This window comes from Eupeodes corollae, chromosome 1, assembly GCF_945859685.1.
Source record: "Eupeodes corollae chromosome 1, idEupCoro1.1, whole genome shotgun sequence".
Lineage (NCBI taxonomy): Eukaryota > Metazoa > Arthropoda > Insecta > Diptera > Syrphidae > Eupeodes > Eupeodes corollae.
The window spans coordinates 308,181,197-308,253,285 of record NC_079147.1 but is presented as its reverse complement, the minus strand read 5'-3'; the positions used below and the strand labels follow the sequence as shown (position 1 = coordinate 308,253,285).

General features: G+C 31.2%; 1 protein-coding gene across 1 annotated transcript; it reads left to right on the top strand.

Moving 5' to 3' along the window:
• The first annotated feature begins 12,320 nt into the window (after positions 1-12,320).
• On the top strand, positions 12,321-30,131 carry LOC129942656 (protein charybde). The gene is made up of 4 exons (XM_056051686.1): positions 12,321-13,778; positions 16,591-17,191; positions 18,074-18,184; positions 18,309-30,131. Exons 1-4 carry the CDS (start codon positions 13,703-13,705, stop codon positions 18,391-18,393), a joined length of 873 nt encoding a protein of 290 aa, XP_055907661.1. The 5' UTR covers positions 12,321-13,702; the 3' UTR covers positions 18,394-30,131.
• The last annotated feature ends 41,958 nt before the right edge of the window (positions 30,132-72,089 follow it).

Below are 72,089 nucleotides of genomic sequence, written 5' to 3'. Positions count from 1 at the left end.
ACCTAGGAGATGATGATGGTTTTGATGCTGTACCGTTTACACTATAGAAAGCATTATCTATGTTTATAGTGCTTAAAATGTAATTATATATCTTTAGTTGTTGTTTTCGTTGAGAATATTAATAATAACTGAAAATTATAATCCGATTAAGGATACCGCAGATTGCTGTCGAAGAAATCACAGTTCTAGACGATCATAATAGTATTTGGAAAATAATATGTGTTTAAGGACTTTATGTAGATATTTGAGATTTAGGCTTAGGAAATAGTGGCGTCAGAACGTAAATAATGATTAAATTTTATAGCATCCTTCATAAGACACATTTTTTACTAACCACACAATGACGATACTAGTTCTGGAGGCTGGAAAGGAAGGCACTACTAAGTAGTATTGTCTAGAACTGGACAATTCTAATTTTCTATCGTAAATAGATATTAAAAAGTAATAGCTCCAATTTTTAGAGAAACTAATATTTGCGAAAAATGTTCCTAAATGGGTTTTCAATAAGGGTGTGTAGATGTTGAAATGGAATAAAATGGAATTTGAAAGGCGCATGTATGCCTTAAATGTGGAATATGACATAATTCAAATGCTCACCTCGGTTTCTTACGGTCGCACGGATCTTCTGCTATGTTCACCTTTAGGGCATCGGTCGATTGTATTTTATTTGCATAGACCTGCGACTTCAAGAAACCCCACAGGAAAAAGTCTAGCGGGGTCAAATCGCATAAACTTGGGGCCAATTCACATCACCCCTGCGAGATATAACCTTACTTACCTTACGTAGCGCCGTCCTGCTGGAACCAAATGTCGTAAAGGTTCATATGATTCAATTTGGGCCATTAGAAATTAGTTATCATCGTTACGTAGTGCTCGCTGTTGACGGGAACCGCCTCACTAACGTTGTTTGCAAAAAAGAACGGACCAATTGCCGCCCACAATCCACACCAATCGGTACGACAATTTAGCTTGTCCCTAAAGATGATTTTTCGGCCAAACTTTGAGCTCCTTGATCAGTTGGATCTTGTACGGGTGTAGGCCAAACGCAAAATTCTCCAAGTTGAAGTCTGCGAAAGGCCGAGTTCTTGTGCACGGTGATTCTGCTGTACACTCTCACAGACCGGGGAGATGTTCTCAGCCTACCGTGCGTTCCCTGAACGTACGGTAGTTCGCTGATTGTTTACTGAACCGGTCGTCTAAAATTTGGCCACCAAAGGTTGAAAAGTTGGCTGTGAAGATCGACACCGAGTCTACCGTAAAACGTACGGTAGTTTGCTGATTATTAACTGAACCGGTCGTCTTAAATTTGGCCCCCAAAAGTTGAAGAGTTGTCTGTGAAGGTCCACCAAGTTTACCGTAAAACGTACGGTAGTTCGCTGATTGTTTACTGAACCGGTCGTCTTAAATTTGGCCACCAAAGGTTGAAGAGTTGGCTGCGAAGGTCCACCAAGTCTACCGTAAAACGTTTCCGTTGAAGAACACTCACTTTGATAATAAAGTTTTATCATTTGACATTATTGTTCAATCGTGTAACTTCCAATGATAATTCGGCGTCAGCAACTGAAAAATTAAGTAAAGATTTGACAGATGTCACAAAAACAAAATGGCCGTAACGGGCGCCAAAATCTACACGCACTTATTGAAAACCCTGTATAAGATGTTTCAATATTTATATTTTCTAAAATATATTAGTTTTTCTTAAGATTTTAAAACTACTCCTTGAGCTTAAACTTTAGTAAACTTATATATACAAAACTTTTGGAACACTAAGTATTTTGTCAATAACAGCTCTCAACTTCGGGGAAATTTTGAAAGAAGAGTTGAAAAATTGCATTCAAAGTTTTTGGAAAAATCATTGTTTTACTGGAAATTTTATAGAGAAGGTATTGGAAAAAATTTTAAATGTTTTGTCTGTTCCCTTAAATAGTATTAGTATACAGAAGCTGCAGCTTTTTATGAATAAAGTTTATTTCAAAAAATTAGTTTAGCTTTTTTTCTATGATTGATTTTACTTTTATTTTAAAACCATTTCAAAGAATTAAAAATCGAAAAAATTCAAAATGAAGAACATAATGAAATCCACTTAGTCCACTGATAACTTCCCATCCCGTCTGTCGAATTTTCTTGCTTAAAACTTTGAAGGTTTTCGTGTTGGGTTAAAAAAGTTGTTAGTTGAATTATTATTATTCTTCAAAATTTTAAAATTACCAACAATATTTTTCATAAAAAGAAATAGTTTAGTTTGAAAATCTAGTTTTGTTAAATAGATTTTTAGTCAAAAACAAATGTTTACCAATTTAAGTAGCATTTCTTAAATGTTTGCAAATTGGATGAACGAAATTAATTTAAGAGATATGAAGAACAGAACATCAATTTTTTCCAAATTTTGCGTAGTTTCTATTTCTTATAGATTTTATTTTTTTATGATAAAACAGACTGTTGGATTTTTATACAAGTTTTTTTAATTTTTGAAAAGCTATTTGAGTCGAAAGTAAATTTTTAACAAGTTTCAGTATTGGTTTTTTGGTTAGGTTTTTATTTTTTGTAAAAAAAAAACTGTAGACACAATTTTTCTCAAAATTTTACTGAATGTTGAAAACTATATTTTTTAAAAGATAAACGTATTTTAAAGCCAATATCTACAATTTTTGAAAAGATATTTGAGCTGAAAATCAATTTTTACCAACTTTAGTTAAAATTTCTTTTAAGTTTTTACTTTTTGTAAAAAAAACCGACTTTTATCAAAATTTTACTGAATGTTGTAAACTATATGTTTTAAAAGAAAAAAGTCGTTTATAGCCAATATCTCAAAGTTTTTAAAAGATGTTTGAACCGAAAATCAATTTTTAGCAACTTTTACTAATTTTTTGTTTAGGTTCGATTTTTCTCAAAATTTGTCCGAATGTTGAAAACAATATATCTTATGAGTTAAAATTAGCTGGAAGCCATAATCTCAAATCTGTGAAAAGATATTTGAGTCAATTTTTACGAACTTTTGTTAAAATTTCTTTTAAGTTTAAATTTTTTGTAAGAAAACTGTCCATTCGATTTTTCTTAAAACTTTACTGAATGTTACAAACAATATATTTTAAAAGATAAAAGTAGCTGAAAACCAATTTTTTAAAGTTTTGAAAAGATATTTGAGTTGAAATTCAATTTTTACCAACTTTTATTAATTTTTTGTTAAGGTTTTATTTTTTTTTGTAAAAAAACCTGTTAAGTCGATTTTTCTCAAAATTGTTCTGAATATTGAAAACAATATTACTTATAAGTTAAAATAAGTTGGAAGCCATAATCTCAAATTTTTGAAAAGATATTTGAGCCGAAAATCAATGTTTACCAACTTTGAGTAATGTTTTTTAAGTTTTTATTTTTTATAAAAAAAAATGGCAACTCGATTCTTCTCAAAATTTTACCAAATTTTAAAAACGTTATTTTTCGTTGCACGAAATTGTCTTGGAGATAAAATCATTTTGTATTCGTAAAATTTTGGAGGTGATACATTTTTTATAAAAAAACTGTTTATTGTATTTTTTCCAAAAATATATTTGTTTGGTATCACGTTACAATATATTATATAAAATTTAATTCAAGTCTCTAGCGTTTTTTGTTCGTAAGATATTTAGGCTTAACCAAAATGTTCACCTTTTTTTTTGAACTGCTATGGTCAAAAAAAAACCACACACGCAATTTTCTCGAGAGCCCTTTCCGCATCTTTCTGCATTATTATCTGTAGAACAAAATTTATTTGAAGTCGATATCTCTTCTGGTTCTTGAGCTATGGACGACGAAAAAAACGTCGCAGACGTACCCACAGACATCTTTCTAAAAATCTTTTATTTCTAGGGAACTTGAAACGTCGAGAAATGTCAAAATTTAAAACTTGACAAATCGGCCCCATAACAATAACTTTTTATGGGAAGTTAAAAAATCTGATTGATATTGATAAAAGTGAATTTACAACTCCAATTTTTATTTGAAATAGATTTCAATTTATTGAGAGTCAAAGTAAAATGTTCAACCTAGCTGCATCTTTTGGAGCACTTCAATAAAAGAGGTAAGATCGTTCGTCTCTCCAAACTATTCAAGGACTGTAATAGGTTTGAATAGTATGTTTTGACATGATTGTCAAAGTCGTTTGCACAATTAAGGGTTAGCTGATTTTCTAACAAAATTATCGCGAGAAACATACAAATACGCATCAGATCTGAGTGACGTCAACTCAAAGATACAATAATTATTACACCTACAAATGGACGTAATTAAGATAAACATACCTATGCCTAGGCATAGATAGATAGGACAAGGTATTACCATTCCCAAAAACAGCACATTTTTTCTGACGTTTCAATTCATTTCAAATGTAGAAATGTGCAAATGTACATGCACTCATTTTGTGACGTATGTAGGTGCCAAGCCAATACACATTTGTATTAAAAAGTCACTGTGTCGCCAAAACGTCTCTACACAGCCGTGATAAGCGTTAATGTTTCGATGACAAGTAGCACGTAGGAGGCACAAACATTCAACATTTTGCTGAGAACATTTCGTTATTAATTGAACATTGTTGTAATCTCAAGTATAAGCCACCGGTAATTAAATTGTAAATATAGTTAATAGGAAAGTGTTTACCTGTTCAATATACGGATATTAATTTAATAAATATATGTAACTCAACTATATAGAGACGTAAGTTGTTATAAGTAATTATGATGGAAATTTTTATAACTTTTCGTCAAACAGAACAACGAACGAAACAAAAAATTGCTTATTGTCTCGAGTGCACGTAGACACAGAAATTTAGGTAAGTAGAACTTTTATTTTTCCTTCAGAATGACGAAAGTTCAATAGCACTACGTACAATAATATTTTCATCATTCATCAGTCTTATTCAGAGTCAATAGTCATACCTACATACTCGTAGATACTCTCGAATTATGTAGATGTACAGCTGTTATCTTTTTAGCCTCATTGATTAAAGTTTTTGTATATTAAAATATTTTTTTTTCGGTGAAACAAAATTTAAAATAATGACTCACATCACGTCTGATTTTTGTTTTTGTGTCACCAAAACAGCAACAAATTAAAAAATCTCTCGAAATTTATTTTCAAAAAATTGGAAGAGAAATAACATTTTTTGTATGTCTCTTTGATAATTTGTCTAGACTCAAGATCTAGAAACATCTTATTTTGTTTGAATGAATTAGGTACCTACATAGGAACGTACAATTTCAATAACTTCCTAGGTTAATGTCTTAATAAGTAAATATGGAGGTACATATGTTAAATACTATAACGCCAGTACTTAACTAACAAAGGAATGGGTAGATACAAAAGTATATCATTTCGCATAAGTAATTAGGAGTTAAGATCAAGCGTTTCTTGCATCATCTTTATTCATTTTATTTTTGTTGTTGATTTTCGATGTGTAAAATCAAGTAACTTTAGGTACCTGCCTTGTAGGTACCTCTTATACCGAGTTGAGTCGAGTTAGCTGTTATGTTGCTATGCTGTTGCTCTACCAAAGGTTTTATGTCGTCAGCTCTTTTGGAAATTCATTTTTTTTATTGAGTCATGGATTGATATGTGATGATGATGAAATATGACAGAATAACTTGGTAAGAGCAATTCCTTTTAAAAGCGGAAACTTGCCATTGGTGCCCTTAAATATTTTCAAATGATATTTTTTAATACCGATTTGTCATTTGCTATATTCTATATAGCTATATTCTGTGCAGATATTGAAGACGTTTATTTTAGTAATATTTTTAGTAGGACTTAAATGTTTTTAAAAATATTGTCCATCCGAGTTTTACTTATGCTTTGCTTTCGGTTTTTTCGAAAGTTTCCTATTTCCGATTCTACTTTGATGGAACAATCTATTAAATACATAATATGTAGATTCGAATGATAATAATCGACTTTTTTAACAAACAAATTGTTTTCGAACTAAAACTTCATATTGACGGAAAATCAGAAAAAGTACAGACAATAATTGAATATGCAATTTCGAAAAGGGCACATGTCGGAGTTTGTCAAAAATGTTTTTTTTTTATACCAATGTGACGTAAATGTTTGTCTACACCCATTAAGATCGAAAACAGCACATGTCTGGTATTAATTCTAACCAGTTTTTTCAATTCCTAAACGTTTTAAATTTTCAGAGATGTGCCGTTTTCGAAATTGCATATTCAATTACAGAATTGAATTGAAAGAAAGGATTTCAAGAACTTTAATCTTGTATCAAATGTATTCAACATTTTGATTTAAAAATTAAAAAAAAAACTATCTTGTTCCAAGATAAATATCGGCTACCAGAGAATCGTATTTATGTATTTACTTAGGGCCGTTTGCTGATCCTGTAGTCATAACTATTTAAATTCTACATAAGTAACTATAAATAAATTTAATTAAGTGGCGCATTAGTCCGTTGAAAACTAGGGCCTATAGTGACTTACGACTCTCAAGCATTCCTGTGTGCGAGTAATGTTGTCAGGAATAGAGGGGGCTTACAATTTTAAGCCGATTTCGAACAGCTAATTTAAGAAAGTACTTTTTATAACAAGAATTACTCTTGGAGAGTTTGTCAATTCCTCCCAAGAGGCAATACCCGTACCCGAAATTTACGACAGGAATGAACGTTTGTTTTGGCTTCTATCAACTGGCCTTTTACAAAAGATTTCGCCTAATCAAAAATATGACAAATCGATAACAAGCTTGCCAAAAAATCGTCTTTTTTCATCTTATGTAAAATTTGGGTTAGTTCCTCTTTTTTGTCAGCCATATCGTTAATAATAATTGATTCAATTCTCTGTTTTGAAATTTTATGTGGGTTTACATTGACGTCTATTTGGCATTTTGTAATGAAACGAAGTTGGATGCGTTTCAATCTATGTGGAACTATGTTAAATGTATGTTAAATATTTCTGGCAACCAAAGATAGATTAAATTTTGTTCCACTTAAAATCTAAGATATACTTAGTTGCTACACACATTTAAGAACAGTATCAGCAAATGAGCATTAAAATGCCTAAATCGGCTTTGGAATCGGAAATTAGGCACATTTCTTAAGATTTGTCTTCGTTTCTCGCCTTTTTAAATACCATTTAGATAAGTCTGGATATGTTGTCTAATAATTAACCAGTTTCTCAAATTTTGATGACTTTATGTTTATGTTTTTGTGTGTGTGGGGGGGTGGGGGTGTTAAAACGTTTTAGGCCTGACCAAGAAATAAAGTTACAAGGCTACTTTTGGAGTGTCATCACTATCGCTATGTTATGTAGTTCCTAGACGCTCAATATTATTGCACAATATTTGTTCATTTTATTTTAAAATTTGAAGAGACTTTAGTTGAAATAACTCTTTTTTTAGAATGTATGACGAGTTTGAGACTCTCCCGGCAATAAAAAATACAAATACTATCGCCCATGTTCCAAATTTCAATCGAAAGTGAATTGAAATCACTTTTCAATTTCACGTGAAATGAAATTGCATGTTCTTCAATTCGATGTATTTCGAAAACTTCGTAGAATTGTTCTCATAAATAAAGTAAATTCTTGATTTCCTCTTTTAAGCTTTCATTATAATTTTAGATTAAGCAAAGACGCTTTTTTATATGTTCTAAAGGAAATAAAACCTTTTATAATACCTTCATCGATTCCTTCAATTCAAGAACTTGCTGCAACCCTCCGATTCCTAGCAGAAGGAAGCTATCAAAGATCAATTCCCAGAAATAAAAAAATGTGATTTGAATGCGTTTTAAAAAATGTAACAAACCGAAATGCAGAACATCTATTTGCATGTTCGATAATCCAATTCACAATAACGAATTGTGGAACACTCAAATTCACTTTCGCAAATTGTATTCACAATAAGTGAAATGCAGAACATGGGCATATACAGTTGTGTTCATAAAAATAGCAGTGCTGCTTACATTTTATTAGATTGTCAATAATTAAATAACGGAAATTCTTAAAAAAAAAAAAATACAATGTTACTTGCATCTAACGTTCTTTTGTTTTCACATTAGAGACTTTTTGCTTGAAGTTATACCCTACTTTTCCCGATGAACTATTATCCATTATTTCAAACTCTCTGGATATAGTGTTCATAAAAATAGCAGTGTTTTTGATTTTATAATTAAAACGTCTTAAAATTCATTTTTTTTTTTATTTTTCGTTAAGTGAATATTTTACTATCATATATAAAGTTTTAGTATTTGTAACACACTAGCATATACAAAATTAATAAATATTAGCTCAAAAAAAAAATAATGGGACGGTCAAGACACTGCACAGAAAAAATTTGTAAACTTATTCGAAAACTGCGTTTGGAGGGAAAAACCTACCAAAATTGTCAAGCCATCCTAGGCTGCTCTGCAAAAATAGTCAGTAACGTCTTAAAATGGCAAAATAAACCAAAAACGCGAGGCCCAAAAAGGATGGCAGAAAAATTGTTTAGTTAGCAAAACAGAACCCTTTCATAGGCTCTAGGAAAATAAGAAATTGACTTCAACTGTCTCCTAGCGTTGTCACAATACGAAGACGTCTATTATAAGTGAAGTTACCAGCCCGAATTCCAAGCAAGGTACCATTCTTGACTAAAAGGCATGTGGCAAAATCATGGTTTGCGCAGAAGAAGTTATCCGTTATGGAGTGGCAAGAATTCGAAAGAATTGTGGGAAGCAGTGCGTGATTTGGGGAACGCAATACGAGTCGAGAGGTGTCAGGATTTAGTAGACTCGTGGCCACGTAGATGAGAGGCATCATAAAAAACAATGTTTATGCAAAAAAAGTACTAATTGTAAGCTAAAATTATTTGTATACTTTCATATAACTTATTACAGTTTTTCTTACTTCTTACGTAATAGATCTAGTACTTTGTCATGCACTGCTATTTTTATGAACAGCCACATATTCAAAAAGCGTATTTTACTGCAAAAAATCGATAATACTTATTTTCTGTTCTTGTGAATAAAATATTTTAGTTTGTTATTAGAAGTTTAATGAAATATTTTATAACGTTGATATTGAAGGCATTTTTGTTTTATTTGGAGAGCACTGCTTTTTTTATGAACACAACTGTATATCGAATTTCGAAAAACGAATGAATATTTATTAGTTTTTGAGAAAACTTACAACGTAATAACGGTTGTATGTGGGTATCCTTGTAGAGCAATGCAAACATTTGAAGTCGATCGACCGAATCATGGAACTCATTTCTTCGACTTCTCTACCATCGTAATATTTTGTTTGAATAAAATCTGTAATTCGAAATATTTTACGAATGCGATACCTGTCAAATATGTGGCGCAAGTCGAAAGTGAATATTTTTAACAGCTTAACGAAATGTTTAAACACCGTTATGAGAAATGTATCAGTCTTAATGGAGATAATGCGGAGATTAAAGTAAGAAAACAAATTTAAAAACATCGTTTTTTTGGTCATGGAGGAAACTTCTCATCAAACACTCATTTTTACTTACATTTTTCATGTGGACAATCTTGCTTTAGTTTTCCTTGCAACAATTTCGATATCGAATGAATTAGAGCAAGTTTGAACGATTTTGACATTAATTTTTGGTAAATTAAAACTTGAAACAGTTCGATTTTCATTTGTACCAATATTCTTAAAAATGTTCATACCTACAATACTCTAATTATATCAAATGAAATCGTTTTTTTGTAGAAGAGTAACATTAAAAACCCTATTACGGTTGTCAATTATCAATGCGCTACTTGAAATTTTTCAATGAAATTGATGAATTGGTAATATCGTTGTCAGCAATCAAAATTTTTGACGCTCTTCAGAAATTAGATCTATTGTGAATGATTCAAATTGACAGTCTTGGTATTATGGTTGTCAAAATATTTGTTGATTATCAAATTTTCAGTCAATCACAAATTCCTTGTTGATAACATATTTTACAGATCGCGAAAGCCAAAAGCATGCCTGCTATTGAACTATTTTTCGGTGAAAATGAAATTGAATAAACACACTTAGCGAAGTCTGAGTTCTCTTCCATCCGTTCTACCAATCTGGCGAGCTGATTTTTGGTAATTACAATTTTACTCCTACGTAAAGAAAACACTAAAATTGAATAGCACCATTAATTGCAAACTACTTACATTTTTAATCCAAATCAACGAAAATAAAATTCCTCACACGAAACAAAAGCAGTCCGTTGAAAAATTGTAAATGAAATTGAAACGTCAAAAGTAAATAGGCACTATTCACAATAGATGTTTGATCTTTGTTTACAAAGGATCAAAAAATGATCAACTCGCGTTCATAATACAAATGTATCAGTTAATTGGCATAATGTTTCAATTGTCAATTAATTGATCTTTGACAACCTAAAGTAAGTCTTCTGCTTTTCTTTAAAGTTCCTCTAGGAACCGAAATTCCGTCGCCAACTGCCGATTGTTTGCGTTTAGTTTAGGGACTTGGAGCAAATTATGTCAGTGCAACAACCTATCTGTAAAAACCTTTACCTATGTACCTACGTACCTAGGTAGTTTTAGGTATGGAGAAGATAGAAACCTAGGTGAGTATAAGAAAGTACAATATCTAGTTAGGTAGATATTAGGCACCTAGGTAAATAACATATTGTGGAAACCTAGCTACACAATTTTCATATGTACATAGATTCTACCTAAGTAAATTTTCTATCGCACAAGCAACATACGTTAAGATATATAACCTAGGTACCTACCCATATACCTATACCTATAAATGCTAATGCCTAGTCTAGCTTTTGCTCTATCCATCCATCGAAATGAAACCTTTGAAAATTGCGTGAAAATGCAAATTTTCCAATTTTTTTTCTTCTTCGTCTTTTTTTCCCATTTCCATACACACATAGAGAAAACCATAGAAAATTAAATTGCAGTGTGCAACAGAAATGAATATATGTATGTATGTATGTAGGTAAAACAAGAAGCAACAAAAAAGAAGAAATTCAAAAAATGAAAAAAAAAACTAAAGGAAACATGAACAAGGAATAAATCAAATTCGTTCATCGGGGGCGGTGGAGGAAGAGAAGGTGGTATAAGGTACCTACTCTTACAACAACAAAACAAACTCTGGCACACAGAACAACAACAACAAACACACGACGAACAAACAGGCCCCCAAAAAACCAAAGAGGCAGGAGCAATTTATATTTCCCTTCATTCAGCGAGCCCAAGCAGCAGGCAGCAGCATGAACACAGCACAGCCAAACAAGAATAAACCTGTCCTCTATCAAAGAGGAATCGAGGAATACACGATAGAAAAAAAAACATACCTACAAAACTTCAGTGGGGTGTGTAGGAGAAAAAGAAGGAATCGAGAAACAAAAAAAAAGGAAGAAAATCTCATTTGACACAACATCATATGGGATATGTGAAGCAGAACCAAAGGAATTATGTAAAACAAGAAAGAAAGAAGTAATACAAAAACAACAATACTTTACAGCGCTCGCTACATCCATAACTACAGCTATAGAAGAAAAATGAACAAATAATCAAGAGAAGAAAAAATAAAAAAAAACTTCAAATGGTCAATCAGTGAGAAAAGAGACAAAGCAGCACACACAAAACACGAAAACACTGGGTGAAATGACGAAAATGAAATCGAAAAGGGGGACACCGGGAGCTGGCAGCAGCCGCCAACCCAACACCTCCACATCCACTGCTCCATCCATCGTTCCATCGTACATATAAAGGGAAAACTGCATGTACATTCCCCCTTCACCCAACTACACCCCTCTCAAAAACAAGACTTTTCTATATACCAGATTTGAGTCACGTACACCACATTTGCGGTCCAAATTCAAAAGAAGCCCCTACATATCCATATACCTACCACCATCCTATATGTAACTCTGCTGGCTGAACTCAACTGAAAAGAGAAATCTCATCCAAATTAAGTAAATAACAGTGAAAAACAGAACAGCAGTGAACAGAGCAGAGAGACAACAACAAAAAGAAAAAAACTACACAAAAAGAGAACATCAAGCACATATGTTTCCTTTTGCTCTGCTCTACGAAACGAACGGCCGGCAAAATTTCTTCTATATACATCGAAAAAGAGAGAGAAAAAATCGAAAGAGAAAAGTCACCGTCTCTAAAAAACATATGTTTTCCACCGTTGTTCGCTATTCCACTGCCTTTGCTTTGAGTTTTGAGTGTTGATTGCGCCGCCTGGTGTCTATTTAGTGCAAGTGGAACATTTGTGTTGTTGTTGTTGTATGTTGAACAGAGAGCAAGTATCACATCGAAATTGAACGTACTCAGTGGAGGGGATGTAGGCTATATAAAGCCGAAGCAAACAGCCGGCCGGATAGTAGCTTTTGAACACTGCTGATATTCGTATCTCGTTTGCAAGAAACTTGGCAAGAGACCGACCGCAGGCAGAAAAAAATAAAATAACACAATAAACAACAAAAAAGAAATAGACTTTCATATATTCAACAACAAAAAACTTCAATAGATACTTTTTTCTAAATTTACACCAACAATCATCAAATTTTTTAAACAAAAGAAAAGAAAAACTACGAGATCCAAATTTTATATTTCAAAAAAAATAATAAATTAAAAAAACAACGTCAACCAAAATCTCCAAGGATCTCATTCTCAATTACAAAAAATCTGATTAAAGATTCTGCTAAGCCAAAAAAATCTATTTTTGAAAACCCACAAAAGCGATTTTAGACACACGAAACGTGAACCAAACGGATATCAGAGAGCGGATAGAAAAGTTAAACTTTTTTTTACAATTAATCAACAAAAACCAATCAACCAACAACTAACAACCTATAAAAACAAGTGTTTTTTTAAAATTCAAGTGTATTTGCTCGCTTTTTCCATTTTATTGATTTATTCACTCTTATTTTGCTGGAAAAAACACCAAAACCAAATCCAGTAAGGACTCTTCTTGGAAACCGGCGGTTCCGCGTCAACGTCAAAGTCAACGGCAACAGGATAATGAAATAGGGAAAAACCGAAACCATCTCAGAGATAAAAGTTTATAAATCAAATCAAATACAATACCTACACAAGTGATATGCAAGTGCTGTGAGAAAAAGAATACAAATAAAATAAAATTAATTAAAAGTTACAAATTAATAAAAAGCTGAGCTGATGAGAAGAAAAAGATAAAGATAAAGATATTCGTTCAAGAGCTGAGATACAAAAAATTTAAAAAGTTAAAACTACGGACTGCAATTCTTTTCTAAAAAGAATTGTCCGCAGCTTAAAAAGATAAAAGAGATATATATTATATATATGTACATGTTTTTTTAATTTGATTAATTTATAATTAATTTCGTACAAGTTTAAGTAGTTGTTGATTATTTTTCCAATTCAATTTTAAAAAAGAAAAAAACTCATTGTTAATGACACACTGTTTTTTTGTTTGTCGAAAGAAAATTGTGCTTTTCCAAATGAATGTGTGTGTGATTGTGTGACGCGATAACAAATTTAACAAAAAAAAAAAACAAATAAGAAGAAAATCGGTAAACAATTTTTTTGTTTGTCAAAATTGAGGACATCAAAAGTTCGCGCGTTGTCAACAGTAAAAAAAGGAAGTCGTCATCGTCGTCGTCGTTGTTGTCGTCGGCCACCGAAACCGAAGACAGGAGCAGCAATTCAAGCAACAAAAATAGTGATACTAGTAGTAAACTTGTCAAAATTGACGAAGTAGTTTTCGAAGAATTACTCATGAAAATGGAAGTGCTCTCTGTGCAAAATCAATTTCAAGGGCAATTCGGTGTCATAGGGTCAACTAAAGTTAAAGGTGAGTTTTCTTTTTCTAATACCTACCTACCTACCTACTATTTTTTGTTCTTCTTTCATTTTCCTTCATTTTCTTTTATACCTATTAAATGTATGCCGAATATAGGTATTCCTTCTTTTTCTTTCGTCTTACCCCTTTTACTTAAATTTGGTCTATAAACCGGCAGCGGCATGATGCAATGTGTACTCTCTGTAATAATGATTGTGATACATGTGCATCTCCTCCTCAGTACTCAGCTCAAATCAGTCTCTGTGCTTTGGTGTGCTCCATGATAATATCTCCATCACCCACCATGTGCTGATGAAATCTTTCGAGAGAGTTGCAATTGAATTTATTGCTCTTTCTTTCTCCGAACAACACAAAAAAAGTCAAATGATAAAAAGAAAAACTCAAAGTCTTGACAACTTGACAACTACCTACTTTCCCAATTGGGATAAGTCCTGTTCGTGTTCCTTTTTTCTTTTTAGTTTTCTCCTTTTCGGGAAGAAAACGGCTGATATCCCAGCTGTGTGGGCACCTAACTCAGCTGATTGCTTCCTCCTTGCCCCTTTCTCTTCTCTTGTACTCTTTTCTTTCTTTCTTCTGTCATAATTTTGTATGTATGCACCTTCCTTTTCCTGCTCGGCTCGAACTCGGAGCCCTCAGTCAGCGGCAGAACAGAAAAAGAAAATCAATTCTTGTTTTTTCTTTCTCATTTAATTTTCCTATAGGAAAAAACTAACACACATCTTCTTCTGCTTCTCGTTCGTTAGATACTTTTTTTTGTGTTATATATTTTCTTATATCGGTAAATAAGAAAGTATCTACTCTAGAGACTGATGAGTTTCTCTTCAGTCATATGGTTTCCAGCTGATTACTGTGCTCTTAACAAAAAAAAGATTATTATTTTCTCCATCTCTCTCTCTTCTTTCCTTTTGATCTCTTTTGGTTATTTACTAAGTTTTGACAGTGGGTTAGATTATTGGTTCCTCTGTTTTATTCGTAATTTTGCCTTGATGAGCTCTTCATCGGATATTCGTGCCTCGTTTCGAAAGCACGTCGACGTCATCTACATATCTACATCTTCTTTTCGTTCGTTCGAATTTCGGATTCGGATAGGTCTGCAAAAACACGGCCATATCTCGCCGTCCAACAAAAACAAAAAGAGGAGCAAGAGAAACCTCTGTTGCTAGGTGAAGAAAATTATGTATGATGTAGATTATAGTTATGTACGTGTATATCGAAAACTCTGGAAGGTAGATGAGTTGTGTTGGATTGGATATTGGGTTGGTTGGTTGGGGGAGGCAAAAAAAAAGAAAAAATCAAGGAAAACTCATATTTATGGCACACAGGGAGAAAGGCAAAAGTAGAAGAAGAAAAAAAAGTTAAAGTAAATAAAGAATAAGAAATTTTGAAATAGGTACAAAAAAGAAAAACAGGTTGGTAGGTACCTACATATTCGTAGCTCGTAGGCTTTAAAGGTAGGAAGGTAGGTTCTACCGCGATTTTCGTCATTTTATCTTTATGTCGGTGTCAGTTTTTATTTTTTTTTTTTGGATAAAGGGTGAGAAAAGATACTTCTTCTTTTGGATGATAAGGAGGAATTGGATTTTTTGATGAGAGGGTGGTCGTTTTTTTTTTTCTTCTAAAGGGAAAACAGCTTCTGAATGAATGAATTTATAAACGAAAAAATTGAGTTTTCAATGAAAATTGGGAAAGAAGTTGGAATAAAGATACATACATATCTATCTATAGGTATATTTTTTTAAAGAGGAAATAAATTTAAAGATTGACTGACACAGTTTAATTCTTTAAATTAAGAAAATAAAGATTTTAAAGATTAGGATGCGATTGATTAAGTGATTTTTTTTGTTGTAATTTTTTTGACAACCAGTAGATGGCAGTTTTTTGTCTTAATCGGCGAAATATTGATAACTTTAAGAAATTGCTTATAATTCGGTAACAATACCTACAAATACTTGCAGCTCATTCAAAGTTGGTTCATTTAGGTTTGACGACTCGTGAGTGTAGGACCTTTGGCAGAGAGGTGCTATTTTTTTTTTTTATTTTTTGAATTTCACACAATTTGGCTTCTTGTTTTTTTATGAAATTTTCAACTTGAACTTTTCTGTTCTTTCGAATGTTGCCGACTTTTTTTTTAATTTCTACTTGATTTTGGTTAACAATTAATATGAATAAGTTTAATTTTTAAGCTTTTTCCGAATTTCATAACATTGTTTTTTTAATTTATTGTTTCCTTATTTTTTGAATTTCTTAACCAACTTTTTCCTTTTTTAAAATTTATTTTTCAAACAATTTTTTTTTCAAACTTAAAAAAAAGTATTTTTTGAATTTTTTTAAATTTTTCAACTAATTAATTTTTTTCAATTTTTTGTTATATTATTTTTTTTTTAAACTTTAAATTGCTTGATGTTACATATTTAAAAAAAAAATTCAAATTTCGTAAAAGATCTTTTTTTCTTAAAGAATTTATTTTAAATAATTTAAGACAGAAGAATTTGAAATTTTGGTTTTAGGTTTTAGAAATATTTGATTAGCTCAGTTGATCTTCTGAAACTCAGTATTTTCGGGGAATACAAACAAAAAACAACTTACCTTTTTTATTTGATTAGAATTATCGATGTTTCTCAAAAACCAAATTCAGACTTCTACAAATTAAATTTCGAAGGCTTTATTTTTAAAGTTCTTTTTTTTCTTGTCGAATTTACCTTCCTACCCTTTTCTCTTCTTCTTCCTAATTTGTTTCTTAATCATTTCAAGAAAAAATAAAACATTTTATTAAATTTGTTATTTTTTTTTATTTTATTTCCAGACTGGACCAGTCCTCTTACACCACCGCCATCTCACCACCACTATAGTAATAGTAGTAATAAACAAAGTTCCATCGATATTGTCGACGGTCATCACCATCATCGTACAACAATGTCATCGCCAACGGCAATGCATCATCATCATCATCATCACCTTAACCATCATCATCACCTGCAAGCTACAACAAAATCTAGAACTAATAGGCAAACAACAAATTACAGTGATAATAATATTAGTAGTAATACAAACGCTACAAATTTAAGTTCTAGCAATAATATTAATATAAATAATAATAATAATAATTCAACCACCAATAATATTACCACCAACCCCACCAGTGGTAGCCAAACGAATAATCGCTACAATAGTAATTTAATATGTATGACAGATGATGATGCATCCGTTAATGCATTGTCGATACGTTTGCAGAGCGAACTTCGTGCGGCTAAAAGTCGCCATTTAGCATGCACCGAGGTCTCATTACCATGGGATCTAACACCTAGGATAGCAGCTGAAATAATTAAAGTATCTGAAAAGGAGCCATGCGGCATTAGGGGTTGTACAATTTATATTGAATTCGAGGATGAGCCAAGTAATACAAGGTATGTTTTTTAAAAAACCTTAAAAGCCTAAATAAAATTTTACTACACTCGAAAACTAACTAATTTAACTTTCAAACTAAAAATAGCAAACAAACAAAAGCCTAGAGCCAATTTATGCCAATAAGCTACAATTTATGAATCTAAATCAAATTGATCAAAGCTATTTAAAATAAAAATTAGACTTAAACAAAAAAAAGTCAGATAGGAAGGAGGAGGAAGGTATAGAGACTGTTTTGTTTAGTCGAGTGCACAAGTGAGGAGGTCAATAGACTTATAGGCAGCAAAAGATGACCACATAGAATTAGCTATTCGCTTATGCGAACGAGTATACATTCACTCAATTTAAACTTTTAAATTAACAACAACCAAACACTTTGCACTAAAGCATACACAAATAGCTATTAAGCCAACAACAACAAAAAAAACTATCTATCTTTTTTCGTTGTATCTCTATTTGTATCTTTTGCCTATCTCTCTGTGTCAATTGAAACAAAGCGCATAACAAATTAAATACAATTAAATTTTTTACTTGCTGTGTTGTTGTAATCTGTTCCTTCTTTTTTTTTCTGTTCATCTTTGCCTTTCATTTTAAAAGAAGCAGAAAAAAAAAGAAATTTCCACTTTGCGTTTTTGCTTCATGTTGATTATCAACGCAGGCAGCCTTTGAGGTTCTTTTTCCTCTTCCTCGAGCCCGCTCTCTTGTTCCATTAGCACTCGGCTCAGCGGCGGCGACTTTAAGTTGTTGAAAATGACTGCCTTTTGTGCGTTTGCTATTAATAGATTCTGTTGAATAAACAATATTTTTTTTCTACTAGAAATGATTTGTTTACTTTATTTCCTCAGTGAGCTAACAATTTGTTTTTCTTTTTTTTTAATTTCCAGGCGAATTGCATCGATGAAAGTAGATCCTAATACAGTACCTACTTTTGAGCTGTATTTAACACTGAAACAGGACAAGAGTGGCTGGACATCACTGTTGCCGCAGTTTATTAAGTAAGTATCTTGTCAATCATCTTCTCAATCATTGAAACAATCTTAAAATCCACAAAGAAAAAAAAAATCAATCAAGACTTAAAAACTAATCAATATGTTTTCTTTTTTTCTTGTCTCTTTGCAGAAATCTTACTAAAAGCAGTACAATTTTGATTAGTCCTGACTTTTCATTAACCAAAAACAAATTGTATCACAGTTCGTCAGAGTAAGATTTTTAATATACATTCTCATTTAGTATCTATCTCCATCCTGACCCACTCTTTCTCTCTACAATAAAACTACATCAACAAAATAAAAACAACAATAAGAGAAAATAATAATTTCAAATCCCTCCGAATGTTTATCTTATCTTATTACAAAAAAATAATAATAACGCGCGCAATCAAAACAACAAAGAAAATTAAAAGCTTTACTTGTTTTTCATCCCCCCGATCAACGAAATAAGTAAAAACAAAAAAAAACAACAAAAAAAACAATAAACCCAACCCCAGTTGAAAAATAAATAAATATATATACATAAATATACAATTACACCCAAAAGCCATTCAGAGGCCGAAAGAAAGAAAGAAAATTTAACTACAAATTGAAATCTTTTTCAAAACCATCAACAATAAAAAAAAACCAACAACAACAACAACAACCAACCAACACACATAAAAAGTGGCAGCACTTTTGAAACAACAAAAATAAAAGAAACAAAAATGTTTAAGGTATTTTTTTAAAATGAAATTCTTAAACTTTCGTATTTTTAAGTATTATCATCAAAATAAAAAAAAAACAAAGGTGATGTGATATTAATAATATTATTAATCTATAAAAAAAACAAACATTTTTTACATATAACATTATTGCATTAAAAACAAACAAAAAATTAAATTAAATCATTAAGTTTCATTAACTTCGTCGGCTATTTAAAACAAAAAATTCAACAACAAAAGAAAAAACATTAAAAATTCTAAGAAGCAATACAATTAACAAAAAAGAATTTTATTCTTTTCATCTTCTTAGACTTCTTTAGGTTCTTCTTTTTTGTTTTTTTTTTTCTACTATCTACTTCTTGTAATAAATTCTTCGTTATTTATTTTAAATCTTTTTTCAAAAAAACAAAAAATCTAATTTATAAACAAAAAAAAACTTATCCTTAATTTTATTAATTTTCTCTTTGTTACAACAAAAATTTAAAATTAAAAAAAAATAAAAATGAATACATGCATCGTATTACAATTATGTTGATTTCTCTTTTTGTTTTGTGTGCTACTCTTACCAGTAGTGGATCTTCATCTTCTTAAAAACAAAACAAAAAATTAACAAAAAAAACAAAAAAATTCTATTTTTAAGAAATTTTTTTAAACATTAAAATTAATCGAAAAAAAACCACTTACGGCATAAAAAACAAAAAGAAATGAAAACATAAATATGAAAAAAAGTCATCTGTGTTATATTTTATAGTAATTATCATAAAATAAAAATAAAAAATTATTAAACATTTGTTTTTTTTTTTTTTTAAATTGCTAGGTATTTAACAAAAAATTGAAAATTTAAAAATTACACACAACAAAAACCGGTGTTTTGCGATAAATGATTTTTGAAATTTATTATTATTATTATTATTTTCCTCTTAATTAAGAATTTGTATGTGTTATTATTTAATTTAATATATTATTATTTAATTTAATATATTATTATTATTATTATTATTTTTTTATGAAAAAACAAATCAACTGTGCATGTTATAATTTTTTGTATTAAAAAAACAAATCACTAGATGTAAACAAAATAATTACGTTATATATATAGTTTTTGTTCTTTTTTAATTAAATCACAAAACAAAAAAAAATAATACTTTTTATTTTGACATATAACAAAAGAAAAAGTAAAACAAAACGATCTCGAATTTTTAATAATTATTTACGAAAAAAAAACAATAATCTTATTCTCTCACCACCAACCACCCTTCACCTTTCACCACCACCTTCTTTCGTCTTCTTCTCATTAAAAACTCGATCTTTTGATTTTTCACCATTTTAAACGATATTCAACACACAATTTCTATCACAAAACTCACCACAGAAACACTCGTTTTTAATTTCATTTCATTTTTCTATATATCATGAAAAAAAAAACAACAACAACAAAAAATCAAGAGGGCTGTTTTAAAACAAAAATAAAAAAATTGTTTATAACTATAGGAGTAGCATAGGAATCAATTTTGCAAATGATAGGAACAAAAACAAACAACCCCCATTTTTCTCCCCTAAAATACACAAATTACAAACAAACAGTATTTTCTTCGATCAACGATGATAGTTTGAATCGTTGACAACAACAACAAAAAACTAATTTGTTTAGGGCAGAATTTCGACCAATTTGTTGTAAAATTAAAATTATATTCCTCTTCTTTTAATGTAATCTAAAAACTCGTGTTTCCAAACAAAAAAATTCTTTCCGCTGTAAAAAAAAAAAAACAAAAAAATAATCGTAAATCTGCTTAGGTGTAAAATCATTAACTATAGGAACAAACAATTAAATTAAACAAAACAAAATAAGAAGAAATTCTCAAGTAATGACTGAAAAGCCGAAAGTAAAAAAATAATCATTCAAACTCAAAAATTATTAATTACTACTCTCTCACAGGAAAATCAGCTATTTTCAATAAAAGAAACAAAAAAACAAATAAATAGTCAAAAATAAGCTCCATTTCCAGTTATATACTTGTACGCAAAAAATAAAAATATTAAATTTTCTAAAAATCGTGTGTAGAATAGAAGTTTTTTTTTCGTTTCGATTGCAAAAAGAAAAAAATTAAACAAAAATCAAGAAACAACCATTAATCAGTCATAAAATGTGATGTAGATTGTAGTATTTATTAAATATATAAACAAAATTAAACCAATACCCAATCGGTTTTCAGTTGAAAAATAAAATAAACAATTATGTGTAAAAAAAAAAATGTCATTGTTCAAGCAAACAAAAACAAACTCCTCTCTGTTATGTGTTATTTGTTTAAAATAATTCTTAAATTTTTGTGTGTATTTTACTTCGTTTTAGGTTTTTTAAAAATTCATTTTTTAATCATTCACCATATTTCATTCATCCCCTTAATCTCTATCATTACATTTTTTTTATATCTCATCATCCCCTAATTCTTTTAAATTTTATTTAAGAAACAAAAACAAAATCTCCCCCGCCAAACAAAACCAAATTCTTTTTGTAATTTTTCTATATAACATTAGCTTTAAAAAAAACAACAACAACAACAATATAAAAACATAAAAAATCAACACAAAACAAAAATCAATATTATTAAATGTATCCATTTTACTTCTTTTAATAAAAAAAACAAAAAAAATAAAATATGTTATCTACACATATAGAAAAAAATCAATTATAAATTACAATAAAACCCAAGTATTTTTTAATATTAATATTTTATTTTTAAACATTAAACATGATAATTTTTAATCAAATACATTTTTTTCTATATGCGAGAGAGACCATAATTATATGAGGATCTTTTTCATTTATAAACAAATAAAAAACTCAAAAACACAGTAAAATATTTAACACGAAGAAACAAAACAAAAAAAAAATAGCCCTTAAGTAAGATGTTTGAAGAAAATTACGAAAAGAAATAAAATTTAAACAAAAAAACAAAAAATAAATAATTATTAAATGTTACCAATTAAAATACAAAAAAAAAAACAAAGTATATATATTATTATAATATTTAGTAATGACTCTGATCACAATACGAGTTATCCCACCATGTGATTAATTAATGATTATTAAACAAAAAAAAAAAAAATAAAATTATAAAAATAATAATAACTACATACATACAACAACATCTACGTGATTTAGAATGTAAGATATTCTCTTTTTATATTTAATATAAAGATGAAAAACAATTTGGTGAAGATATAAGATGATGATGATGAAAAAAAAAAACAAAAACAAAAAAACAAAAATAAAAACAATAAAAAGAAAATAATTTAAAAAAAAAAATACTTTTTGGTTTTTTTTATTTTTTCTTAATTTTTTTTCAGTTGGTTTTCTCCTTTTTCGTTGGCATTGTTCTTCTTCTTTTGTTTAAATGGTTAAACTTCAGTTGTACCTGATTTTAATTTGTTGACTTTTTTGTTTGATTTTGAGTAAGTATGATTTTTTAAAATTATTTTGAGTGAGCTTTTCAAAGCTCCTCCTTTTACCTTTGACATATTCATCTGGAGCTTTCGGAAAACCTTATGGTATGAGTTGCAAAATGAGTTGTTAATATGATGTGAGTCTGTAACCTATAAAGCTTTTGGTGCATTAAAAGCTTGCTTCGAGTTTTTGGGAAAATCTTCATTAAGATTTAAGCAACTTAATTCAGATTTCACGACTTCAAAATAATTTTAATTAAAGCTTCACCATTAACTCACACTCAAAAAAGCGAGAGCTTTTATTGAACTTTTCAAATGAGTTAGAGCCACTTACTTTGTGTGCCTCTAAAATGCATCTCTTGGCACTGTGAGGTGGGCCTTTAATTTCAAGCTTTTCCCCGGCCTTGGTGGACTATTTTGGACTATTAGTCTAGTTCGCTCCTGGTTTGCTGAAATATTTGATTAAAATCATTAAACGTGCTTGTTTTTTTTTGTTTAAATAAATATTTCCAATTTAAACTAACTTCAATTGAAATATTCAAATCAGGGACATTTTGCTGACGTAGAAATTTAAATTTCTTCGACCGTCACACGTAGGTTTTGATGCGAGTGTGACTTCCAAATAAAATAAACAAATAATGTTTAAAAAAGATTCACTCAAGCTCCCCCAAAACAAAAACATGATAATTTCTCGTGCTGTTGAGCACGTTCACAAAGTTAAACAAAACTTAAACAATGAAGCAAAATCGAACTCAAGGCGATTGACTTTGTTATTGTTTGTTTGTTTTTTCAACTCATTAGCAACAAATTAGTTAAATAATGTTTCAATGGATAGACGTATAGCTCCAAAGGGATCTGTCTACAAAATTTTTATTTAATTATTTATATTTTTGTTTAACAATTAATTCGAAAGAGAACTATGAAAAAATCGATCGAAAAGCACAACGTGATCGGTTTAATAAAACCAAACTTAAGAATTAAAAAAAAACATAATAAGATAAAAATAAATAATATGTCAGGAATATATAATAATAATAATAATAATATTTTAATTCATAAAACTTAGAATAGAAATCAATCAATTTTATTAAAATTTTTATAATTTCATAAATTTTCGTGTCCTTAAAAAAAGAGTTAAAAGTTTAAATATACTTTTAACTAAACATGGCAGTGGTCGATAAAAATATAAAAACAAAATAAAATATAAAACATATTTACAAATTTATAATTAAAGAAAAAAAAACCAAGAAAAGAAAATTAAAAGGAAAAAGAATTACTAAGAAAATAATAAAAAAAAATTCTTTTAATTGTGTACAAACTAATGTCTAAGTAAAAATAATAATAATAATTATAAAAAAACAACAAACTATATTTTTTATATTAAAAAAAAAAACAAATAACAATTAAAAGAGAGACAAACAAAATATAGGTATGAACAAAACAAAAAATTAAAATTTAAAAATAAAATCATCATCATTAAAAATATTACACATTGTTATTATATGATTTTTCTCATATTTAAAAATTAATAATAATTACATACATATTTAAATAAATATATATACATCATATATATATATGTATATAAATACTTATTGTGCCATTAACTTTTAGGTTCAACAATTTTTTTTAGGTATTATACGATATGACCTTTTAGTTCTTTTCCAATTTCAATTCGATTGCCTTTCAATAAAAAAAAAAAAACATAAAAATAAGAAAACATGAGCAACAATAAGGACAAAAAACATAAATGTGAAGATAAGATTAAAAATAATATAATTAGTAGGATATGTGTATGTTTGAAAACAAAAATACAAATATTTAAAATAATAAATATCGTGAGTGCAAGGAAAAAAATTTAATTTTTTTTTTAAAAAACAAAAAAAAACAAAATACTTATCGTGTAGATATCGTTATAAACAAACAAACAAAACAAAGCAAAACTTTAAATATACATATAACTTAAAAAAACAAACAAAAATTGCATGTAAGATTTATTGAGTTTATAGGTATTTGTTTATAAAAAATTAATAAATTTAACACATTTTTTAAATTGTAGGTAATGTGAAATAATTTAATAATCATGGGTGTGTTACAATGGAAGACAAAAAAAAAAATTATATATAAAGTGAAAAAAATAACAAATTTTAGAATCGACAATTAAATTTAACAAATTTTTAAAAAATAGTATGTGGTTAAAATATAAGTAAGAGATTGGTGTCTTTTTTTTTTTTTTTGAAAATTTCGTGTATACAAGTGATTATAATAGTATCTAAAAATATATATTTAACTTGCGGTGGTTTCTGATGGTCTGAGGATGGAAAAATCAACTATTTTACTGTATATCGCAATGCCAGCCATATTCTTCTATTAAAAGGTAAGCAACGTGAACGTAAAATTATAAGCTACATATATTTAAAAAAAAATATAAATATATATTGTATGTGTATAATCTTTAGATAGGTAGGATTTATTTTATTAATTATTCTATTTATTTATTTTGAAGTTATAAAGAACGTTTTTTATTTGAGGAGGTTATCGAAATACTGAATTTGAGAAGAAAAAAACAAAAAATTGCGCGCGTTTTGTTGTCATAATATCACCAAGAAAAAAAAACAAACAACAAATTTCCAATAAGATAAGGTATACAAAATTTCAATAATTTTTTTTGTTATAAAATTAAATTTCGTTATCGTAAAATGTGCCATTATAATTTAAAAAATAAATAAAAAAAAGAAAAAAGATACATTCAAGGATTAATTATTACGCCTTCCTGAGATGTGCTTTTTTTTAATCTTTGAATAGTAAAATAGAGTTTGTAGGTGTCTATTTAAACAAACAAATTTAAATATTTATATACATCATAATATATATACATACATGGTAAGACATAAGTTATTTTTTCACTAAAAATTAAATAAAACAAAAACAAACTCAATTCTGTGAGTGCACACATATATACATATAAAAAGCATATATAGGCATACAAATTCGCATATAAACATAAAGCTTTTGATGGATTTATTAATGAAAAAAAAAACTAAAAACAAATTTAAGAATTAAAAAAAAAAAACAAAGAACACAAGAAATTTTTGTGTAAGAATTTTTTCGTTTTCTTTTTAAATAGAAATAAGTTGCACCAGATAGACAAGTCTAAACATTAAAAATAAAATAAATACAAATTAATATACAAACCGACAAACAACTGTAATAAAAAAAGCTTCGTCCTTCGGAATAATTATAGTGCGCTTTCTTCAAAAAACGCTTCTTATCTTCGACTACTTGCTCTCTGGATGGGAACTTTTTAGTTTTCCATCCGCCACTTATTGACAACTTTTGTATGTGGTCGTTTCTTTTTTAAGCAATTTTTCAAGACCTAAACTTTTAATTTTGAGTGAAAGCTCATCACTATTTTTCTTTAACGAGTCTTTATTTTTGTTGAAGTAATAAAAATTCACTTAATTTTCATCTTTGTCCTTAAACCAAATAACAAAATCTGATTTTTCAATTTTGAGTGAAGACTCTTCAATAATTTTGTTTTAATTATTGTTTCCAGGATTTCCCAATCACTTTTTTCATACTCTTAATTGCGTGAAACCTTAATAATATTTTTATCTTACTTCCATTATCTTATTTTTCAAACTTAAAATATTGAGTGAAAGCTTAACAAATAATATTTTTCTTTAACGACTTTTTGTCGAAGTAGTCAAAAACGTACTTACTTTTCACCTTTGTTCTTAATCTAAATAAAAAAATCGGATTTTTCAGTTTTGAGTGAAGCTCTTTAATAACTTTTTTTAAATTATTGTTTCCATAATTTCCAAATCTCCTATTTTCTTACTCTTAATTGAGTGAAAGCTTAATAATATTTTTACATTTACTTCCACTATCTTATTTTTAAACTTAAAAACTTTTCATCTTTATTCTTAAACTAAATAAAAATCAGATTTTTCAATTTTGAGTGAAAGCTCTTCAATAATTTTGTTTAAATTATTGTTTCCATAATTTCCCAATCTCTTTTTTTCTTACTTTTAATTGAGTGAAAGCTTAATAATATTTGTATCTTACTTTGACTATCTTATTTTTCAAACTTACAATATTGAGTGACATCTTAACAAATACAATTTTTCTTTAACGAGTTTTTGTCTTTATCTTTTTTCTTAAACCAAATAACAAAATCTGATTATTCAATTCTGAGTGAAAGCTCTTCAATAATTTGTTTAAATTAGTGTTTCCATAAATTCCCAATCTCTTTTTTTTTCTTACTCTAAATTGAGTTAAAGCTTAATAATATTTGTATTCTTACATTCATTATCTTACTTTTCAAACTTAAAGTATTGAGTGAAAGCTTAACAATAATTTATTTTAAAGAGTTTCTGTATCCCTATTTTTTGTTCTAAAATTTCTTCATACCAAAAAAGAAATATGTATGAAAAGCTCAATACTATTGAGCGAAAGCTCTTTCTCAAAAATTTGTTTCAAACAAATTACCAATATTATTGCTCATAACCAATATATAGAACAAAATTCTAAAGAAACGCATATTTCCTGTCTCCAGCTTAGCTTGTCCTCTGGATTAATACGAAATTTTCAATAGTGACACAAAACAAAAAAATTAGTATTCTTTTATATGTATTGTATATGTGCATACCAAAGTAATTTTTATTAATTAAAAACAAAAATACAAAACAAAAACTAGTTATAACCAATTTCAAATCTTAGCTAGGTAGGATATGTAAGGATATTGTATTATAATTATTTTATAAAATATTAGTTTTTCTTAAAATTTTTAATTTTTTTTCTATTGATCAATGAGGGAGTTAGTAAGAGTATCCTTATACGAATTTGGCAAACAAAACAACAAATATTCGAATAAATTAAGGAACAAAGCAATTACATACATACAAAGAACGAACAAAGCAAAACAAAATCAATTTTTAGGTTGTTTCGGTTAATTTTAAGCCGAATTTTAATAAAATTGATTGATTCTTAATTTGATGATTCTATCGTTTCTATGTAATTTTTAAAAATTATAAATTACAGTAAAAAAAAAAACAAAAAATACTCAATAAATTTAGAGACTTACAGCATGAACAAAACAAAACAAAATTAATAAGAAGTATGTATAAATTTAAATTAAGGTTTTCTTCGTAGATGGTATATAAAATTAAAATACAAAAATTATATATATGTAAAATGTATAAATTTATATTTAAACGAAAAAGCAAAAACAATTAAAGAATAAACGAATTTTCCCTTTTGCGTCATCGTCCATATCAAAGTTTACGAAAAATAAAGTAAGAAAATAATTTTAAAAAAAATTAAAATTTAAACTCAAAACAAATAAATTAAAAATGAAATTAAATATTTCGTGCTTTAAACAACAACAAAAAAAAACAAACAAACAAATATTTAATCAAAACAATAATGTCGTGCTCAATGTTTTTTAAGTAGTTTTTATTCACTGTGTAATTCAGGCAACAAACCAGCAAACAATATTTAAAACAGCATATTTTAAATAAAAATTCAAAAAACCAATACAAAAAAATATTCTTACAAAAATACCAAACAATAAAATAGTCAATTTCTCCGTCATCATTTCTTAACTAAAATACAACACACAAAAATATAGTATAAAAATATTATTCATCATTATTATTATTATTATCAGTGTCAGTAGTTGCGCGCTTATAATAAAAAAATAATAGACAAAATAAAAAATCGCTTATAAATATCGTTCATTTAAATATATAAATTAAAACAAAAAGTTTAATAATAAAAATTTAAGTGTTTAATAAAAAGTGTAACAGAAAAAAGTAAATTTCGTACAGAATTAGAGAAAAACATAACTAAAAATAGTAAACAAAAAAAAAAACAAACAGAGAAGAATCCCAGCTTCTTAAACAAACATTTTTTTAATTAATTAAAATTTATAATTTATAATTTCACCAAATCAAGTTTCCATAAATAAAAAAAAAAAACAAATTAAGTCAAATCTCTATCTCTCTATCTCACACCAAAACAAACTTACCATACACCATAAACCCACTCTTTATCTCTCTTTCTCTCTCAGTCATTCTTCATCAAATCAGTTTTTCTTTTGTTATAATTTTATTGAAATATAATAATTTTATGTTCTTGTAAAATACCAAAAAGGGAAGCAAAGAACTGTACTGTGACAAATGAAAAATATTTAAATGATAAGCATACAAAATTAAGAAAGAACAAAAATTAAACTTAAAAACATTTTTTATTGTTCTTTATAAAAAAAATAAACAAACAAAAAAAAAGAAAATTACAATAATTTGTAGGTTAAACAAAAATATAAAATTTATTAGGAAAAACCAAATAATTAAAGATAAATTAACAAAACCAAAAAAAAAAAATACAACAAAAATATTTTAAACTGAATTTGCATATGTTATGTAGCTAACAATATTCATTTACAATAAATAAAGTTAATACAACAAAAAACAAACAAAAACACTGTCTTGTTTCTATTTTCCAAAACTTGGAATATTATTTTTTCTCTAGAAGGTAAATTATAAAAATAATACAACAAAAAATAAAAAAACATATCTTTGCTTTGTTTGAACTGAATTGGTGAAATTATTTTATTTAATTTTTTTTTCGGAGCCAACTTAAACAAAATAAAAACAATATTTTTTATTTTATTTTATACTTTTTGTTTCTAAATATTTAAAAAAAAAAATGATAAAAAAAGGTGAACAGGATCTTAACAAAAAATTCTGGTTTCTGTGACAACATAACAAAAAAAAATACGAAGAGACAAAAACACAAATCCCAACACAAAAAATGACAAAACTTATGACTTTTTTAACTTTCAAAAACAAAGTTAAATCACACAAAAGCGAAAGACTAAATTTAAATTAAAAACAAAAAACAAAATAACATAAACCAAAAAATATCATAAGTATCTTAAGGATAAAATAATTAATTAAAAAAAAACTTTCATACACTCACCCACAACATTTACTGTACACTCCCTCACACATACCTACATCAAAAAACAACAACAAAACAAAAATACATGAATTTATAAAACAAAAATATATATACAAAATATTATACATAGATATAACGAAAAAAAAACAAAAACAAAATAATATTTGTAATTAAGAAGAAACAACTATTGTAACAAATAAATAATTGTGATGTAATTTTTAATGGACCTCTCTATCTCTTGTTTATAATCAATTAAATTTTAATATCAAATACAAAAAAAAAATTAATCGTGTTTATATATTTAAATTGGTAATAAAAGAACAAAAATATGGCAAACCACAACAACAACAAAAACAACAACAAAAAATTAAGTAAATTCCGATGAAATAAAGAACACGCGCTCCTTTGCATTATTGTGAATGCAAATATCAATAATTGTATTTTTTGACAAAAATATGATAAAAATATGAAAAAAAACAGACAAAACAAAATAATTATTATTAATTATGTAAATGTAAGTAAATAAAACAAAAATTATAATCAAACAACTTTATATGAAAGACAAAAAATAATTAACAAAAAAAAATACAAAAGAAATTATATATATATACAAAATATATATAAATTTTAAAAAATAGATCTAACAACAATTAAAAAATAAAAAAAAAAAAACTTTACCAAAAACAAAATAAAGTCGACAAAAATAATGAAAAAATGGTAAAATAGGATTAAATAAAAAATAAAACAAAAATATAAAATTTGATATTAGGTTTAAGTAACTAGTTGTTATTTCAAATTGAATTGATTATTTATTTATGAACCAAGAAAACAAAAACAAATTAATAATTACGGATGAACAAATTGATGAAGATATTATGTGAAGAATATGAACATGAACAACAAACTGGAAATAAGTTATTATAACGAGTATTAAAAAAATAAAGAAAAAAATACAAAATACAAAACATAAATGTGTTTTTATTTTTTAGTTTTTTTGTTTTTCAGAATTTTCCAGGACTCTTTGGTAACAATTTAGAAAGTTTGGAGACAGTTTGCAATACTTCTTGAAATATGGAGAGAGCTGCAGAAAAAGCAAAACTTAGTTTCCTGCGGGTCAATAATTTCCAGGAAAGGCAATCAGCTCTTGATTTTCGTAGACAAATATAATTCAATTTTTGTCTTGAACAGTTTCTTTTAAGAAATACATCAGCTTTCAGGTGAAGCTTTTCAGAAGATTTTAATTAATCTTTTTGTGGTAGCGCATTTCACATTAGTGTAAAAAGTACGTCCGAAATTAGGTTAATTAGGAGTAAAGTGTTGGGCATTCCTAGAAGTACGGGTATTACGATTGAATTGCTTGATGCTTGAGGAGCGTTGTTTGTGAAAATATAAATAAAAACTTTTTAAATTGTAGCCAGGTCAGAAGGGGTAAGAAACTTCTTGCATCGTGTTGGAAAAAACCCAAAAACTTTGCAGCATTTTTGACAGTATCAATTATATGATCACTCCAAAAGGGATGGTTTGTTATGTGCATAATCTAGAATTGAAAACTCCTCGAAGGAAGTACCACACATGGATAGTGGCATTGGGAGAGGGTTGCGCATTTGAGATAGTAGACAGCATTGGGTTTTGGAAGCATTAAATTCTGCCCGAATTGTCATCAGCGAAACAATAATTTAGGTTAGAAGTTCAAGACATGACATCATTTAGAAAAATGAATAAAAGGTATCGGACACAAAACGGACCCCTGCGGCACACGTTTGTTTGTGAATATTAAATGTAACGTTCACAATACTACTTGGATTAAACGAGCTGGTAGTTTCTAACCGAAAAAAGAAGAGATTCATCAATACTAAAAGCACGCATTTTCGATAAGAGAGCTTGATGCTAAACTTTATCAAATGCTTTTAAAATATCAACTACAATAATCTAATTTTCTTCAAGACGATAAACCATGAAAACACCAGTGGACCTATTGCTACGAAAGCCATATTGTCGATTAAGAAGGTTTCGTTTTTCAAGACTCTTCTAAAACTGAAAATTTATCAGCGTATGTAAGTACAATTGGAAGGTAGTTAGAGAGGGAGGAGTTTTTGAATTTTTAGGGACAGGCTGTAAAAATGCTGTTTTCCACCCACTTGGAAAGAGACCTATATACCATGACAGATATAGAGAAGCTTAGTTTTTGATATGATTTGACGTTTAAGGTTTATTTTGAAGCTAATCATCGTAAATAGGTAGGAGCAGAAGACTCGAACGAGTATTGGTGATTTAGGAGATTTAGGTTTGCAGGCCTCTTCAAAGAATTTCGAAGATTTGGAGACATTTGAAGAATTGTAGATTATTTTAATATTCGTGGGCTTACAGCGAATATTCTTTCTGTGTACTCCCATACTGCTTTAAATAGGCTACCTGTATTGACACTAAGTGAAACCCTAGTAGTAGTCTCGTCATATACATCAGGAATGATGTTGCTTATCAGTTCTTGCCACAATATTGTCTTTGCAACAATTCTTTTTTCAATTGTAGGTGGTTTAAATTTTCCATGAATAAGCAAATCATTCACTATTGCTTCCTTTATCCAAGCCCCAATCTAGACAGAGTGTCGACTTCTCGTGAATTTGATGCTTTGTCTGATTCCATCCAAAGAATTGTTTCGTCCTATCCTCGCACTGAAATCGTTGTTACGGGCGATTTCACAGTACACAATTCTTCAGAAGGAGTGTGTGCTGAGATCTTCGCTGAGTTAAACCACCTAACTCATCTGGTCAACGAGCCCGTTTGTCAATACGAGAAAGCCAACTGGGACGGTCTCAATAATTACTTCAGGATCTTTAACTGGTCACTATGCTTCCTCGATAGTGACGTTGACGCCAGCGCTGATATGATCACAAGTTTGATTCTCCTGGGAATGAGAACTTTTATCCCCTATAGGGTTAAAAGAATCAGACCTCTTCCTCGGTTCCTACGCTCGTTGTGAATGACACTCCATTTGTTAGCTCCTTAGAGAAAGCAAATCTCTTTGCTAGGCAGTTCGCCGCAAATTCAACGCTGCCAGTGAGTGTTATGACTCCGACTGTACTTGATCGAGTTAATGATTCTATGGGGCAAATCTTTTTTCACACTCGTAGCGAGAGTCCTAAAAGATCTTAACATGGTATCCCCGCTATTATTCTGAAGAGCTGTTTTTTATCGCTGGAAAAACCGCGTAAGCTTTTTCATCTGTCCTACTCCTCAGGTCTCGTTCCGAGCGGATGAAAAACCGCATTTGTCCAGCCTATTCCCAAAAACCGATTGCACTCACGTGCCTTCTTTCCAAAGTCATGGAAACGGCGATTAATTATCAGCTCAAGAAATATCTTGAAGAACGGAAGCCTCTTAATAACCGACAGTATGGCTTTCGTAGAATCCTTCTTTCATTGGATTAGTAATTACCTTTCGAATCGTTCAATACAAGTTGTATTGGATGGATTCAAGTCTGAAAACCACAAAATTAATTCTGGTTTCTCATTTTTATTAATGATCTCCTGTCTGCAACATCTAATCCAATACATTGTTTCGCTGACGATAGTACTCTTAGCTTTTCATATTCGTTTTCAGATTCACACCCCTCTTCTTCGGATGTGAAACTGCAACGACAAAATATGATAAGCTCATTAAATTCCGACCTAAACAGCATTGCACAATGAGGAATAAGAAACCGCGTTGAATTTAATGCTTCAAAAACGCAATGCTGTCTTGTATCGTTAAAGCGAAATATACCCCCTCTGCCAATATCCATAAATGGCACTTTCATCGAGGAAACTGAACATCTCGATATTCTCGGTATGTGTATCACCAACCACCTTTTGTGGAACGATCACAAAAGCGATGTCGCCAAAAATGCCGCAAGATGTTTCGGTTTCCTAAGGCGATGGAAGAAGTTTTTCTCCCCCTCTGATCAGGCTGTTATTTACAAGAATTATATACATCCAAAGCTTGAGTATAACACCCATATCTGGGCTGGTGCTCCTGCAACTTACTTAAGCCCCTTGGATAGTATTGAACGTAGAGCATTTAGATTGATTGGTGATATTACCATCATAAGATCATTTACGTCACTTGAACATCGTCGAAATGTTTCTTGTATCACCATCTTTTATCTTTATTTTAATGGTTTATGCTCTAGAGAAATAGCCAGCTGCATTCCTCCCCTTAAACAGTTCAACCTTAATACTCGCGCTTCTAGGAATGCTCATCAATATACCCTTGAGCCCAACTTTGGTCGTACAGAGTACAGAGATTCGTTCTTAAGCCGTACTATGCCAATGTGGAATGCCTTGCCACACTCAGGAATTCAAAACCAATGTACACCGACATCGTGGAAACTTTGAGGGATTTTGTGGTGTGACTTGGATCTCATAGTCAATTTGTCTACCGTTTTCTTCTCGGTAATGTCACTGTAGTATGGAACCCAACTATGGGTTACTAATGTTTGTTTCAATAGGTAATATTAACTCTATAGGGGAATCATTTACCCAGTCTTGACTTCTTGGCGTGTTTATCAACAAGAATGTCAACGCTTTTGTTTACTTAATTGTTAGAAGAAACGGCAAGTAATAACTTGTAAATTTTATCAATGGTTCTTTAAATGAAAAAAATACCAGACCCTAGCTCAAATATCGTTTTGGGACCCCTAAATTTTGACCAAAGAATCTCCATATAATGCCTAAAATTCACAGCACACAATAAAGGTTGGGATCAATTTAATTAATTATAAATTCATGAATATTAAGGAATTATGGGGAAATAAATAAAAATAGTTATTTGCAATGGAAAAATGGCACAAAATAAGTTTATTATTAATTTTTCTCGGGTTAATTTCCCGCCTTTTGACTTAAGACTGTTACATTTTCTCGATCATCGGTAATGTTTCCTTTTCTAAAAATAAAAAAGTGACTTCCAAAATTAACAAAAAGCAGGCAATTTGGTACTGGAACCACTTTAAATTGTTCAATCAAATCGAGTCTAATTTGACTATCAGTTATTACTTTAACCGATTCAATACTTGAACTTCCATTGAGACTCAACTACAGTCAAAACCGAAACCTATTCAGAAGTGAAATAGTTAAACATAAAACGTTGTTTGTTACTTGTCACGAAAACAAGTTTTTGTTACAGGGTGATTGAGCTTTTTTTGGAAAAAATAAAGAAATTAATTTTAATGTTTGTATTTATACAGTGTGAATCCACCATACAAAAAACACACATTTTTGAACACATCCCCAATGCAATTTTCTTATGTCAATTCTGAAAATGAAGATATTGATGTGAATTTTGATTAAAGAATGAAAAACACAAAATACAAACAAATTGTGAGTGCTTAACCATATTTAAACTTTGAAAATGTTTGTTCCTCAGATAATATGAATAAAATAATATGTAGTTCAAATTCTAGCCCTAAGCGAGAACTCTCTATTGACAAATCTGAAGACGGTAAAAATACAGATAGAAATTTAATTGTCAAAACAGAACGATACGATTGGAATCATGGAGTGTCTTTGACCCTCCTAATTATTCATATCTCCAGAGTAAGAACTTTTGTAAAGGTAAAAATACTGAAAAGATCGAGTGGAGCTAATAAAAGGAATTTTTAAAACATTTCTAAACAATTCATGGTCTAAATTTTTGTAATTTTCTGAAGTTTGGTTACCCTGTCCTGGTCTGGCCACTATACCAAATATGCAAATTTCAATACTGGCCTTACCATGTTCGCATGTACATCTACTTAATGGTTTTGGGGCTTGTACTCAACCTTTTAGAAAGCAATTGAAAGCAAGCGCTTTACTCAAATAACAAAAAACTATAATGCATGTAGATACATATTGGTAAAATCTATGGATATGTTTGGTTAGGATTAGAGCGCTAGCCGAAGAGGTTTAAGACTTCTACCACCCTAGAGTGTAAAGTGATTTATACGTTTTCTAAAAACTAAAATTTTTCTAACTCTACTAATCATCTGATATAATTGGTGTTTTAAAATAGGAGGCAGTTTATAAGAAAGTCTTAAACTAGATTAAAAAGTGTATTTTAACTTTATTTTCTCCTTTTTGTTTTGAATATTGTACATATTGGATTTTTCTGATATAAAACTGCTTTCAAAATCCGCAAAATCCTCAGATCCACTAACGCTCAGGTATAGATTATTGTTCTTTGAACTTATTACCTTCAAAAGACCTTAAAACCTATCATCTCACAGTTGTGCGATGAAAAGATCATTACCTATAGAAAGTCTTGTATCGTGTGTATTTGAAATAATTTAATTTTTCAAAACTACAAATTTGCTTGTTTATACGTATAGTATATACATATGTACAACTATATTTTCCAAAAGTTTATATCTTCCAGCCTACACTAATCTTTTACACCAAACAAAAATTTCTCTATATTAGAATATTTCTTATGTCCGGATCGTGCCCCAAACGCCCAAACACCAAACACATTATTGAATCGGCACTAAAACGTCAATATCATCTAAATATTTATTCCCGTAAACGTAAAGTGAAGTGTTTATTGAGCCATCCCTGAGATTGAAATAACAATATTCCTTGCTAAATATAGGATCAAGGAAAGAAGAAAAAAAAAAAAAAAAACTATCTCGAACCTCGAGTTGTTTTTAAATGTAAATTTTGAAATTTTGTAAAAAGAAATGGTCCTACGGCATCTTCAACCCTTCAAACAATCAAAAACAAAAATCTGACTTTACTTTCACTAATGGATGTGTTATCAAATAAGAGGTCTATGTCTGTTCTTGTTTTTGTTTTTTCGTTTTTAAAATCTGAAATCCGAACAAGCAAGTTCCATTTAACTTGTATTTTCAGATGGATCGTGTAAACGACCACTCAAGAAAGGGCGACAAGGTTCTTTAAGTAGTTTATTTATTTAGACTTAATTTTTTTCATCATCTTCAATCCTCAATCCAATACTTCCCTTATGTTTTGTTTTCTTTAAAATATTTCTCAAGTACCTTTGCTTGTCTGTCAAATGCTAATCAACGTCAGGAGGCAGCAGCAGCAGCAGGCATAGCTCGTTCTTCTAATTGCGACCCGTCTACCCGTGTGACATTTGATTGTTCAAAACGATGCGATGTGAGTTCTTCTGTCACAATCCCATTGCAAACAAAGTTTCACATCCCTAGGAGGATGATTGATTTAGTCAATTAAAAAGTACCACCTTAAGTAAACGCGCACACATTAATTAATAATGAAAAGAAAAATATAAATTATTTGATGGGGTGCCACCAGTGTAACACATTGGGCCGCTTCTTGTTTACACAAATTAATATTTCAGAAGAGGACGAGTGATAGTGAGGAAATATTTGAAAGAAATTTGTTTACTGTTTACACAAAAGAAAAGAATATTTCCCAAAAGGATGGCTTATAAAATTGGGAATTATTTTATAAACAAAGTAATTAAGATTTGGAAAATTGAAGAAATGGCAGCATCAAGTCAAGTCAAGGAAGTACGGGAGTATTTCTTTTTTAAACATATTTTTAGCACATTATTAAACCACATAACGAAGGAAGGTATACATTTTAGGGGCGTAAACAAATCGATTTAATATGAGTTTTAAAATACTCTATTGAGAGATAATATGGTTGATATGAAGGAAACATGCAATATCAATAGAATGAGAGGAGAACAAAAAAATTCTGAAGGATAATTGACTTTCCCACCCGTTGATTTCTTTCTTTCTGTGTTTTTTTAAACTCGAGGATAAAGGTTTTTTTGATGGGTGCTTGGGTCCCGTCTGCTATTGTAAGACGACTCCTTCCGGTGATGTATGACAAACAAAATAATAACAAGGACTCTGTGAAAGTGTATGTAAACATTCAATATTTTATATATGAGAAAGGATACAATTCGTGTCCCGTTTTATTTTATATAATTTATTTTTCTGACTTATTTTGTTTGTAATTTCGCCGACAACGAGAAAGGCAACGACAACGATGACGACATTCCCTTAATCCTTTGACGAAACACACAATAATAGAGTTGCATTGTTAAACTTACTTCCTTACAGAGCACATCACCGAGAGAGAGAGAGAGGAAAATGAAAAGGATATAAAGGACTCGCTTCGGCTTCATTGTAGCAATATGCTTCAGAGTGTATTTTTATATGATGGTGACTTTGCAAATGTATAATGAGGTGCAATTTACTGTGCGGATTTGTACAGCTTTCCTTTTTTCTCGAGAACGTAATGATAGAGGCACAGAGGTTCAGAGGTTTCTTTTTTTGAATAATGCCTTTGGCTGATATATTCTTGGTGCTTTAATAGAAAAACGAAGCCGAGATTTCTTTCTTATTTTATTCTTTTTTTTGTGTGAGCTGAGTGGTGTATTTTATTCGATTGTTTGGTACAAAAAGTGTAAGGAAATCATAGCAATTACCTTGCAATTGGTGGTCATTAGGAAAATCGACGTCAAAGGTACGTATAGACTTTGTCAAATATATAAAAGTCTTGAGAGGGTATTAAAGTATTATGTAAGATTTTTTTCGTCAGCCGTTTGAGGCTGGTATCAATGGTGCATTGAGTCTTAGGCGGCTTTGTAGCAGTTTATATTTGTGAAAACTAGAAGGAAATTATTTTTTTATTTAACAAGCTAAAGAGCTCAAAGCTTTTACAGTTTTGAAAAAATAAAATATCCTTTAAAAATACTACTAAGTGAGAACAGACATTTTTAACATTCTCAATTAGAAAATGTTTAAAGTTTCGGACGTTTAAATGTATTTAGACTCTAAATGCGTGGTATTGAGAGAAATGTCAGCAAGTAGGTACGTAAGCTTTCAAAAAAGTTGTTATTGTATGAATGAAAAAGAGGCAGGAATGCGACCCACACTGATAACTTTGTTAGTCGTTAACCAATTTTTACCAATTTAAAAGATACAAATTGGATGAATGAAATTGATTTGAAGTCAATACATCCTATTGTTCTCGTGATATCGAGAACCGAACATCAGTTTTACCAAATGTTTGTACTGTTTTTGTAGATTTTTTTTAATGAAAAAACGGACTGTTGGATTTTTATCAAAATTTCACTGAATGTCGAAAACATTATTTTAAGTGAGATAAATTAAGTTTTAAACCAATATTTTTAATTTTTGACAAGACATTTGTGTCGAGAATCAATTTTTACGAACTTTAGAAAGGCTTTTTTGGTTTTTATTTTTGTAGAAAACTCTCAATTTTATTTTTCAAACAATTTTATCGAATGTTTAAAACAATATTTCTCATAAGATGAAATTAGATTTAAGCCAAAATCTCAAAGTTTTGAAAAGATATTTAAGTCAAAAATTAAGTTTTAACTACTTTTGTTAATTTTTTTTAGGGTTTTAATTTTTTGTAAAAAAATGTAAATTCTATTTTTCTCAAACGGTTCTCAATTTTGAAAACATTATTTAAAATAAAATAAAATTAGTTTTACGCCAATGCGTCAAAGTTTTGAAAAGTTATTTGAGTCGAAAATTATGTTTTTCCAACTTTTATTAATTTTTTTAGGTTTTTTTGTGTAAGAAAACTGCCAGTTTGATTTTTCTTTAAATTTTACCGAATGTTGAAAAGAATATTTTTTATAAGATAAAATGAGTTAGAAGCCATAATCTCAAATTTTCAACAGATATTTGAGTCGAAATTCAATTTTTACCAACTTTGAGAAATGTTTGCTTTGGGTTTTTAGTTTTTATAAAAAAAACTATCAATTTGATTTTCTCAAAATTTAACCAGAAGTCAAGTATTCTTCGTTGCACAAAATTGTTTTGGAGATGAAATCATTTTTACTCGTAAAATTTTCGAGGTGAAACATTTTTTTAACAAACGTACGGACGTACTAACGTATGTACGTACACACGCACGCACATTTCTAAAAACCTTTTATTTCGACTCGACCATGAAACTGCGGGAAACGTCAAAATTATCAATTTGACAAATCGGACCCATTACAATAACTTCGTATGGGAAGTTAATAAGTAGCCTGTTAATTATAATTATTTAACTGGAAAATTTCGAAGAAATAGGTAGTTTATACAGCGAAACAACGTTTGCCGGGTCAGTCCGTTATAACAAATAAAACAAACGTTTCTTCCTATTTAAATCATTTCTTACAATTATTTATGTCAACTAATAGAACAACTTTCCCTTGGGATAATGAAGACACAAGATATTATTAATTTAAATCTTCATTTTTGAATATTTTTGAATGAATCTTTGAAGTATTTTCATTTGAGTGATTTAGGACAGGGAACTATTCTATATTTTTGATTTTGGAAAAAGTACATTTTTCATACTAAAAATCAATTTTATAAAACGAATCTCTGGAACAAATTAGAAGAACCCTGGAACGATTGAGGGGGTTGATAGTGTGAGCATTATGTTTTGAAGCCCCAATCTAGACAGAGTATCAACTTCTCGTGAGTTTGATGCTTTGTCTGATTTCATCCAAAGAATTGTTTCATCGTATCCTCGCACTGAAACCGTTGTTACGGGTGATTTCAATGTTCACAATTCTTCATGGCTTCAACATTCGGACCAGTCAACACCAGAAGGAGTGTGTGCTGAGATCTTCGCTGAGTTAAACCACCTAACTCATCTGGTCAACGAGCCCACTCGTTCTATTTCCTCTAGGCACGTCATATCAGCAAATTTCTCGTGTAAAAAATCTCCAGTTAAAAAAAGAGCTCCTAAGAGAACCGTTTGTCAATACGAGAAAGCCAAATGGGACGGTCTCAATAACAACTTCAGGAACTTTAACTGGTCACTATGCTTCCTCGATCGTGACGTTGACGCCAGCGCTGATATGATCACAAGTTTGATTCTCCTGGGAATGAGAACTTTTATCCCCAATAGGGTTAAAAGCATCAGAACTCTTCCTCGGTTCCTACGCTCGTTGTGAATGACACTCCATTTGTTAGCTCCTTAGAGAAAGCAAATCTCTTTGGTAGGCAGTTCTTTCGGTTTGCATGAATCCCTCCTTCATTGGATTAGTAATTACCTTTCGAATCGTTCAAAACAAGTTGTATTGGATAGATTTAAGTCTGAAAACCACAAAATAAATGGTGGTGTGCCCCAGAGCTCTGTTCTATCTCCAACACTCTTTCTCATTTTTATTAATGATCTCCTGTCTGCAACATCTAATCCAATACATTGTTTCGCTGACGATAGTACTCTTGGCTTTTCATATTCGTTTTCAGATTCACATCCTTCTTCTTCGGATGTGGAACTGCAACGACAAAATATGATAAGCTCATTAAATTAAGACCTTAACAGCATTGCACAATGGGGAATAAGAAACCGCGTGGAATTTAATGCTTAGAAAACGCAATGCTGTCTTGTATTGTTAAAGTGCATCGAGGAAAATGAACATCTCGATATTCTCGGTATGTGTATCACCAACCACCTTTTGTGGAATGATCACATATGCGATGTCGGCAAAAATGCCGCAAGATGTTTGGGTTTTCTAAGGCGATGCAAGAAGTTTTTCTCCCCCTCTGATCTGGCATTTATTTACAAGACTTATATACGTCCAAAGCTTGAGTATAACTCCCATAACTAGGCTGGTGCTCCTGCAACTTACTTAAGCCTCTTGGACAGTACTGAACGTAGAGCATTTAGATTGATTGGTAATATTACCATCTTTTACCTTTATTTTAATGGTTTATGCTCTAGAAAAATAGCCAGCTGCATTTCCCTTAAACAGTTCAACCGTAATACTCGCGCTTCTAGCAATGCTCATCAATATACCCTCGAGCCCAATTTCGGTCGTACAGAGTACAGAGATTCGTTCTTTAGCCGTACTATGCGAATGTGGAATGCCTTGCCACACTCTATCTTTCCCAGCAATTGCAATATTCAGGAATTCAAAACCAATGTGCACCGACATCTCCTTTCAACCCCTCTCTCCTCTTCCTTGTGCTCACACTGTGTCTACATAATAAGGGTAATATTTCCCTTTGAGTGTGCGGTTATTATAAAAAAAATTTTATTTGGACTTAATATCTATTTTCAGTACTGTTTTAAATAAAATTCTGGAACACTTTGGTTTATTTGATTTTGGATTTAGAACGATTTTTTTTAGTTGGTTTTTGGAAAGTCGGACGGCTAAAGCTGTTTTTTGATATTTTATATGTGTAGGTTTATTTATTTTTAAGGATCGACATTTTAAAAAGTTTAAGTCTTAAATTGTTCATGATTTTGATACAATTTAAGCTCGATTTGTTCAATGGTATGCTGAGGTGGTAGGTGACGCGCAACTGAGGTAGGTGCCGATTATATGATGAAGTGGTAAGCTGGTATAACTTAGGTCTGGGGGTTACTGCATAATATGGTAGGAAACAGTAACCATGGTGGTATCTGTGGATGCATTGGATGGTTTAAATCCTCTGGAGAGCCAACGGTTGTATAGGGAGGAGAGGTCGGATTCTGAGAATGGACTAGGGGCCTGGAGGTTTATTTATACCCTCTATTTGGTAAGCCCTAAACTTCAATCAAGAAATCCAGCCGACAACACCGCGGTTTTGTTACAACGTTTTGAATTGGAACAAGGTCGAGTTCATAATAAGTTTTTGGGAACAATCTGGAAGAACATTCAAAAGTAGGAAAATGTAAAAAGGGGCTAACTTCACACTCTATACAAAATTATATTATCTTCAGAGTAATTTTACGTACCAAAAAATAACGATTTTGACTTGTATTTTAGTTTGTAGAAAAATCGAATTGATATTTTCTAAAAAAAAACTAATGAAGCAAATGTTGATTTTTGACTTCAATATCTTGATAACAAATGAAAAAAATGTCTTTAATATGGTTGTTGACATTAAATCTGACTAGAACATATATTATTTTGAAAACGAATATCATGAGCCGATGTAAAGATATTGGATCAAAATTTTAAACATTGTGCTATCTTTTAACAGATTGCTGAAGTTAAAACTTTTAAGACATCTTTGGATGCTCGTTTTTTTATTAAATAAATTGCTCAATATTTAGTAAATAGGTTGTTTAAAATTTGGCGACGTTGGTCTTAACATTTTTTATCTTACTATTAATATTGTTTTTAACTTTTGGCAAAATAAAAAAAATAAAATGAACAGCAGGGTCACACGAAGCTCCTTATGTATCAAAAGAGTCTGTTAAAAAATAAAACCTTTATTTTAAGATTTCAAAATATACCCCAAAACAAGTTTAACTTCAAAAATGTATGTCATTTACTTTTTCTTAAATTTTAGAGAAATCTATTGAGTTCTTTTTGAGAAAATTCAAATTTTCAATTTTTACACAAAAAATTCGTATGGGTTGTTATTTTTGGTTTTAAGATAATGGAAAAACGCAGCGTGAATCTGTCAAAAACTTTATAATTTAGCTGGTAAAACACAAAGACTTTCATGCAGTTGCTAAAAAATTAGGTTACTGCTCTAAACGTAAAATTTTTGAATAACCTCTGACTTTTAACGTTATTTAACTCTTCAACACTTCCTACCAGAAATGACACTTTTGTCAATATTCATTGAAGAACTAATCTTATAGTAAATTCGATGCTTCAAACCTTCGTCAGCAACCCTATAATCTATTTATTTTTCTCACTGCACCGGATGTGCGTTCTTATTGACCAATTTAATTTAACTTTTTTTTTACCGATCATGTTTCAATTCCTATACAAAAAGTACAGGCGGTAAAATATCAATCAAATCAAAATACAATTTTTTATTACCTACATGCAAATGAAATACTATTCCTCAATACACATACAGACATACATTTTGGTATAGGTAATATCATTATATTCTGTTTAAGCTCCAATAGAATATATCATTCAAAATATCTGTATACCCAGAAAGATCTTGTAAACAAAATAAAGCAAAAAGGCGAACAAATTTTCAAAAACTCATTTGGATAGGTTATACCTAAGGTATACTTGAATATAAGTTTTCTGTCAAATCAGCGCAGAGCACGCGAAATAGGTGGTGTCCATTGACAAATCTGAGCCTCTTTATATTTTTCCGCTTTGGTTATTTTATTATTTTTTTTTTCATTTATTTATTTGTTTAGAACATGATCACGCGTAAGTCGCGTGGACAATCATATTCAATCCATTCAAGTTCTGACAGAAAAATAATTTTTTCCCATCAACTTTTCATTAAGTAATTATGGGTATCTACATAAATATACATAGCTACACAATAATGTAAGGCTTTAAATAATAAAATGTATGGACGATATATTGGTCAGAAAATAATATACTTATGCTGACTTTGTCAATATTATTTACTCATCGTTTTTTCATGAACATTTTCGTGATTGACAGCTGATTTAGCATGCAGTAAAATGGGATATAGAGTTTTGGAAAAAAGTTGGTCATGATTTGAAATTGTGATTTGTAATAATTTACGATATATTGCATAATATGGACAGAATATATTGTCTGAGGTTCATAAATGATATCAGCTTATGAGCCAGAAATGTTGACCACAATTCTGATATTTAAAGTTCAGCATTCCTGAACTCGTTTTGGGCTTCTTGTCCAAATGCACTGAGTTTGTAAAGGGTGGTCCCAGAATAGTCCTGAGATTTTAACTTGCCGCTATTATTGTTTCACGACTAATCCAAGAAAAAAACACTTAAATGCCAACTACTATGTCCATAAAAAACATCATGCTTTTGCTTTTGGTATCGATGACTTCCACTCTGAACTTCGTGTTTCGACAGCATTGCTCAGTTTGGAATTTAATACCTTAAGATCTTCTTGTCTCCCGTCCGTTAACCGTAACCCATTCGTAATGTCACTGACCGCCATGAGTAATACTAATTAGCTTTCACCTCGTTTAGAATGATGTTTGACATTGCCAAAAATGCTACTTAGTATTAAGATCTCTCGAATGATGCAAGAAATGTGCCTTCTGATCATGTTGTAATCTACATACACTGTTTTTGAAGGATTAAGAAGCAATTTAATAGTAGCTAAGTCATTATTTATTTAGTTAACACAGCAACCCACGTTGCTTTGGTCAAAAAAGTTGTAGATAATAACATAATCTGCATACATGTGTTCAAAAGAATGTTGAACAACATCAGGTAACTCATTGATGAACATAGGGAACAACAGAGGTCCAAGAACTGAACCCTGAGGAACTCCGCTGTTCATATAATAGGGACTGTATGTTCCGATGATTGATTATTGATTGATTTCTATTTAATAAATAGCTCTGAAAGAAATGAATGGCCGTCCTTGAAAAATTGAATTCATTGCTTAACTTGGACAAAAGGATATAAAGGATATAGTAGTCTATGCTATAAAACGCCTTTGAAAAGTCAAGCAGAACCATTGTACCAATTTGTCCACGATCCAGAAATTCACGAAAACCATCAACACAGCAGGTTCACAGCTATGTTTAGCACGAAAGCCTGATTGCCATTAAGTTAAAGAGTTATGAATTTCCAAGAAAATTATTATTTGATCTGCTAAAATTTTGTCTGCAACTTTGCTGAAAAATGGAAGTAAACTTATTGGCCTAAAGTCAGATGGTTTTGAACCGAGCAATACATTTTATGACGATCAAGTATATTTTGTTGGAAATTAATCAAATAAAATAATTTTTTTAAGGATTAAAACGCAGAACATTTTTTTTAATAGAATATGTTTTTCAGGCATAACTCAACCCAAAAAAACAATATTTTTAACAGTTTGCATTTTGTCAAGAATCGAAGAAAGTTTTTTTCTTAAAAACTTCCCAAAAGATTAACTACATACATCAGACCATGCATGGCCTAATTAATAATACAAGTTTCCGACCTCGAGTGGAGATCCCAAGATGCCCAAAAAATACAAATATTTGTCATCCTTAGTTTATATGTTTGCAATACAATCATGTTTTACAATCGTAAGGAAAAAAAAATGAACTATAATTTGAGTATTTCAATTGGAAAGTATTGGAGTATTGGAGACGGAATTGACCTTAACATGAAGAAAATTAAGTTAGCATACAATTATAGAGTGTACCTATGGCGAAGAAACTACTTCATCAGGGTTAAAATCGGTTATATCTGAAATAACATTTTTAACGGTTTTGTCGATTTTTTGCAATGATGCGTTTATATCTCGTAGTCGAAAACCTAAATTTTTTTATAAGACCAATACAACGTCATAAGCACCTAGAATAAAAACTGGATCTACAGCATTTAAGGAAACGGATCTATCTGTCCTGAGAAAAAACGGCTTGACAAAAATAGTATAGTAGATGAAGTTATTGAAGTTTACTCCAAAACATACATATATTTTAAGGTTTTGATATCTGGTGTTTAATCAATATTTTACAAGGGCATAACCAAAATATTTTTTTTTTAAATCTGTTTTGTTCAAATAATTTCTGTTTTTTTTTTTTAATTTTGAGCAATACTTTCTACATAATGTTATTGTAGTATTAATATAATTAATATTTAAAAAACCTTACATTACATTTACATTTCTTAAACTGTAGTTAATTTATTTGCCATTTAATAATACAACATTAGAGTATTAAACATAATTTTCTTTAGGGTAAAAGGCGAAAAAAATGTCGAAAACTTGGATTATTAATCCATCATAAGCAACCAACAAATCAGAAATATCGGATTTAATGCAACGGCTCCCTCTATCCAAACAAAAAAGTTACTGGACAATATGCTTCAGAAAGATAGCACCGTTATTTTGTTTTTAAGTTTATTGCGCCGATTTATATAGTTTTTGCATATTCAAATGGGGTGGCGCAACAGTCCGTTGTGAACCAGGGCCTAGCGACATACAACTCTCAACCATTCCTGTGTGCGAGTACTGTTGTCAGGAATGGAAGGGACTTACAATTTTAGGCCGAATCCGAACGGCTAATTTGAGAAAGCACTTTTTCATGACAAGAATTACTCTTGAAGGATTTGTCAATTCCTCGCAAGAGGCAGTACCCGCAAAAATATTTTTTTTTTTTTTTAATTAAGGAGGCACAGGCAGGGATTGAACCCAAGACCCCTTGCATGACAGTCCAACGCACTTTTTTTTTTTTTTTTTATAATTCATTTTTATTAATTCATTCTTAAACCTATCTTAAAGCTAAACCGAAATTCATAAAACTAGCCTAATTATCTATAACTTACAACTAACTTAATGGTCCCATACGGACACTCTAAGTTAAACTATAACAATCAAAACTAATGCCTTTCGGCCCTAAGATCTATTTTACTTCATTTAAATTTTATTTGTACAGTAGTCGCCTATCCACGGTTCTTCGTCTGACTTGGAAGATTAACGGAACTGCCAATCTATCCTGTATCAGACCGCATTTGTCTAAAGAGGTGGAATGAACCTGCTCAAGCGTGCACTTTCAAAATACTCGTCGTTCGGAAAGCACGCCCCGAAAATGAATTTGTTGGTCGAAGACATAGCTCTTGCAACGTGACCTCGAACGAGTTTTATCACGAAATTGTCAATTCTGTTGATTCGAGCCCCGTTGTAGTCCAACGCACTAACCATCATGCCACGGGTACTACATATTGCATATTGTTTGAATAAAATTTGAAGATCAAAAATGGCTATATTATTTTAAACAAAATTTTACCTTTTTTATAAAAATTCTATACGTCAAAAAGGGACTAACATTTTTACTTGCGACATATAGAACTATATGGCAAGTTTTGCATTCGTGCAAAATTTCGAACTCGAGATTTTAAATAAACATGATATTACGATGGTAGAGAAGTCGAAAAAAGTGGGTCCCACGATTCCGTCCGGTCTGTCTGTTCACGCTCCTACAGCCTAAACCATTGGGTCGATTGAGTTCAAACTTGGAAGTTTAGGTTTTGAGCAGATTCGCATTAGGCGTTTTTTCATTTTTTTATTATTAAAACTAACAGTGGCCCCATACAATTTGTTTGGTCAAAAAATTAAAATTCGAATTTTCTCAAAAACAAGTCGATAGTTTTTTTTTTTAATTTTCTCTAAAATTATGTTTTTGAACTTGGCTTCTTTTAATAAGAAAAAACATATTTTTGTATTGCTCAAGAAAGGTACCGCTCAAAGAACCTTTATTTTTTTTTTTAATTTTCTCAGCTACTTGTCAACCGATTTCAACAATTTTTTTTCGAATAAACTCTTATATTGTGCATTATAGTGCAATTTTGTATTGTTTAAAATTTAAAAAAAAATATTGAATTTTTTTTTTAAATTCTATGTTTCACAAACGGGTCAACATTTTTTTACTTAATTCAAATTTAAGTAAATTTACAATCAATAAACAACCATTTTTAGAAAAAAATGGAAAAATGTTATATATAAGAAATTAATTTAAAAAAAAAAAACGCTCTAACGATTTTCAAAAAAAATTGAAAATCATCGGTTTTTCGATTTATAAAATGGTATCTAAATTTTTGAAGACAAACCTATTTCTTCAGGTAAAATTTTGAATCTTAAAATAGTTTTTTTTTTCAAATTATTTAAACTGCGTTAAATGTAACTCCCTCCCATCTCACCAGATCAAATCACATGCAAGTGCCCGAAAGAGTTTTGACAACATTTTAATAACATTCCTATCTTTTATCGAAATTAATGAATTTGGTACATCTTTATGTAATTTGTAGGTAACTATAACTATTGTAAATACTAACGATGGCCGTTAAGCGTCACTGCATCGGATTAACGAATATGAATTATTTAATCAACAATCTATTTTAAAGTGTCTAGTCTATGATTTAAAATATTATCTTTTTACTTGCCTTTGACTAAATAAAAGAATAAGTACTTAGTACAAGTTAAAGAAAGAGGCCAGACAGAGTATACGTATTATCTATTAGAATCCCTTATTCAACGTATACACATTATACCTATAAAATTATTACGTACAACCTATAAAACTACTGTTTACGTGTCAAGAGCCTTACTGTAAACAACACATGAAAGGCAATTTCTTGAACCTGTTCGTATGCTTGTTTTTTTTTAAACTTTAACGAAAACAATAAACTGAACGTAATAACTCATGTTTGCGCTAAAACTTGTAGGAAAGAAGGAATGTGATTGGATTGTAGTAAGCACCTTATAGCACCAATATCTTTCCTTCATTATCATCATAAACATGTCTTTATCTGTCTATCTGCATAAAGCTGACCACGCCAATGAACTATTCTTTACTCGTTTAAGACACCAAACTAAATAGGTGATCGTTTTACAATTTTTTAACCCTTCTGATCTGGCTATAATTTATAAGCCTATATTTGTCAAAAACTTGAGTACAATTCCCATATTTGGGCAGGTGCTTCATAACCCACTTGAGTCTTTTGGACAGAATTCAAAAGAGAGCTCTAAAAATGATAGGTCTTACTGAAACTTTTGCATCTCTCGAGCACCGTCGTAAGGTTTCATGTCTCTCATTATTCTATCGCTACTTCTATAAGCAATGCTCTAATGAAATAGCCAGTTGCATTCCTCAACTCAAACAATTCAACCGTAATACTCGTTCTCTTCGGAATGCCCATCAGTTTACCCTTGAGCCCAATTTCGGTCGTACTGAAAAGTTCAGAGATGCTTTACCAGACTCAATGTTTCCCACTCATTACAATGTGCATGCATTCAAAACCAATGTTCATCGATATCTCCTTTCAAATCCCATCCTTCCTTCCTAATTACTCGCACTGTGTATAATCATTATAAGGGTATTCATATCCCCTTGAGTGCGCGTACAATATACAAAAAAAAATACACATGTTCTTCCTCTTTCTTATCTGCACATAAATTACTTTCCATCCTGGTTCTTCTTATATTAAACTAAAATAAAGCTATCCAAAAGAAAAAGCTTTAACTTGACTCTTAAGATACAGAAGTTCATGCATTTTATCTAATTTACCTGGGCTACTTTACAAATCTAGTTCAATTTATACAAATTCTTTCAATCCTAACTTACCAACTGTCAATTTTTTACCAAAAAGTCGAATTTTTCTTTAAGATAGGCACACCCTTTCCTTAAAAATAATAAAAATGTCCAATACACATCTCCAAGTTTTGCCAAAAATTAACTGTCAATATTATTAGCAAATAACTTTTTCAGCGTTCATGATACCTCTCATGATGCCTCTTTTTTCGGTTTCTAAGGTATCCCAAAAAATAGGCTCCCTCTTTTTTCATCGTAGCTTATTTTTTGTACCCTGATATTGATATCTATATTTTTTTGTGTAACAAAACGAAAGACTAATTTAATTATTTGCAAACACTTTCGAAGGTAAACATTGCGATACATCTTTTGCTGATTTAGGTGACACTTCGATCACGTGTTTGCCGTAACTTACCTATACGGGTGTGCTGTGCTGTGCTGCTGCTGTCCAAACCATCAAGCATAGATACATTTTTGGTCTCTATACAGCATAAAGATAGTTTTTTTTTTGTTGTTCGTTGGCCATTTGAACTTTAGCTACATCCCATAGATACAACACAGGATACTATAGTAGTTTACCCCAACCTCACATTCTGTATTATGTACCTACTCAATCTGTCGCTGCTTGTGACTTGTGAGCTTCACGTCACATACACGAGTATCTATAGTAACGAAATATAGGCATTAATGTTTTTATCTGTTTTCTATTCTTTTTTTGTTTGTTTGCTCATTTTTGTGTGACAACAATTTGCTCCATTTGTCAGACACTCATAGGCATACATTTAGTTTATAGTATAAGACCACCCACCCCGTCCCACATACATACGTATACCTCGCTTATCGGTCCTTGGTCCATCACTTTTTTCACGATGGCTCGGTGAGGGGGTAGGGGGGTGGTGTTAAGGTGAACAAACATTTGCAGTCATTCACTATCACTATTTTATATCCAAAGCCAAAACGAGTGACTGAACTAATTGGAGTTTGTTTTTTCGCTCATTTAAAGTAAAAGCAGCAAGCCTTAGGTAAATATCCGTGTAATAATGGTTAATTGAAACTTGTTTGTCTTATACCTTCGTATAGATACTCTCGTGCACCACTTTGGTCCGAATTCAATAAAAACAAAACACAACAAAAATAATTGGAAGCCGGTGCAAACGAATAACGAACATAGCTTGCACTTATAAATTTACATTTCCATGTGGCATGGCGTGATTGGTATGAATTTAAAAAAAAAACACACTAACAAAAAAAGTATCAAATTAAAACTGAGCCACAGGCTTTCTTGCACTTTTAATTAATCCTTAAATGGCGTGTCAGGTAGAAGTATGTTTTTTATTTTTTTAATTATGTACTTTTTTGAGTATCAAAAAGAAACAAAAAAAAATGATAGGTACACAAACTTAACAAATATTTGTTTTCTTATTTTGTTGAAGAATAAAATTACATTAATGAGTGTGGTCCAGATGGTCCAAAAGGTAAGTAGCTGATGGCATGAAATCGAATAATGTTTTAAAGCTTGTTCTTGTTGGAGGAGATTTACATGGTTATCTGTTATTCACTATCAAATGCAGAGTATTTGACGAGATTGTTATATGATGCGACAAGGTTCCAAACTTTGTATTTTTTAATATTATTTTTAAAAATATTGAATATTTTCACAAAAAGGTTTTTTTTTAACTTCCCATAGGATGTTTTGGTAATGGGTTGGATTTGTCAAATTGAAAATATTGACATTTCTCGACGTTTCAAGGAGTCGAAATAAAAGATTTTTAGAAAGATGACTGTGCGTTTGCGACGTTTTTTTCGTGGTTCATAGCTCAAAAACAAGAATAGATATTGACTTCAAATAAATTTTGTTACACAGATAATAATGCAGAAAGATGAAGAAAGGGCTCTTAAGAAAATTGCCTGGGTGGTTTTTTTACCATAGCAGTTCAAAAAACGGTGGAAATTTTGGTTAACCCTAATTATCTCATAAACCAAAAACGAAAGAGACTTGAATTAAATTTTAAGTAATGTATTGTAATATGATTCCAAACAAGTATATATTTTTGAAAAATATCCAATTAAGGTATTTTTTATAATTCAAAAAAACTGAAAAAAAATTGTTACCTCGAAAATTTCACGAATACAAAATGATTTTATCTCCAAAACAGTTTTGTGCAACGAAAAAGAACGTTTTTAACATCTGGTAAAATTTTGAGAAAAATCGAATTGACAGTTCTTTTTATAAAAAATAAAAACCTAAACAAACAAATTGATAAAAGTTGGTTAAAAAATGATTTTCGAATCAAATATCTGTTTAAACATTTGAGATTATGGCTTCCGTCTTATTTTAACTTACACGAAATGTTAAATTCAAAAAAATTTTGAAAAAAGTCGAATAGACCTTACAAAAAATAAAAACCTAAACAAAAAATTGATAAAAGTTGGTAGAAATTGATTTTCGGCTCAAATATCATTTCAAAACTTTGAGATATTGACTTTAAACTACTTTGATCTTTTAAAAAATATTGTTGTCCAAATTAAGTAAAATTTTGAGAAAAATCGAATAAACAAGTTTTTTTACAAAAAAATAAAAACTTGAAAGAAAATTTAACAAAAGTTTTTTAAAAATTGATTTTGGACTAAAATATCTCTTAAAAAATTTGAGATTATGGCTTCTAACTAACTTTATGTTATAAGAAATATTGCTTTTAATATTTGGACAAATGTTTACAAAAATCATTCGACAGTTTTCTTACAAAAAATAAAACTTACTTACTTAAGATGGCGCTACAGTCCTGTGTGAACTAGGGCCTCACCCAACAAACTTCTCCATCTAGCTCGATCCCTAGCTAGATGTCTCCCGTTTCGCGCTCCAAGTTGGGTGAGGTCAACTTCCACTTGTGCGCGCCACCTGTGTTTTGTGGGTTTGGATTCGAAGACTTTCCGGGACGGAGCATTGGTTTCCATGCGCTCTACGTGACCCAGCCATCTTAGTCGTTGGACTTTTACTCTTCTTGCTAAGTCTACGTCGCTGTACAGCCCGTACAGTTCGTCGTTCCATCTTCTCCTCCACTCCCCTTCGATGCATACGGGACCGTAGATCACACGAAGAACTTTTCTCTCGAAGCGACCCAAGGTGCTTTCATCCGCTTTTGTCATGGTCCATGCTTCTGCACCGTATAGCAGGACGGGGATGATAAGGGTCTTATATAGCAACACTTTGGTCCCTCGAGAGAGGACATTACCACTCAATTGCTTTCTTAGTCCAAAGAAACAGTGGTAAGCTAGAGTTATTCTGCGTTTGATCTCAGCGCTGGTGTTGTTCTCTGCCTTTACAGCGGAGCCAAGGTAGACGAAGTACTTGACTACCTCAAAGTTACGTCTGTCGATTGTGACGTTTTGATCAAAACTTCGGTGTTGTATGACCTTTCTTGATGACATCATGTACGTTGTTTTGCACTTATTAACCGTTAAATCCATTTTAGCCGCCTCTGCCTCAATACTCACAAAGACCCATTGACATCACGCTGAGTTCTTCCGATTATGTCAATTTCATCAGCATATGCTAGTAATTGGACAGACTTTTGAAAGGTAGTGCCTCTATTGACGTGTGAGCTCTGCACTATTCTTTCAAGCACGATGTTAAAAAATTCACATGATAGCGCATCACCTTGTCTAAAACCTTTTTTGATATCGAAAAGTTCTGTTAAGTTGTTTGTAACCTTTATAAAGCAGCGTGAATTCTCCATGGTCATCCTGCACAAACGGACGAGTTTGGCAGGGATGCCAAAACTAGACATGGCTCTATACAGCTCGTCCCTGAAGTTGCTGTCATATGCGGCCTTGAAATCGATGAAAAGATAGTGGGTGTCCATTAGGTGTTCTTGGGTTTTTTCCAGGATCTGCCGTAATGTGAATGTTTAATCAGCTGTGTACTTTCCTGCTCTAAAACCACACTGATAGGGACCTATCAGGTTGTTAACGATGGGCTTTAGACGTTCACATATTACGGCAGAGAAGATTTTATAGGCGATGTTAAGTAGACAAATTCCTCTATAGTTGGTTCAGTTTAGAGGGTCTCCTTTTTTTAGGATCGGGCAAACAATACTGAGATTCCATTCATCGGGCATGCCTTCTTCCGACCATATCTTACAGATAAGTTGGTGCATGCTCCTAACCAACTTGTCTCCAGCTGCTTTGAAGAGCTCAGCTTTCAAGCCATCCGCTCCAGCGGCTTTATTAAACTTCAGCTTAGATATGGCAATCTTTACTTCGTCTAAGTCGGGAGGACGGGTTTGTTGGCTTTCATCCTGCTTGACAGCGGAATTCAGTTCGTCGTCGCCCTTATATAGTCTGCAGAAGTGGTCCTTCCATATCCTCAGTATTGACTTAGGTTCCACTATGATGTTTCCACTTGCATCTTTGCAACCATCGATTCTAGGTTTATGTACCTGTGAATCTCGTTTCACATGTTCATAAAACTTTCGAACTTCATTCCTGCTTTTGAACCTCTCAACATCTTCGACCGCACGCTTCTCATGCCCTCTCTCTTTCCTTCTGAGAAGTCGGCGTTCCTCTCGCCTCTTCTGCTCATAGAGCTCATGAGCAGCTCTCGTCCTTTTATGCAGCGCCGCTTTGCGTGCCTGTTGTTTGGCTGCATTTGCCTGCCGATATTCCTCATCAACCCAGGGGTTCCTTCCTTGTTGGTGGCTTTTTGAAACCCAGCACATCAGAGGCGGCTTCTCTGATTGCATCTTGGCAATGTTTCCACTGGTTTTGGATACATTGTGTTGGCGGCAGAAAACTTCGCGAGAGGTTACTTGTAACTCGGTCGCAAAAGGATTAGGCGATCTCTGGCGATTGTAGCTGTTCGACGTTGTACCTTCTCCCTGTTTTGCCTTGGGTCTGGAAATCCCAACCTTGGCTACAACGAGATAGTGGTCCGAGTCGATGTTAGCTCCTCGGAAAGTTCGTATTTCCATGATGCTGGAAGTGTGTTTGGCGTCGATCGCAATATGGTCAATCTTGTTGACGGTAGATTGATCTGGGGAAATCCAAGGTCCTTTGTGGATGTTGCAGAGGTGTGGAAAACGCGTACTGGCTACCATGACGTTTTGCCCCGCAGCAAAATCTAGAGCCTGAATCCGTGGTCGGAAATGTTGTCGTGCAGGCTGTTCTTCCCGATTAATCCACCAAAGATGTCTTCCCTTCCTGGGTTGGCATTAAAATCGCCCAGGACTACTTTAATATCGCAGCTAGGGCACTGCTCATATGTTTTGTCTAGGAGCTCGAAGAACATATCTTTGGTGTTGTCGTCTTTCTCTTCTGTGGGAGCGTGCGCGCATATCAGGCTAATGTTGCCGAATTAAGCCTTGATGAGTATGGTCATGAGGCGCTCATTGATGTACCTATAGCTCAAGACTTCTTGCCTTAGTCTGGTTCCAATGACTCCCATCCCATCGTATGTCCTGGATGGTGGTGATGTCTGCTTTATAGCAGTCAAGGGACTCCGCTTATTCTTCGGCCGCACGTGGTCTGTTAAGGGACCTAACATTCCACGTGCATACCTGAAGTTTGTTGTCCTTAATTCGTTTGCGTTGGTTGTCAACAGTAAATCCGTCCGTATCCGAGGCTTGTTGTTGCTTCGCATCTATGAAAGCATTTACTTGGCCAGGAAGCCACCCCGAACGGCACAACCCCCAACCTGGAGGGCCAGATCCTAAATATAACTATAAGGATGGGGAGCCGGATAAAACCGCTCATTATAGGCCTGGGCTCCGAATAAGTCGAAGAAGCCCTATAATACTTTTATCTTTAGAAACGTTATTGTTGTCAACATTCAGTAAATTTTTGAGAAAAATCGAATTGATAGTTATTTTTACAAAAAAGAAAACCTAAAAAAACAATAATTAATCTTAGTAAAAATTTACTTTCGACTTAAATAGCTTTTCCAAATAAAAAAATATCGGCTTTAAACTTATTTTATCTCACAGAAAATATTGTTTTCGATATTCAGTAATTCATCATTCATCCAATTTGGATTTGTTTATAAAAAAAATTAAAAAAAAGAAATGCTACTAAAATTGGTAAAAATTTGTTTTCTACTAAAAATCTATTTACAAAAATTAGATTTTGAAACTAAACTATTTCATTTTACGAAAAATTTTGTTGGTACTTTTGAAATTTTGAAGAATAATTCAACTGACAACTTTTTTAACACAACACGAAAACCTATAAGCTTTTAAGCAAAACAATTCGACATCCCGTCTGAATTTATCAGTGTGAGTCGCATCCCAGTCTCTTTTGTTTTGCATAAGCTTAAAGTCGGGCTAAAAATAATATGTTTAAAATTTACTTTTATTGAAACTTTAAAAAGTTTTCGAACAAGAGCTTTCATTTTAATTGCGAATTTTCACAAATTCAATGCGTTGTTAAATTAGAATAGCGTTATTTTGCTCATCAAATATGACAACTTTAAAACTGACAGCTGTCCAAATAGCGGGCTATTCAAAATGGTACCTTATATTGGAAAATTCTTCTATAGATGCCTCAAAAATCCGATGTAGAAAAAACACCCTCGGTCTTTTTGCAACTTTAATAGTAAGCCCTATTTAATATAGCAATTCATACGTTAGCTTTTTGTATATGAAAGAAATAAGTTTTGACAGTTTAGTGGAATTTAAAAACCAAAACCATCATCAGGACTGTTTGTTTGTTCAAAGAGATGACTGAGTCCATATATCACCGTTTGACCTCAAAGCCTAGGCAATGGAACGACCAGTGTCTGTGTCGTAACTCGTAACATAACTAAGTAAATATATGTACCTTTCAAAAAGCGAGAACAAGCTAAATTCCCCGTTCTTTTCGACAAAAGAAACAAAATATGTAACTGGGAGAGGGGGTATTGTTATGTTCGCTGTTTTTTTGTATATCCGCAGGCGCGAGAAGGTCTTTTTTGTCTACTTTCTTTTGTATATCAATTTGCACAACCGACAAAAGGACCTAACGAAAGTTTGTATGGCTAAAAAAAAGTATAAAAATATAAAAAAACATTAAATCAGGGATACAGAAACGACAGTTTTATGATTCAAACAATAAAAACAAAACCAAGAAGACGACCAAAAATACCCTTGGTAGGCATTTTTGTACAAAAGGGCTTCTCCCATACAAAGTATCGTAACTAAACTGCGCCGGGGAGTGAAAAATAAAAATGAAAATAAAAAGACACATAAAATACGAGGCAGGAATAAATGGTGGTCAGGAAAAAATACGGCTGAATTTTGTGGTATCTTGTTTGTTTTTGTATTTCGGGGATTCGGATCCGACCAAAAAAATATCCAAGCTCTAAGCCAACAACGAACCCTGAACGTATGAGAATCCGCAGAGTTGTCTCATCGCTCGTTGTAAATCGACGACGACGACAAAACCACATGAAGAATGCCGTGGCTTTACGCAAGGTTGAATTTAAGTCTGTTTTTGTGTGCAGAGAAGTTTGTGGTTTTTGAACGTAGAAAAAAAAGTTTATTTATTTCTGTTTCTTTATTGAATTCTGTGAGAAGCTGCTGTTTCTTCCTTTCTGTTTGGGGGTTATTTTTTAGGTTTTTAAGATTCAATAAATCCAACACAATTCCAGGTTGAACACATATGTCTAATATATTTAACAAACCATAAACATACAACGGAGGTATTGTTTTAATTTAAATCTCAAACTGAAAATTGGTTTTACATATTTTAAAAGAGTTCTCAAGACGTAAAGAGCATCCATTCGTGAAAAACAGAAGTACTTAAACAAAACGACAACAGAGCTGCGGTTGTTAACGCATAAAAGACGGCATTTTAATAAAAATGTCTTTCCGGATTATTTTTATAGGTCTTCTGTTGAATACTCCAAACATATTTCTGTATTTGTTTACGAAACCGATTTCATTTGGGAATTTTGTTTTTGAAGGACAATTGGAGACCATTAACTATTGGATGCTCTTAATAGATATTCCTTAACTCACGATCATGGGAAAACTTGGACAAAAACTTGAAAAGTATTTCATAAGAATTTTCAGTTTTACATTTTAAAGCATGACCGAACCTCTGTTTAGGCTTGTGTGTTTAAGTTCGAAATTATAGATTTTCAACTTCCCAAAGGAAGCAATTAGAATGGCTATTATTTGAAAAATGTTTGCATTTCTGGAAGTTTCAAGGTTTTAAATCCAGAGTGCGTACACGTTCGGGAAACATTTTTACACTTCAGAATTTCAGAAAGTAGTAAGCTTATAGCAATCGTCAAACTACGATCAGAAGCTCATCATAAGTGCATGTGTTAGTTGTTAGTAAGGGATCTTCTTAAGGAAGACCTTTTAGGGCAAAGCGAATGAAATTATGTTGAATTGATTCAATACGTTTTCTATGAATTTCGTAATAGGGAGTCCATACCTGCGAAGCATATTCAAGATGAGGACGAACATGGCTATTATATAAAGAAAGGGTAACATAGGGATCATTGAACTCCTTTGCCCAGCGTTTTATAAAACCAAGCATAGAACTTGCCTTATTAACAATAAAATTAATGAGATGTGTAAACTCTAAGTTGGAACAGAAATGTACACCTAAATCTTTAAATGTGGAGACACGACAGAGTTTTTGCTGTGATATACAGTAGTCAAATACGTTTTTTAGTGAAAGTTATCGTCTGGCATTTTAAAGGGTTGAGTAAAAGGCTATTTTTCCTACACCAAAATGTGAAACTATCAATGTCGGCTTGTAAAAGAATACGATAATGGGTGGACTTTATTATTTTGAAAATCTTCATATCGTCAGCAAAAATGAGAAGTTCACTTGAGCGTAGACATGACGATACATCGTTAATAGATAGGATGAACAGAAAAGGGCCAAGATTTCTTCCCTGAGGAACACCAGGTTGAGCAACAAACTGTTCAGAATGACAATTTCTAAATTTTACCCCGTAGGATCTGTTTTCAAGGTATGACTTAATCCAAGCTCAGAAGAATAGTGGAAAACCAAGAGCCTTAAGTTTAAATAAAATAATTCCGTGGCTAAGTTGGTCAAAAGCTTTAAAAAAGTCAGTGTATACACAGTCAACTTCATAACCTTGTTCTAAAGCGTTTGAACATATTATGTTTGAGAATGTGAGGAGGTTGATCTTTTTTTCACAAAACCATGTTGTTGTTCGCAAATGATATTTTTACCAAAATATGCTACGGTTTCACAAACAACTTGTTCAAATACTTTAGGAATGCAAAAAAAGCTTTGCAATGGGCCTGTAGTTGCTTATGCCCGACTTGTTACCTTTCTTGAAAATTGGTGTTAGAAATGACTTCTTCCATATACTATGAAATTTGACTGTTTTTAGAGAAAGTTTGAATAAAAACGTAAGGGGTTCAACTAAAGCATTACGACAAGTTCTTAGTACTATCGGGGGAATACCATCAGGACCAGCTGAGCAGTCTTTATTCAACGCAGATAAAAGATCAAGGACCGTACTCTGTAGCACAGGTATGTGGCTACAGCTAGTTTGCGAAAAGGTGTGAAGATTATGAAAATATACTTCATCAACTTCTTGAGGGCTATTAACAAATGACTCACGGAAATTCGTTGCGAAAGCGTTACAGATACCAAAAGTTTTATCTAACGAAAGGTTCTTGTAAGTGAAGTTAATTGGAAAGCCATCTGATTTTTTCTTTCAGTTTACAAAATTTCCAAATTTTTTTAGTATTCTCTTTCAAGGAGGCGCCCATATATGTAAGTAACATAACAAGCATATACAAAATTAGAAAGAGATTTAAACTGGTTAAAGAATTAAACATAAAAAGAGAAGTTGACAGAGTCTTGAGATACGTTTTCCATGCCTTATTTCTTTTGTTACGCAGTAAACACAATTCTTTCGTGTACCAAGGATGGCTTAAGTTTGTATTTCTTGATTTCTTTGACGGAAAATTTTTTTCAAAACAATAATTAAGATACTGCTTCGTCAATGTTAGAAAATGCTAGTGTATCAGCAATTCCAGAAATGGTTAAATCTTCAGACAACTGCTGGAAATTGGCTCTTCAGAAATCAAAATTATATCAGCAATCAAAAGAATTACTGTGATGAGTAAGGTGATTACTTAAGTCAAAAAAAATTCCAAAGGGGGGTGATATTTGTCAATATTAGTAATTCCTGATCTAGATTCTAGAACAAGAGAAAAGACTAAATCGAGAATTCGATTTTTTCAATTTTTAATACAGCTTGTTTGCTGTAAGTCAGTAAGAAGGACCTTATCGAGAAGAGATAGTTCCATTTGTGAAGAAGAAGGAGAGACTTCAAGGCAGAATTCGTCTTCGGGTGGAATCCAGTCAATGTGTGGTAAATTAAAATCACCTTGAAGTAAAATATTGGTGTCAGAGCCGGACAAATTTATAAGTCTATATCCCAGAGCGATCGTTAGAAAGAGACTCCAAACTTTTTGGAGGAATGTAAACGTTTAAAATGAAAAAAGTCTTAGTCTGTACCAATATCTTTACACATACCAGTTCAATTGATAATACAAATGGAAAAGATACAGAAGCAGAGAAATATGTTTTTTTAACCGGTATGAGAACACCTCCACCTAAATCCTTTGCATTACCAACATGAAGATCGTTTCTGTAAACTTCGAACTCTTGACTGAAAAGTTCTGTCAAAACGAATACATCGTGTTTAAATGATTGGGAATTAAGAAAAATGTCAGTAATCTTGCTACGAAGTCCCCTTACGTTTTGGTAGAAGAGCGCAAGCCTGTTAAGTTTTTTGATTTGTTTTTCAAAGAAATACCCTGTTTTTGACTTTGAATAAATTCTTTGACTAAAGTCTCTGCTATATATTTGGGTTGCAAATGGAATCAAAGTAAGTGGGATTCGTTATTAATTTAAAAGAGGAAACAAAGCTTTTTGGTTTACTGATCTTAGTACATCTGATAGATGAGCTGGAAGGTATGCTATTGGTAGATACTAAGTGAAAAGTTATATCTTCTGGAGATATACAAATTATTTTTGGTTTGGAGACAGCTTTCATAGGGATGACGTTGTTTATTACAGTTCCTGTAACGGTGTCACTATTGGAAGCTAAATCTGAGACAACAATTTGAGGTGTATTGGGAGTTCCGGTGGGATCTGTAGGTATTGGGGTGATGTTGACATTTGTTCTTTGTGATGGTGGGGTAGAATTTCTAGCAAGTTCAGAGTTTTCTCGGCTTCTTTTCTTAGACTTTTTCTTTTGTTTCTCAGGTACACTTTCTGCGTTATTAACACCAGAACCTGATTGCGCGAGAATATCTTCAAATGTAGAAGAGAAAGTAGTGGGAAAAGGCTGTGCCAAATCATTGGTCGAAGTAGAACTATCGACCATGATGTTGGTTACAGAGTATGCATTTAATTTGCAAACTGCAGTGCTGAAAGACTTCAGTAGCTCTTCAAAATCTTTAGAAAGTTTTAAAATTTCAGCCTTAAAAGAAGACATTTCAAAAGCTAGTTGAAATACAGAGAGCTTACGGCAGTCGTGACAGTACCAGTGAGCAAATTTCGAATTGGCTATTTTTTTAATGAAATGAAAGATTACCACAGGGTCCGAAACAGGCAAATAGAGGATTATTATTAGCACCCTAGTTAACGTCAAATACATTTCCTAATTTCTTCAAGACCTTCAGAATAAAACGGTCCATAGGACGCACGACTGGACGCATATCATGTATAAAAAGAGTCTGGTTAAAAATAGTACCTTAATTTTAAGATTCACAAATACAAAATAATTTTATCGTGAAAAATGAAAAAAAAAACTATTTTTCTTCTCAAAAAAATTATATAATTAAATTTTAAGTATTAAATATTAAAAATATTTTAAGTAGGCAGTTTTTTTTAAAAATATAGGTTTTACCTTTCAATTTCGTTAAAAAATGTTGACAACGAATTTTGAAAATAAAAATTTAATAGTTTCTTACAACTCTAAAAAAAACTAAAAAATTCTTGTTAAAACCTTAGGTCGCAAGTTTTAACTTAATTAACAAAAGCTTTTAGGATTTAATAGCAGACAAAAATGTTTAAGTTCTCAGTTTAAAAAAAAAAACAAATGCAACCATTAGCAGCATTCAATTAAATTTTTCAAAAGATTGCAATCGCAAGGGATTACACTCTTTTACAAACCTGATGAAAGAAAAACATCAAATACGTTTATTTTGTGTTTTTTAAATTACAACCACTGAAAATATGTATTTGTTTTCATTTTATTTTTGAAAACAAATATACATATAAAAGATGTTGATATTTTATCACTGCAAAAATGTAATAATTTATGAATAAGCTTAACACTCACTTTTCTACGCAGCATTTCTATTATTATTCTTTTTTTTTTGTTGTTTGTTGTTTTCTTGCTTTCGATCTGGTAAATTTGCAATCAGTTTTTGAAGAGTACAAGATATATTTTTGAGTGATATTTGTACGAATGTTCAAATCCAAATCTATACACCACATTTATTATGTTTGTTTCAAATGTGCAAAAGCCAAAAAATTAGGTCAGATAAAACGCTGACAGCCAAAAAATAAAATAAGAAATAGAAAAATAAAGAGGGGGTATATTATTCAGAATTCTAATTGGGGGAAACGAAAGCGAAATTATAATAAAATCTATCTACCGTGAGAGACATGCATGCACGCGTAGAGTGTTTGGGTTATTGATGTACACTGCGGTTCACACAAATAAACGGTATCAATTTTTGAACGCCTCTGAATATGATGAGTAAGAAAGTCTGAGTACAATTTTAAGGCCATTTAAGTAAGTTTCTAAGACTAAGACTAAGACTAAGACTAAGACTAAGACTAAGACTAAGACTAAGACTAAGACTAAGACTAAGACTAAGACTAAGACTAAGACTAAGACTAAGACTAAGACTAAGACTAAGACTAAGACTAAGACTAAGACTAAGACTAAGACTAAGACTAAGACTAAGACTAAGACTAAGACTAAGACTAAGACTAAGACTAAGACTAAGACTAAGACTAAGACTAAGACTAAGACTAAGACTAAGACTAAGACTAAGACTAAGACTAAGACTAAGACTAAGACTAAGACTAAGACTAAGACTAAGACTAAGACTAAGACTAAGACTAAGACTAAGACTAAGACTAAGACTAAGACTAAGACTAAGACTAAGACTAAGACTAAGACTAAGACTAAGACTAAGACTAAGACTAAGACTAAGACTAAGACTAAGACTAAGACTAAGACTAAGACTAAGACTAAGACTAAGACTAAGACTAAGACTAAGACTAAGACTAAGACTAAGACTAAGACTAAGACTAAGACTAAGACTAAGACTAAGACTAAGACTAAGACTAAGACTAAGACTAAGACTAAGACTAAGACTAAGACTAAGACTAAGACTAAGACTAAGACTAAGACTAAGACTAAGACTAAGACTAAGACTAAGACTAAGACTAAGACTAAGACTAAGACTAAGACTAAGACTAAGACTAAGACTAAGACTAAGACTAAGACTAAGACTAAGACTAAGACTAAGACTAAGACTAAGACTAAGACTAAGACTAAGACTAAGACTAAGACTAAGACTAAGACTAAGACTAAGACTAAGACTAAGACTAAGACTAAGACTAAGACTAAGACTAAGACTAAGACTAAGACTAAGACTAAGACTAAGACTAAGACTAAGACTAAGACTAAGACTAAGACTAAGACTAAGACTAAGACTAAGACTAAGACTAAGACTAAGACTAAGACTAAGACTAAGACTAAGACTAAGACTAAGACTAAGACTAAGACTAAGACTAAGACTAAGACTAAGACTAAGACTAAGACTAAGACTAAGACTAAGACTAAGACTAAGACTAAGACTAAGACTAAGACTAAGACTAAGACTAAGACTAAGACTAAGACTAAGACTAAGACTAAGACTAAGACTAAGACTAAGACTAAGACTAAGACTAAGACTAAGACTAAGACTAAGACTAAGACTAAGACTAAGACTAAGACTAAGACTAAGACTAAGACTAAGACTAAGACTAAGACTAAGACTAAGACTAAGACTAAGACTAAGACTAAGACTAAGACTAAGACTAAGACTAAGACTAAGACTAAGACTAAGACTAAGACTAAGACTAAGACTAAGACTAAGACTAAGACTAAGACTAAGACTAAGACTAAGACTAAGACTAAGACTAAGACTAAGACTAAGACTAAGACTAAGACTAAGACTAAGACTAAGACTAAGACTAAGACTAAGACTAAGACTAAGACTAAGACTAAGACTAAGACTAAGACTAAGACTAAGACTAAGACTAAGACTAAGACTAAGACTAAGACTAAGACTAAGACTAAGACTAAGACTAAGACTAAGACTAAGACTAAGACTAAGACTAAGACTAAGACTAAGACTAAGACTAAGACTAAGACTAAGACTAAGACTAAGACTAAGACTAAGACTAAGACTAAGACTAAGACTAAGACTAAGACTAAGACTAAGACTAAGACTAAGACTAAGACTAAGACTAAGACTAAGACTAAGACTAAGACTAAGACTAAGACTAAGACTAAGACTAAGACTAAGACTAAGACTAAGACTAAGACTAAGACTAAGACTAAGACTAAGACTAAGACTAAGACTAAGACTAAGACTAAGACTAAGACTAAGACTAAGACTAAGACTAAGACTAAGACTAAGACTAAGACTAAGACTAAGACTAAGACTAAGACTAAGACTAAGACTAAGACTAAGACTAAGACTAAGACTAAGACTAAGACTAAGACTAAGACTAAGACTAAGACTAAGACTAAGACTAAGACTAAGACTAAGACTAAGACTAAGACTAAGACTAAGACTAAGACTTAGACTACTTTGAAAGCATTTTGTTTAAATTCTCAAGTAAACTAAACTCAGTGAACCGCAGTGTTGGTCTAACTTAAATGTAAACAAAGTACCTAAATTCTAATTCAAAACAGTAGGAAAGATTGTTTTCATTCGACATTTGAGGCAAGCAGAAAAAGTAGCGAGGGAAATGCAAAAAGAAAAAAAATAGTTTAGCTTATCAGAATATGTTAAATATACTACACACAGTCAAGTTGTTGTTTTGCAACCATTCTTAACCAATTAATGGTCAAATGAATGCGTCTTATAACACACGATATGTATATATATATATATATAGTTGATGGTATTTTGAATATTTTGGTGTTTTAATTGTTTTGTTTTTATGTTTTTTTTTTGCATTCGAAAAGAGTGTGAATTCTCGAAAAAACACGGCAACAATAACAGAGGATCACAAGTTGGCCAACACCCAGAGCATGCTATCGTTATGCGTGCGTGCAAACCCAAAAGCCAAAAACTAAAAGCCAAAAGAATAAACCAGAACTTACTAGTAGGAAGATAGAAAGTTTATTTATTTATGTTAAAACATTGACCAATCTACGTAGATTGTTTGAGTTACAGAAGGTAAACAAGAATTTTATTAGCTGTTTACTATACACACATTTTATATTTAACATACACTAAACATAAACATACCCTCTCGGCCATCATCATAGATTTTATTTTATTCAATTTTGTTGTTGTTGTTTAAAACATGCTTATACGCTTAGATAGGTACTAAAAGCGAAAAGCGCACTAAATATACTTCATATACCGTAGGAATATGACAAAAGCTTGGGGGCGCCTTCTTCTTGCGCCATAACAATTTTAATGCGACACTCTTTTAGTCTTGGTCTTGGCATTTACGAGTAAAAATGTAGCAATATCAACAAAAATAATAAAAATAACTATAATTATTATTATGCTACGATTTAAGGAGGAAGTTGTTTTTTTACGTATAACGGTGTACAGTGCACACAAAACAAAGTAATTAATTATATGTAATTTATTTATGGATTTTTGTTTTTTTTCCTTCCAACCCTCTGTAATTATTTTTGCTTTTCCATATTTTTATTGCATTGTGTACTTTATAAAAGAGACTTATAGCCGCTTAAGCTGTAATCAGGTGATGCATTCCATTTCGAGGCAAACGATAATTATTGTAAGTACCAAAGTGACATTTTGCTGAGAAGGTTACAAAAGCGCGTTATAGATGTGGAGTGGAACTTTGAACTGTGTATTTTTCAAGAACTATGAAAACTGTCAGTAATTGCAGTTATCTGTCGTGACTTTCGAAGGGTTTTGTTTTTCCTAAAATTAACTGTCAACAAAATTTTAAGAATTATGGTTTGCACAAAATAAAATATTGGTCTGTATTTTTCTTGGTTCTCGAGATAAAGGGTTTACCAACTAGGTGTTTCATTTTGAGTAGCCCCCTATTTGGGCAGATGGCACTTTTTAAACTGTCTTTTGAGAAGTAAAAACTATGCCCTTGATTAAAATTGAACGATACACGTTTCCAAAATTCACTGAAAGTATTGAAACTGCTTATTAAAATATTATAATTTGTTGTCCTATTGCGCAAAACTAAAGCACTTTTTGATTAAGATGCATCCATAGCCGTTAACGCGTTTTGGCGGATTTCGATTGATATTGTAAATGGCTAACCTTACTCCTCACAATGAAATAAATAGCTATTGATTTTTTAAACATCAACATGAAAATTCTTATTGGAATACGTTGTATTTGAATTTTTTGTAAGAAAACTGTTAAATGCATTTTTATTAAAATTAAATTAGATGTTAACAAATGTTTTTTATGAGATGAAATTAGTCGGAAGCAAATTATTTTTCTTAACGTATTTGAATAAAAAATAATAAAAAAAAAACTTTCATAGTAATTTTTTTTATCAACATTTTTTAAAAGATGAGGTATGAGTAAGAAGTCGAAGTTCAGAAAATATTCAAGTCAAAAGTTAAGTCTTGGTGATAACCATGGTGATTTTTGAAATATGGAAAACGAAAAAGGTATCTTGAAACATTTCTGTATCAAAATACAGATTTTTTTGTTTGTATATTAAGCGCACACTTAAGGGGATATTACTACCCTTATTATGTAAGGACACAGTGTGATCACTAGGAAGAGAAGAGAGAGGTTGAAAGTAGGTGTTAGTGCACATTGGTTTTGAATTCCTGAATATTACAATGGCTGGAAAAAACAGGGTGTGGTAAGGCATCCCACATTCGGTAGTACGACTAAAGAACGAATCTCTATACTTGTCAGTAAGACCGAACGAGCCCAACGAGGGTATACTGATGAGCATTCCTAGAAGCTCGGGTTTTACGTTTGAACTGTTTAAGGGGAGGAATGCAGCTGGCTATTTCTTTTGAGCATAAATCGTTAACGACGGTGGTGTTCAAGTGACGTAAATGATCCTATAATGCTGTTATCACCGATTAATTTAAATGCTCTACGTTGCTGTTGCACCAGCCCAGATATGGGAGTTATACTCAAGCTTTGGACTTAAGTTTTGTAGATAACAGCCAGATCAAAGGGGGAGAAAACCCAACGCCCTAGAAAACCCAAACATCTTAAGGCCTTTTTTGGCGAAATCGCGTATGTGATCGTTCCACAAAAGGTGGTTGGTGATACACATACTTAGAATTTTTAAATGTTCAGTCTTCTCGATGCAAGCACTAGCCATGAATAATGGCAAGGGGGTGTATCTCGCCCTAACGATACAAGACAGCATTGCGTTTTCGAAGCATTAAATTCCATGCGGTTTTTTAATCCCCATCAATGATTTTAAGTTAAGTTAGAAATGCATTTAGTTTGAGAAATATCAACACTTTTAATCTGAAGAACCAGATAGATAAAAAATAACTTTGATTGCAAGTCAAGTAAATGGAAAAAAAAATAAATAAAAGAGAATTGAATGAAATAAAAATAAAATTCTTAAGTTTTAAGACGTTTATTTGTATGTTAATTTTCAAAATCGATTCTATTCAAAAATAATGACATCGGATAAAAAACAATTAAATTTCGAAAAAAATACCAGATTTATACTCGGACATTGTGACGTATTAATGTTTTTTTTTTAACACTCTTTGTTTTGTTCAAATGCAAATTCTATAAATAATTAAATTAGTGTTTCGAAAATACAGATTCAGTGTATCAGTTTATATGTCCATAAGATCAAACGATTTCAGCTGTCATCTTATTGAAAATTAGATAAAAAGAAAATTTCTTATTCGTTCTGGAAATCTCAAAAAAAAAAAATTGAAAATTTTGGTTAACCTTCAATATTTCACGAACCAAAATCGATAGAGACTTGAATTAAATTTTATATCATATATTGGAACGCAATACCACATAAATATATTTTTGGAAAACATTCCAATTAATGTTTTTGGTTTTTATAAATCGAACAAGTGAAAACAAATATTTGTCACCTCGAAAATTTTATGAACAAAATATGATTTTATCTCCAAAATATTTTGTTCCAACGAAGAATGCAGTTTTTGACACTTAGTAAAATTTTAAGTTAAATCGAAATTAACAAAAAATAATAACAATATTGAATTTCGACTAAAATATCTTTTCAAGACTTTCAAATATTGGCTTTAGACTGATTTTATTTTTAAAAAATATTTTTATCAACATTCGAAAAGATTTTGAGAAAAATCGAATTGACAGTTTTGTTACAAAAATAAAAACCCAAAAAAGGCATTACTAAAATTAGGTAAACATTGATTTCGACTCAAATATATTTTCAAAAGTTAAAAATATCGGCTTCAAAACTTATTTATTACTTACAGAAAATATTGTCTTCCTTTTTTTGTTTTTATTTTTTATAAAAATCCAACAGTCCGTTTTTTCATAAAAAATAAATTCCACAAAAAATAGTACGCAAATTTGGTAAAAATTGGTGTTTGGTTCTCGATATCTCTCAAATTCATATCATTGTATATCAATGTGTATTTGTTTACATAAGAAATTAAAGCTTTTAAGAAATGCTATTAAAATTGACAAAAATTGGTTTTCGACTTAAAATCTCGTTAACAAAACTAGTTTTGAAATTTTTAAAAACACGAAAACCTACAAACTTTAAAGAAAAACAAATCGACAGACGGAATGTTAAGTTATCAGTGAGGGTCGCACCCCAGCCTCTTTTTTGAAATCAAAATATGAATTAAATATTTATATCCTTTTGTACCCTTAACATCACGTGTAATTTTTTTTAAAGCTGTTTCTGAGATATAAGAATATACAGATAGATTTTGATGACTTTAATTCAAATTCGGGTCCAAAATTGCCTGGAAGCCATGTTATTGAGATATTACCTGTTAAAATTTAAAATCGTCTGCTTTGTTCATTCTTTAGAAAATCGGTAGGGAAATAGACTCTCCCCTTCTGAACATTTTTTTTCTTGTCTTAAAGCAACCTACTCACTTTACACTTTAGACTTTTAGTACACCTTATACCATTTATCTTGTATAAGGTTTTTCGATTTGAACTCTGCATGATTTTCCAAAACAGTAACTCATTTTTTTCAATATTCAATTCCATTAATTGTAATATTTCATAAAATGTTCGAAACACTTTCAGAAATTGTAAATTTTTTACTGTCATCCATAAATCTTAGAGATACTTTGAACTATTTGTGTTTGAACAGTTCTTAAAAGCAGAAAGGATTAAACGTATTTTTTGTTCTTGCAACAAATTTGTTGATTTGTTTCCACCGAAACATTTTTTAAATACATCTGTATATTTAAAAAAATGATGTTGAAAATATGTTAACTTACTAAAAAAAATATGGGACCCACACTGATAACTTCCCATCCGCGCCCGTCTGTCGATCTATCGAAAACCTTAACAAAATACTAATGACACTAATTTTTGTGAGATCAAAAAGTTGGTAGTCTTTTTTCTTTATTATACTTGAGTCGAAAAGCACATCTTCTCAGTTTTTTGTTGTTTTTGTAAGATATCGTGTTTTGTTAAAGAAGTTATCAACGTTATTTTTCTAAGAAAATGTAATTAATATTAGCAGCATTTTTTTAAAGTTCTTATTTCTTATAAAAACTTTGGATTTTTCAAAAAAAAGTTATCCTACATTAACAGCAAAAAATTTCGAAGCCAATTCTATTCTTAAAATATTCGAATCGAACATCAGTTTGTACCAGTTTTGGGATTCATATTTCTATAAAAACAATTGTACTCAATTTAAAAAAAAAACATTTTCAATGAGATAAAATTAGCTTGAAGACAATGTCTTTAATTCTTAGATTAAAATCAACTTTTTCTTACTTTTATAGCCTTTTCACACCAAACCCAAAACCGGTTTTTCGTCAAAAAGTAAATAGTTCACACCAAACTTACACGTTTTCATTTGACATTTAAATTTAAACACTGACTGTCAAATTTTGTTTTGATGAACAAATTTGTGGCTTGTCTAAAAGACTGAGGATCTTCTTGATGTTGGCATTGCTGTCCACCAAGGGGCGAAAGCCCACTGTTGTGGTTTTATTTACTGAAACAACGATTCCTACATTGAGGAATGTTTTAGCGCAAAATTTTCTTAGCCCTCTGTGACAAAGCCTCCACCAGAGATTTTCTTTCATACTTATTCCCCACCACAAATGAACTTATCCGCGCCTTTCTCATATCTCCCAAACCCTTTTAATTGAAGAAGTTACCGGAAAGTCTTTTTCCAGGTAGTAAGCGAAAGTGTCGAAGATATTTGTGGCGACGAATTCGAAGACGCATCCCTTGGAAACATTATTTCGAAGTATGAGCAAGTCTTTCTCGTCCTTGAGGTCGTCAATCCAGTAGCCATAGTGAATTCCAGTTCCTCGCTTAAGAAAGACCGTTTCAAACTTTGGAGGATCATAAAAGAACCGCCAGTGCGGCAAATAGTCTCGACGTTTTGTTGTTGCCACGCAGCTCTCCCAAAGTTTCTTTTTTTTTCTCTTCCATATTCTGTAAATAAAAAAAGCAATAATTCTTATTTTGTAAGGACCTTGTATAAATAATATTATATACCACGACCAAATTTATTTAAAAATGAAATATTTATTTGTTTTGACAACAGCCATCAGCTGTTTTGTTAACAATAATTAGAGCGCTGAGTGTTTTGAAAGGTTTGTTTGTTTAGTTAAACTTTGATTTTCTACCAGTTTTCGGGAGGTTTTATTTAAAACTTGTGGTTTACCAAAAATGTATAGGAAAATTTGAGCTTTCGATGTATGTAGGTTTTCGGCGAAAACCCAATAATTTCGCGAAAACCGGGTTTTGGACTAGGTGTGAAAAGCCTATAAGTATTATTTTTTTGATTTCATTTTTTTGTATAACGGTTACTTCGATGTTTCTCAAAGCATTTGATAGGGTTTCGCATCAGGCTCTCTTATCGAAAATGCGTGCTTTGGTTTTCATGAATCCCTCCTTCATTGGATTAGTAATTACCTTTCGAATCGTTCAAAACAAGTTGTATTGGATGGATTTAAGTCTGAAAACCACAAAATAAATGGTGGTGTGCCCCAGAGCTCTGTTCCATCTCCAACACTCTTTCTCATTTTTATTAATGATCTCCTGTCTGCAACATCTAATCCAATACATTGTTCCGCTGACGATAGTACTCTTAGTTTGTCATATTCGTTTTCAGATTCACACCCCTCTTCTTCAGATGTGGAACTGCAACGACAAAATATGATAAGCTAATTAAATTCCGACCTAAACAGCATTGTACAATGGGGAATAAGAAACCAGGTCTAATTTAATGCAATGCTGTCTTGTAGGGTTAAAGCGAAATATACAGACCTGCCATTTCGCCATAAATGGCACTGAATCTGAACATCTCGATATTTTCGGTATGTGTATCACCAACCACCTTTTGTGGATGTTTGGGTTTTCTAAGGCGATGGAAGAAGTTTTCCCCCCCTCTGATTTGGCTGTTATTTACAAGACTTATATACGTCCAAAGCTTGAGTATAACTCCCATATCTTGGCTGGTGCTCCTCCAACTTACTTAAGCCTCTTGGATAGTATTGAACGTAGAGCATTTAGATTGATTGGTGATATTACCATCATAAGATCATTTACGTCACTTGAACATCGTCGAAATGTTTCTTGTTTCACCCTCTTTTACTGTTAGTTCAATGGTTTATGCTCTAGAGAAATAGCCAGGTGCATTCCTCCCCTTAAACAGTTCGATCGTAATACTCGCGCTTCTAGGAATGCTCATCAATATAACCTCTAGCCCAACTTCCGTCGTACTGTCAAGTACAGAGATTCGTTCTTTAGCCGTACTATGCGAATGTGGAATGCCTTGCCACACTCTGTCCTTCCCACCTATTGCAATATTTAGGAATTCAAAACCAATGTGAACCGACATCTCCTTTCAACCCCTCTCTCCCTTTCCTAGTGCTCGCACTGTGTCTATTTAATAAGGGTAATATATCCCTTTGAGTGTTCGCTTATAATAATAAAAAAATACAATTATTTTGGTGCCTCCAACATTTCATATTAATATTTGTAAAATATTCGAGGTGACAAATATTTTGTTTCAGCTTTATTAAAAAAAATGCTAATTTATATTTATCCAAGATTATTGTAAATTGGTATCACGTCACGTCCCATTATATTTATAATAAAAATGTTACTGTCACTGTGGTTTTTAAGGTTTGAGATAATTGGGGTGATATTATCTGTAAGACAAAATGTATTACATACTATACTAACTATTGGTTCTTGAGATATGGACGACGAGAATGTACGAATCTACGTACCCACGCACATACATCCACCTTTCTAAAAATCTTTTATTAAAATTGCAGGAATCCTAAAAAGTAAAAAAAATCTCAAAACATTCAATTCAAGAAAACGGCCCGATTACAATAACTTCCTATATGAGAAGTTGATTGCAAAACGTATTTTTCCTAAACACGAAAGCATTTACTCGAATGATTCTCTTTTATAAGGATTCAAATGAGGACTTATAACTAATATCTATT

Bases quoted from the DNA above. Each gene is read 5' to 3' on its own strand.
- LOC129942656 (XM_056051686.1), top strand. From the start codon at position 13,703: ATGAAAATGGAAGTGCTCTCTGTGCAAAATCAATTTCAAGGGCAATTC. The intron at 17,192-18,073 runs GTATGTTTTTTA...TTTAATTTCCAG, and splicing joins GATGAGCCAAGTAATACAAG to GCGAATTGCATCGATGAAAG. The intron at 18,185-18,308 runs GTAAGTATCTTG...GTCTCTTTGCAG, and splicing joins CTGTTGCCGCAGTTTATTAA to AAATCTTACTAAAAGCAGTA.